The sequence below is a fragment of the Sycon ciliatum genome, chromosome 13, assembly GCF_964019385.1.
Source record: "Sycon ciliatum chromosome 13, ocSycCili1.1, whole genome shotgun sequence".
Taxonomy (NCBI): domain Eukaryota; kingdom Metazoa; phylum Porifera; class Calcarea; order Leucosolenida; family Sycettidae; genus Sycon; species Sycon ciliatum.
The window spans coordinates 778426-850514 of record NC_088655.1 but is presented as its reverse complement, the minus strand read 5'-3'; the positions used below and the strand labels follow the sequence as shown (position 1 = coordinate 850514).

At 48.2% G+C, this 72089-nt stretch overlaps 1 protein-coding gene and 2 long non-coding RNA genes across 4 annotated transcripts; 1 reads left to right on the top strand and 2 right to left on the bottom strand.

The window, feature by feature from the left end:
* Nucleotides 1-24807: 24807 nt before the first annotated feature.
* On the top strand, nt 24808-52927 carry LOC135830118 (mucin-6-like). The gene is made up of 5 exons (XM_065342509.1): nt 24808-25529; nt 25889-27448; nt 43574-43948; nt 48051-48838; nt 49235-52927. Exons 2-5 carry the CDS (start codon nt 26913-26915, stop codon nt 51883-51885), a joined length of 4350 nt encoding a protein of 1449 aa, XP_065198581.1. The 5' UTR covers nt 24808-25529; nt 25889-26912; the 3' UTR covers nt 51886-52927.
* A 1658-nt stretch (nt 52928-54585) lies between these two features.
* LOC135829443 (uncharacterized) lies at nt 54586-61610 on the bottom strand. 2 transcript variants are annotated; one of them, XR_010555822.1, is made up of 3 exons: nt 60997-61610; nt 57849-57928; nt 54586-55188 (listed from the first exon to the last, which is right to left on the bottom strand). It is a non-coding gene; the product is annotated as an uncharacterized LOC135829443 (long non-coding RNA). The 2 variants fall into 2 exon arrangements; XR_010555823.1 differs by having other exon boundaries at nt 57849-57908.
* A 2289-nt stretch (nt 61611-63899) lies between these two features.
* On the bottom strand, nt 63900-65123 carry LOC135829736 (uncharacterized). The gene is made up of 2 exons (XR_010555902.1): nt 64908-65123; nt 63900-64756 (listed from the first exon to the last, which is right to left on the bottom strand). It is a non-coding gene; the product is annotated as an uncharacterized LOC135829736 (long non-coding RNA).
* Nucleotides 65124-72089: the final 6966 nt, after the last annotated feature.

Sequence of the window (72089 nt, the reverse complement as noted above, 5' to 3'; positions counted from 1 at the left end):
CTCCGCCGATGTCGAGGCCATTCGTCAGCAGTGCACGGCAGAAGAACCAGCAAGGACGGAGACCAGTCCAGAGGCGTCTCGGGATGCGCTATGTGAGGAAGCCATGGCGACTGGAGCGCTAGGCGACCGTGGCCTGGCGGGGTGCTGCGGTGGTGCTGGTGCTTCTGCTACTGCTAGTGCTAGTAGTACTACTATTGCTACTGCAGCTAGTGCAGTTGCTGCTGCTGCTGGTGCGACTACTGCTGCTGACATGACACCTCGTGGCCAGGCTGTGTGCGCTTGTGCATGTGGAAGCAGTTCACCCCACGGTACGTGTGCATGTGAGTTACCTAGTACTAGTGATGACAGTGATGATGTGGCGTGTGGTGTTGAACCCAATCTACCGACTGTAGAAAACGCCACCAACACTGATGCTGAGCAGTACAACCTGGAAGATGAGCTGCTGCCTGAGGAGATTAGTGATATAACGGAGGAGCTGGAGAAGAGGTATCGTGCAGAGGTCGTGGCCGACATGGCACAGCGACAATGCCTCCCTAATCCAACAAAAAAGCATGTACAAAATAAATTATTATACAGTGTTACCGCCATGGTCAACTCTCAGCTCAAGCTTGTGTGTCGCCGGCTATTTCCTGATGGTGAGGCGTCGCTCCATGAGATCAATTGCCTCGTGTATGCTGGTGCTTGCGTTTGCATATCGACTATCCAAGGCAGTCAGAATCATCCGACTGGCAATACCAAGCAAAACGGAAGTGACAAGGACCATCCGCCGCAGTGGCAGATCCGATTGACAAAGGAAATCGATCAACTCCGCTCGGATGTCTCCCGACTCACAAGAATGCTACGATATCCATCGGAGAAACATCATGACTTCTGGAGGAGATATGAAGTTGAAGTCGGAAACACAGGCGAGTTGGAAATGAAGCTACAGGGAAAGAAAGATCGACTTCTTGCGCTAGCAGCCAGAATGCGTCGATACCGAGAAAATGAAAAGGCCAAAAAAGCCAACAAAATGTTCCAAATGAATGAGCGTGCTTTCTACCGGACGCTTCGGGAGCCTGCACACTCAGTTAGTGGTGCTTCAAATCGATTGGAGACGCCGCAATTTCCAGAGGCGGGTGAAGCCACCGAATTCTGGAGTGATCTTCTGTCTACACCTGCGCCGTTCACCGCTGGTGAGTGGTATGTAAGGCAAGCAGAATATTATGAAGAACACGTCCCTGTGCAGAGTAGCGCAGTTATCACCCAGGACATCCTGGCTGACTGCCTACGCAAACTAGCCCTGTGGAGGGCTCCGGGCCATGACAAGTTGCATGGGTACTGGTGAAAGAGGCTGACAAGCCTGCACTCTTACCTTCGGAGAGCCTTCCAGAGGGTGATAGATGGCCACAGTGACATTCCGGGATGGTTGACGTCTGGCGCTACCACTCTCCTTCCTAAGACTTCTCCACCTTCGGCAATGCCCAAAGATTATAGACCAATTACGTGTCTTCCGATACAGTACAAGCTCTTTACCGCCGCCATATCGAAGATTATGTGGCAGCACATCAATCAACATGAAATACTTGCAACGGAGCAGCGCGGTTGTACAGCAGCTGGTCTTGGTTGCAAGGAGCACCTGATGGTGGATAAGATGATTCTGGAGGATGCCCATACGAAAGGGCGAAATCTGGTCATGGCATACCTGGACTTCAAAAAGGCGTTTGATAGTGTGTCGCATGAATGGATTCTACATGCTTTGACGATGTATCGATTCCACCCGTCTTTGGTCACAACTATTGCCCGTAGCATGCAGAACTGGAGAACGACAATGCACATATGCGACCAGGGAAGATGCAGGGTCACTACCGGCAACATTTCTATCCGAAGAGGCATATTTCAAGGTGACACATTATCCCCGTTACTGTTTTGCCTGGCGCTAAACCCAATCAGTTTTGAGCTCAACCGATTGCCTTTGGGATACAGAGTCAGCTGCAGAGACGCCGAGTTGACTATCAATCACTCTTGGTACATGGACGACATTAAACTCTACGGGAAAACTACAAAGGATGTGACTACCCTCGTGTCTACCGTGTGTGGCGTTGGTGATGACATCGGCATGAATCTCAACCCGGCCAAGTGTGCCGTGCTGCACGTCAGGAGAGGAAAACCAGATGAAGGATGCTCTATCCAGGTGGGCGATGAGACCATTGCAGAGTCGCTACGACTCAATGAAACCTACAAGTACCTTGGAGTAGTGCAAGCAGCCATGATACCTCACCCGCAGCTCAAGACGCAACTCACTGCAGAATACAAAAAGAGATTGTATTTGCTTCTTAACAGTGGATTGAATGCGCGAAACATGATCAAGGCCATCAATACGTATGCTCTGCCGGTTATGACATATAGTTATGGAATCGTAAATTGGACCGAGGCTGAAATCAAGACCACAGATCGAGCGACAAGATCAGCCTTGACTGCGTCTGGATTTCACCACCCCAAAGCCTCAGTCAACAGGCTCTACATGAAGAGGGGAAATGGAGGCCGGGGCTTGGTCTCTTGTGAGGATATGCACGGCCGGAGCATGTGTGGCCTGGCCCGCTACATGAGTACCAGCCCAATAGACAGAATAAGCCTGCTTTATCAGTATCATCAACAAAAACCTACAACAAAAAGCCACTCAATAACTGCAAAGGCCGCTAAGTTCCTGTCGAGTTTGGATCTGCCAGCAGCTGGACCAGCTTTACCCAATAAGCATACCATTAAACAAGCGTGCGCTGAGCGAAAATCCAAAACACTTTCCACTATGCCGCTGCATGGGAGATATTGGAGCCGATTGGAGGAGAATCACCTAGATAAGGAGCTTACCTTCATGTGGTTGAAATCAAGGACACTGAAACCTTCAACTGAAGGCATGATTATGGCAGCACAAGACCAATCCCTCAAAACGAAAAATTACCAATACGCCATAATGAAGTCAATTGCTCGAACTGATGCCAATTGCAGGCTTTGCAAGGGCAGCTTAGAAACAATTGACCACATTGTCAGTGCCTGCCCAGTTCTTGCTCGGACCAGTTACATCGAACGTCATAACCGGATAGTAAAGTATGTGCACTTCGAAATGTGTAGAGCGCGAGATCTACCTACTGGTGCTTCACGATTCGACCACCAGCTCAAGGCATTGGTCAAAAGTGATCGGCATCGGCTCTATTGGGAGTATTCGGTCCCAACTGACCTGAAACTATCAGCAAACAGGCCCGATCTGCTCCTTGTTGATGACAAGGAGCGCATCGCCTACATTATAGACATCAGCGTTCCTGGTGAGAACAACATCAATAAGAAAATGGCTGAAAAGCGCTCGAAATATTATGATTTGAAGCGGGAGATTTCGAGGATTTGGTCCCTCACCCAGGTTGACGTGGTCCCTGTGGTTGTCGGTGCCCTGGGAGGCTTGGTGAGGGAGACTCCTCAATGCCTCCGGACTGTGGAGGGAGGAGACCTGGCTATTGTACAACAGGAGGCTATACAAGGTTCGATTAAAATACTAAGAACTATCCTTAACATGTAGATGCACCTCTGCTGCGTTTGCATGTTCAATAGCTAAGAGACTTGAATAACGACTGATAAAGACTGATATTTCCTTTGTTACTCCCTTCATTGGTTGATGTATTTTGCCTGTCGCTGCAAATTCTTTATTATTGTTTTGATGTTGGAGTTCGGATTGAGTTTCTTTCCTTTCTTCCTCTTCCTTCAACTATTTCTTGTCCCTTTGGTTTTTAGGTTTTATTTATTTATTTATTTTTGTTTGTTTTTTCACTTTCTTTTTGCTGTCCCACCCATGGAAATATTTCCCGGTGGGTCTGGCTTATCGCCTTCGAAAGAAGTGAATAAAGGAGAGATAATAATAATCTAAGAACTATCCTTACATGTAGATGCACCTCTGCTGCGTTTGTATGTTCAAATTATTGTTTTGATGTTGGAGTTCGGATTGAGTTTCTTTCCTTTCTTCCTCTTCCTTCCCCTATTTCTTGTCCCTTTGGTTTTAAGCTTTTTATTTTTCACTTTATTTTTGCTGTCCCACCTATGGAAATATTTCCCGGTGGGTCTGGCTTATCGCCTTCGAAAGAAGTGAATAAAGGAGACATAATAACACCACAGCACGCGTACAAAGAACAATGCATGAGAATACACTGAAATTCAGCCAAGTCCACTTCTGTCTCCAGTCAACAAAAAATCATCCATAAACAATGTCTGATCTCCATTTCGACTTGTCTGCAGCAAATGCTCGTGCTCCTTCTAGGTCGCTGGCATTCTTCAAAGGGATGTCGTGCCCTGCCAGGTCCTTCATGATGGTGGTAGGGAGAATAGCCGGGGGACGGCCCCTTCGTCCAAGTGACCCCGCTTGAAAATAGCAGGATATCGCAAGGCAAGGGGGTGACTGCCCACTCATCCTCAGCACATGGCCAGTGAGGCTACGGGATCGCTTGGCAACAAGCTCTGACAGTGGCAGCAAGCCACGTCTGGAATACAGATCATCATTCGTAATTCTGTCTGGATATCGCACTCCCACCAGGTTTCTGAGCTGTCGGCGGTGAAAACAGTCCAGTCGCTGAAAGACTGCCGGGGGTACTCCCCAAGTCTCACAGTTGTAAAGGAGGACAGGCAGCACAAGCGAGCGGTACAGCTTGAGATTGGATCTTTCTGACACATGCTTGCGCCGCAGCCAGAGGCTGCACATGCTACCGTATGCCTGGGATGCCAGCGAAATCCGCCTATCGATATCCTCAGCGCCCCCCATAAGAGAGCCAAGCTGCCTGATGCTCCGCCAGGATGAATCGCCTGACGTAAAGTGCACCCATTCCGTTTTTTGCTCATTTACCTTTAGGTTCCAAGGCTGCAGTGTCGAGGATATGACGGGTAGTGATTCCTCGAGCCAAGGTTTACTGGTAGAGTAGAACGTTATGTCATCGGCGTACACGGTTTCTGGAGGGATGCCTCCATCAGTTATAGGTCGCTGTGGGAGCCTTGGGCGACATTCTTGCAGGGCGGTTTCAAGGTAACAGACGAACAGCACGGGACTTAGACTGTCCCACTGGTGGTATGGAATGCCTTGGAAGTGGACCTGCACATACGAACAGATTTGGTGGTGCCATACAGAGATGCTGTATCATGTGGACTTCATCGCGGCCAAGGAACGAGCTCATAACATCCAGGAGCTTGGCTCTGTTGATGGTGTCAAATGCCTTTGACATGTCTAGCCCCAAGGCATGACACGCCCACACGTACCTCTGTGACTTGGCCGATAACCAACGTTGGGTCAACACGACATCGCTCGTTCCCCTTGCAGCTCGAAATCCCGACGAGGTGGGTCCCAGAAATTCTGACACTACTGTTGATATCCGTGCCAGTATCACGAGTGAGAATACTTTCCTTATTGTATTGAGTAGGACTATCGGTCTCAAACTCGTGAGTGGTCCTCGGGGTTTGTTTGGTTTGGCCAACGGGATTAGGACGCCTGGGCCGACGACGCTCGAGAAGTCTCGAGAAGACCTGCACCTAGACAATATAAAGTGAAATGATGTAAGGACGCAGTAGAGACTGACTTTGTGTCTGTTGGTGTACCTCTGTAACAGCTCAGTTCCAGTGTCCAGGATGGGCAGGTATGGCGAATCACCTGCCATGACGCTGTCAATACTATTCTGCATTTCTGTATGGAGACTGGAGCAAAGCCACTCACATGTGATATCTGTACGCGCAGTTTTCCACCGCCCACGACACTTTGCGAGGTATTAGTGTAACGCTGTTCCATTCTTCTGTCAGATATCTCGGTAGATGTTATGTTGCTCAAAGCGGTCCATGATGACAAGGGCTAATCTGCTGCTGAGTCGGCTACCCGTTACCAACACCCTTATCTGCTTGAATGTTCCAGGGATTGGGTGCTGGAACACGTTCTTGTGTAGAAGTAGTCTGAGTAGCTCTTTGAGGTCGACTGATGTTAGGCAGTAGGTGTTGAGTTTAAAGTGATTAGTTTACAGTATGTTGTTGAGTTTGAAGTGATTTGTTTACAGTATGTTGTTTGAGTCGACCAGGTGCTCCTTGCAGAGTGTTTGCATGTCTTCCGTCTTCATCATCACAGTCTCACCTCCTTCATCACTTCGGGTGACCACCACGATATCTTACCGCTCTCGTAATTACTTTATCACGTGACAGTTTGCTTGGGAAATGTTGCATTTAGGATTCTGCCATTTCCCTGTCGTTATCACCTGTGATAAATGGCTCGGCTGGGTCGATGTCACGTGATGGTGCTTTTCTCTTTATCTTTTAAAAACAATCTGAATTGACAGTATCGAAAGTTCCACCAATTTCCCGCCACCAAAGCAGTGTCCTGAGATCCAACGCGAAAACAGCAAAACAATTGTGTAGATTGTCAGGGAGGGAAATCATCGGGCTGTAGTGTGGTAGCTAAATTATATTGCTAAAGTGATACCAGTTATCTACACAGCAACCCTCTGCTACTATGGTGAGTGAAATGAGATGCAGGGATGGGACACAAAGAATGATGGATGCATGACAGAGCTCCATATGTTTGGAGTGAAGATTGGAATCTGTTTATGCTCGAAACAGATCAGCCTGAAAGTAACAAGTAATTCTTTTCATGTCATGATCTCATGGTCGCATCTCTTCCTCTCTCTCTTTCTGCATAAAATCGGAAAGCTATGGAACTGCCTTCCACCAAGGCTGACATCCCAAGATTCACTTTCTAAATTTCAGCAGCAATATCGCTTGCACGTGAAAAGTTTATAATTTTACTGAAGTGGTATATCCCTGGACATTTAAATTAATTGTTTTATTTTGAACAACCCAGCCCTGTGTTTATTGCTCATTATGTAGCATATACTGTAACACGTGTAGTTTTCCTCACTGTTTATTTCTATTGCATGATTTGCACCAGGAGATCCCCTCGACAGGCCATCGCCTCTGGGAGATCCTTTTCCTTTAATAAAGATTATTATGAAAGGATGGCATCTGTAGCTGGACTTGTGATTCCGCCAAAATGTCGCTGGAATACAATGTACATCTGAGTTTTTCCACCGCTCGCACCGCTGGACCAGGCTGAGCTGGACGGACCTTGCAATATCCTTTCGTGCTCCGGTAGAGTGGAGTGATCGAGCAGAGACTCCTTGCTGCTACCCGGAGTGTTTGAGCACCTGTGGCAACAACTGCGCGATTGAAGCCGACAACAATCCTCTATATGGCTCTCTGAGTGTGATGAACACGGGACCGCTGGCTTCTGTTTTTCCCATGCAGCCGCAGTTTTGTTCATGTACTGTCGCTATGTGGCAACGGGGCGTAGTCCTGCATTTGTGACATGCTCGACATACCCTTGTCCGCTTTGGAGCCGAAGAAGACTTTTTCCAAGCCAGCCTCGACACATGCGATGCCGCCTAACCTGAGTCTAGGCGAGTCCGATAGGTCACCTGTTTGGACACGGCGAACCCTCCTCAAGTGTGTTGCGACAGTGTTTGATCCGCTAGGTCTAGCAGCACCTGCATGTGTGCCGGGAAAGATACTGCCACAGCAGGCCAGGAAATTCGGTGGCGACTGGGATGATAAGTTGCCTGATGACATCGCAGCGGCATGTGCTCAATGGTGGGGAGAGTTGGCCGAAGTGGTGAGCATTGACATTCCACGTTGGATTTGTTGCAATCTTGACACGCCCATTGCGCTTCATGCCTTTGCGGATGCCTGTGAGAAAGCGTTTGGATATTTTTTGTATGCAGTCGTCAATGGATAGTCGTACTTGGTATTTGCCAAGGCCAAAGTGGCACCGGTGTCTCCCCCCCCCCCACGTTAGCCCGCCTTGAGTTACAAGCAGTATGTCTAGCGGCTCGCTACGCTGGGTTTGTGGTGAAGCAGCTGCGTGTGACCGTCACGCAAGTCTATGGCTCACTACCGTTCATTGGATCTGTAATCCATCGTACAAATGGAAAACATTTGTGGCTAACAGTGTCTGTCAAGTCCAAGAGATATCGAAAAAGGTCGGAATTGTGTGGAACCATTGCCCGGTGTTTCACAACCCAATAGATTTGCCGTCGCGTGGGCGTAGTGCACAGCAGATCCGTAGTCCGTTCTGAATGGGCGGACCAACCTGGATCACGGAGCCCAGTGACTGGCCCACCGCATCATCAACCGCCGCTACAGATGAGTCCAGTGTAGAAGTACGAGTGTCAGCCACTACCTATAGTCGAGAATCTGACAATGAATGGTGGCTCCAGTTCATTAAGTGGTCGAGGGCACTGGGCATGGTGACTCGGATGGTGCAGTGGATGCATACCGAGCCTCGTGCTGAACTCTACTTCGCAGTAGACAACGTATTGCACTGCATCGTTCAAGCCGAATTATTTCGCTGAGGAATTGGAGCTGATCAGGCAAGGTCAACCAGTGAAGCTTGGGTCGAAGGTGTATCAGCTTGCACCGTTTCTGGATGAGCATGGGGTGCTCAGAGCCGGAGGACGGCTCCATCACAGCGAGTTGGCGTATGGAGCCAAGCACCCAGTTCTATTTAGCAAACATCATCTGACCGAGTTGCTGTTGGAGAAAACGCACGTCGAAAGGATGCACCAAGGTGTAGAAGGGGTCTTGTCGTACATCTGTCAGAAATTCTGGATTATCGGTGGTCGACGAGGGCTACGCAACATTACTCAGCGATGTGTTATATGCCACCGCTACAAGGCTAAGGCTACCTCAGAAGTCTGCCCGCCCCTGCCAGATAGGCATTGGCGTATAATGCTCGAAAAGGTGGCAGATTTTGCACGAAAAGCAGTGAAATTGGCAGAACCATACAAACCTTACGGCGGGCAATTCCAAGAATGCTGCTCTATTTCTTTATCCACATACCAAACATGCAGGAAAAGTACCGAATTCTGCCAACTTTTCTACCGGCATTATCCGCATATGCCTACTGCCAGAAGACCAAGTTAATCACGAGTGGCCGTTCGCAACTACCGGCATCAGCTATCGAAGGAAGGCGCAAAGGAGAAGAGCACGAGCTACGCATCACGGCAACAAAGAATGCCGAAAGTTACTGGATGATGACGAAACTAGTAAGACTATCAGACATACCGGCCTTATTACAACTCGACAACGCAAAGCAACAGACCACCCAACTTGGGAGGCTCAAGTTAATGTAATAAACATAGAAAAGGGATGCTCAGCGAAGACGAATTGTGACAAATCGAAATGTCAACATCCTACTGAACTCCACTATCATGTATGATGGACTAGTTATGGACAATAACAAGTAGTTCCACACGACGTAGACGTCTACGTTTCGCCGTATAGGTCATGACAACATTTCGCTTTCCATCCCCTCTTGGACCTTTCCGAACCTGAGCCTTCCAAGTTGGAAGGTTGTTGGTTTGCGCCTTGGAGAAGTGTTGGAGGTAGGTGTCATGTCGCCGAATGTCTCAGTACTCATTGTCAGTTTTGTGCCATTTTGTCGCACGTGTTGACTGTATAAGATCTGGTTACGTTGGTGGACAGTTAGTCATAACTCGTAACATTTTGTCCTTCTTCTTTTCACCATAATTTAATCGGCTCACTATCCGAATTGAACTTATCAGAAATAATGAAAATATTATTTACCAGGCATGCCTGCAAAAGACACACAACACACTATTATGGATCTCCAGGACGATCTAACTGCCCTGGAGGTCCATTTAGATCTGAAGGGGCTCATCATAAACCCCGAAAAGACGCAATTTCTAATCCTGCAGCGGTCACGCCTGCCAGCAGCGCAGTTGCCACAGCCCTTGACCTGTAAAGGAAAGGCTCTTACCCCTACGAGCCCTGCCAAATACCTTGGTTTATTGATAGACGAGCATCTCACCTTCCAGCCACAGGTCCATAGATTGTGTAACTCGGTTTTTGCTAAAGTTGCTGCTTTCCGACATGGCCGTAGAAATTTAACAAATGATGCAAAGCGAACATTCTACTTGTCTATTATTCAGTCTACCCTAGACTATGCCAGTAATGCTTACCTACATTGTTTAAGCACAACTCTGTACAATAGGATTGTGACCGTTAGTTACATAGCAATGAAGAGAGTGTTTGGACTCGATCGTACCACGCCCACTGAACTAGTTCTTCGCTTATATCACCTCTATTCTTTGGAACAGCGTATTAGCCTCAAGCTCTATGTTTTTGTGTACCACTGCTTGGCCCAGCATCTTGCTAGTCCTCTTCTTCAGTCTTTGTACCAGCTTCGGGCAACTGCACCTGGTCACCAGGCATGCACCCGGGGCAAGGCACAAAGAGCCTTAGTTCTCCCACTCGTTTATACGCAGTATGGCATGCGCTCTATTTCTTTTCTGGCGGCAGGCAGGTGGAACTCTCTTCCAGCTGACTGTCGACAGGCACACTCTCTTGCTCTGTTCATTAATATGGTTAAACTTCAGCTAGGGTTCCCAGTAAAAAGGCAGTAGCCTGTTGGGACTCCCCTTGTAAAATAATAAAAACTACTACTACTACTACTACTACTACTACTACTACTACTACTACTACTACTACTACTACTACTACTACTACTACTACTACTACTACTACTACTACTACTACTACTACTACTACTACTACTACTACTACTACTACTACTACTACTACTACTACTACTACTACTACTACTACTACTACTACTCGAGTTTTCAACTTACACATTCCAAATTCATCACTCAATCGGCTTTTGGTTTGTTCACACATACGTACCATACGCGATCTATTGGACTTGAGTTTTACCTTGTGTCCTTTTTTGCAGTCTGCAGATTCTTTTGTTGGACATTGTTTATTGAGGTTCTTGTTGCTTTTGGTTTACGCATATGCGTCATTTGCCCGTAAAAGAGGCCTTGTTACTACTACTACTACCACTACTACTATGGCTAACGCCCCCTCCTTTGCATTGGCTTCTGCCATTGGACGGTGAAATAAAACAAAGTAAATAAATAAATGCAGCCCGCCTACAAATCATGCAAGCGGCATTGATCGAGAAATGATGAGCGTGCTCGGTGGCGCAAATAGGATGCCGTACATGCAGGAAAACCCGTTAGTAACCTTTTCAATAGGAAAAGAGAGAGAGAGGAGATGTATATGTAGATGTACTATAGTATATTTAGAAAAAAAACATGATATTCTAGCTTTTGGCCGTACGTACATGTAAATGGTCAAATTGTTAGTTTTTCACAATTTTGTTCTGTCATCTCCCATGGAGTGCTCTTCCATGAATATGTATGTTTCTCTAGTCCATTTCTCCGAAAAACAAGCCATAACGAGATTTTTGTCTTTTCCCGTTTTGTCTTGTAAGCACTGAATTGGGAAAGGCCATGAAAATCCAATCCGTTTCACTCCACTTGCATCACTGCATTGTCCGGTTCGAACCCCAGTTGCGGTACCTTTTCCGGACCCTTTTTCTAACCTCAAATTTCGCGGCACTGCATGGTGTGCGATAAAACCACAAAAACTCGGCAAATACCGGAGCTCGCCAGAGATCTGAAGTCCTGCACTACTATCGCAGATTCTCGCATCAATTGGCTAAAAGACAGCTTAACTCTTAATCATTGTTGTGATTTGCTTTCAAGCAATGTGCATACCGGCAATCAGTAAATTTATGTTGCTGTGTTTTGTTTTGTTTTTGGTTTCCCGTTCTCGGGGCCTTCTATTCGGTACTCTTTGTAGTTGTACTTCTGTACTGTGGAGCTATCCGAATTCAAATAAACACTAAAAAAAAGAAAGCCAGCGCTCATCGCTTTATGAATGGGCTGTAGCTAGGGTCCAGCAGATAATGCTGGCATTATATTCGGCATTATTAGGCTATCCGAGCATCAGAGCATTATGGAGCATTAGAAAGGAACAAGACGAGCATTATGACTGTGAGGTTTGACCAGCATAACGAGTTTCACAGTGGATGATGTCGGGAAATAACGTTATCAGGTTTTTGGCAACAATCGGCTAAAGCCATGAGGTGCAACGCCATGTATTGTACCGACACATGACTTTGTGATTTGTACACATGGAACGCCTTTAGCACTAATGCTACATTTACCTGACTACATTCATGTACATGTAATGCCATAGCTACATAAAGTCTTCATGTAGCAATGTAGTCACGTGAATGTACAGGTGATGTAGCATGCCCAACGTTGCAACTGAGGCTGTGACACAAAATCCGCAACGATGATTTACGAGGAGTTCTTTTTAGAAATCATGGAAAGCCATGGAGGAGACTAGACGTACCGTACGCGAAGTGAATATCAAAGAGACGAAGAGGAGTTTCCCTGTTATGCCATAGGCTCTGGCCATAGCATCTCCAACTATACTGAAGAAAACACTGATGTATTGATAGATTTAATTTGGACCTGCCGAATGAAGGAGCGGCTATAAACAGAAAGAGCGTTTTCGAAATAACTGCCTTTGCCGAGTCCAGGTCAGCAGGCTCGAAAAGAACTAGAATTTCTCATGGACGCAGTACCAAGTCGATTTGAGTGCTCAGGAGCGCGTGTCTAACTTACCTGGTGAAGCACGTACAGTTCGTCGTGGACGATTTGAATGCAAGGCCTACAGTCAGGTGCTATCAGAAAAGAGGAGTATTGTGACCAACCATTTGTCTCTACACAACCTCAGGAGAAGAAGACAGCGCAAACAGAGGATGTAGAGCGGCGAAATAACTTCTGACGACGTGTTTTCAGGATTTCCGCAAATGGGAGGGATCTCGATCTGAGATCGTCTCTCTACTGGCCTCACGTGAGCTGTTTCAGATGAAGACATTTTTCACAGAGTTGAAGCAGTGACAGCTTGTCTGCAGGCAGGAACACTACTTCCCATGATATGCTTCCAGCATCCAAATGATCAGCAGCATAAAATTAATGGTTTCACCTCTCACTACATGGATAAGCAGAGGAAAGGATTTTATACACCCACTACAGAGCCAAAGCCCTGCATCAAAGTTGCAATGGAGAGCAGCCAATGGAGACGCGATCATGTCTTATAGTGTTAAGAAGTGTAGCAGCGTCAGAGGCAGATAGACTAAATGCATCCTTTCCTGGAAGTTTGACAATGTGCAGCCTTTCTTCCATTTTTGTTCCGAACGAAGAGCATTATAGCCCGTGTTGAAGCATTATAATCAGCATTACAAAGCAGTTTTTTGAGCATGATGATTAGCATTATAGGAACATTTTCGGAGCATTATCCGCTGGACCCTAGCTGTAGCATAGCGAGGAGAGAGTGTGCTATTGCGGGCTCGCTGAACTTGGCAGCCTCCAATGGATGGCTATACATGTGCCCCCCTGGCTGTCGTGGAGGCTAGGGTGACCTGTTGAGCTTTCGCACGATGCTAGCATAAACAGCAGTTTTTACCGGCATCCGATACATTTTTGCCAATTTTGGCATTCTGGATGTGGAATTCGGTCTAGATTACACTATGAAACTAGTATTAGGATTACTGAGCCTTATGTAGTCTTTGGTTGGAAACGTCGCCAAAGCGACTCGCCATCAGCCTCGGACTCGTGTTCACTTTTGCCTGTGGTCTGCGATGGTGTAGGGATTGCAGTTTTGCCTTGAGTGGAGATAAAATAAATAAATAAATAGTACGGTTCGCGTACCGGGCAGGTCAAGAACTGTCTTTCCATTTCCGTGGAGATGCCGGTAGTTATTTTGAAGGCGAAATATGGAGAACAGGAATCAAGCGGAGTGTGGCGACTTGTCTGATTCTGCTCAGCACTCAAATGACTCCCCAGATTTTGTTCCCAGCAATTCCTCTGAGTCGGAAGACGAAGAGGTAAACAGCGAATTGAAACGTCTTCCCGTCGCTGAAGAAGCTGCTGTGGCTAGGAAACGGTCACTGACGAGAAGCAGTAAAAGTGGAGGTGATAACAAGCGTAAGAAAGTAAGCGGGGGGAAGTCTACTTCTGCACAACGAGTAAGTTGCCGCGAGCGGATCAACCAATTTCCTAAAGAGTATCTTGCAGTCAGCGCTGGAAAATTAGTTTGTGAAGTATGTCATATGGAAGTTTCCTTGAAACGTAGTATCGTCAAAAAGCATGTTGAGAACAACTTCCAACAAGCACCGTACTAACTATTACGGTACTACCACATTGATTATTGCATGCACTACATTCAATTTGTTTGCATTACCTACTTGTGACCAAGACCCACATTGCCATTGGTACTTCTTGGTATTTGCTCTTTTGTATTGCAAATATTTCCATAGCAACATGATGCCAACATCGCACCTTTAAAAACTCTTTTTACATGCCTGCTTTGTGAGAATTCATAAATAGCACGGAACACCGTTTTCAACCCAAATGTTTCACCATTACCATTAATACTTCAAAGTAGGTAGCATAATTCGTGTTGTCTAGCATCCAAACTAGCATGTTTCTGAGTTGTCAGCTAGCATCCCAAAAAGCATCTTGGCAACATTTGGCTAGCATCTGCCGCTGGGGCCTAGTGATGGTAATATGTCAAGTCGTGTAAAGAAATGTGGAACCGTTTTTCGAAATGAAGGAAGTCTTGTACAGTTGGAGAAAGTTTCGGTTCATCTTGTTGGAGCTTGCCTTCGTTTGGGACCAGCAAGAATGGAGCTGTTACGTTCATTTTTGACGGAGATACGTATACGGATGGAAGGGAAAGGTGAGAAACTATATGATCCGTCCGGGTCCCCTTCTTGAAAATGTGATATTCGTATTCTACGACCTCGAATTAGTCTAGATAGAAGGTACATCTTTCTTGTTTTCACCTTCCAGAAGACCTATTTCTTGCATTATTCCTCTTTGTACTTTGCCGTGCAGCGCCGCCATAGTCAGTATGGAAAGCGGCGAGAAGAATCCTGCGCTAAATGGCGCTGATGTACAAATTGAATTGCTCTTGGCTGTTTCGGTCCATGCCCCCATTCTTGTTTCCAATGCTGTTATGCTCGATCTGGTTGAGCTCGGCAAGAATAGCTGAAAGAGTGCCGAACTGGGAGATTTGCTGTATATTCTTGTTGCTATTTGCTGTATCTCTGCTGATGTGCGTGCTACGATTACGCCAGCCAATACAATGTCCTTTACATGTACATGTACATGTTGAGCTTAGTCAGTGCCTCTTCCGTGGTCATTCTTTTTCTTGACACCAACAGTCCGAAGCTATCTCAGGACTGTATTATCAATGTCTCCCGTTCCTAACCACTACATTGTAAACCATGCTATTCAGCTATTTCATGCGGAGAATCAAGATTGCTTTTGGATCTGGTGTGTGGTTGCTATGCGTTGCTAAGGAAAGTGGGTTCTCTCATTTTGACATTATCTCTCTGATCTCAAATGTGTGGGACGTTTGTCGGACAAATCCGGTGATAGGCGATGACTATTTTGCTTGTAACTTTAGTTTCCTTTGTCCGATTTAGAAACACTAAAGACCAAACTCCTCAGGAAGCTCTAACCTATCCAAAAAGCAAAACATAAGCCACAGAAAACCGATTTGAAAAAATGGTCTGAAGTCCCTACTAATGGCTAATAATCGAGCGTACGATTACTACGAGTGTTACGTACAGTAAGGATATTGGAATAGAGGAAGGTATTGTGACTATGAGAATTGAGATCGATTGTCACCTCAATAGTCTAGCACACGGCATGCACTAACGTTTTGGGTTTAGCTTGCGCTCCGTGAGTTTCTTGTTAGCGTACACGTGCAAGTGCACATCACGACGAACACTAGAACTAGAAACAGGTTTTGTGGTGAGCCAAGACTCCTCGCGACAAGGCCAATAGCTAGTTTTCACTGTTTAACGCCAATCCTAGCAACACACTGTACATGTCTTTTCAATTGAGTAGTACCTGTTCCTGCTCCGCGCATCCCCATGGTTTCTGAATCTGATGTCTCAAACGTGTACTACAGCTGTATCCCGATCACCCCTGCTAACGTTATTGCCCGCGCTTGTTTTTCACGATCCATTGCATCTTGCCTCCCCTGGTACTTTCCATCTAGCTGTTAGTGTTAGGCTAGTGCCACTTCTTTGATCTATCACACTTATCAATCGTCCTTATTGGCGTGACGTCATCGTGGAATAAAAGTAGAATAATACTAATAATAATGTACATGTACATGTACATTCAGTGAATGACAAGACAAACTTTCGCTTTAGAAGAACTAGCATTCATACCTTTATTGCATAAAATACTGTGTACTCACTGGGTATAAAATACGGATAAGAAGAACTCCCGTTTTTGCAAACAAATACCACCAGTCCCTTGGTGTTCGTACTAAAGAGCTTTGAGTGTGCAAGCATTATCAGCGCACTGCATCCGTGCAGTATAAATGTTACTGTAATGATGAACTTGTTCATGAGCGTTTTGGCATAATTCCGAGCATTCCCGAATCACACTTCACTGCATCGGAGAAGTACCATGCACGCGTTATGTGTGTGTGTTATTATGTGTGTGTATGTGCACGCGCACGCGTGCGTGTTTCTCTGGCGAATACAAACCGGTGTCACGTTTCACGTGGCTTATCGCCGCCGCTCCCCTCATGCAGATGGTCTGGCACGTTCCTCTGCCTGTTTTCCTCGCCCAGAACTGAGTTTTGTTGTTAGAGTAGGTAGATTGTACTGTAGTAAGCGGAGATCACACCATAGTCCTGAAATAGTGCATGTGTTCGTTGATTGACAAGACGGCATGTTTTCTACCAACCAACCATACATACTAGTATGTAATGATCCAGCCTGAGTGCATGTAGCACAGTGCAGTACAGTACAGTACAGTACAGTACACTGCAGTACAGTACAGTACAGTACAGCACAGTACAGTACAGTACAGCACAGTACAGTACAGTACAGTACACTGCAGTACAGTACAGTACAGTACAGTCAGTACAGTACAGTGCAGTGTCAGTAACACCATACCACCATTGATCATCATGCGAGTTACCTACTTCAAGGCGTGTGTGTTACGCTGGCACACGCATGAGAGGATCGTGTAAAGCGCCTGATCGCCTAGCGGTGGTAATACACAATGTACAAGGAGTGTGTACGGGTACGCGGTGGCATGGCAGTGATTCATTGCTGCCGCTAGTGCGACATGTACTGGCAGCTCGATCACTAGAGCTAAGGGGTCGTCCGTAATTATCGAACTTTTTTCACGAAACGAAATAATTTCGTTATGGGGTGGGAGGGGGTTGACCAATTTCGTTTCAGAAAACTTCGATACATGTACATGGCCATAGGAGCAGCGACACACTTGCGACTTTTGTTGTATATTATGCATGTCTATGTCAACAATTTTTACGTTCTGAGGGGGAGGGAGGGAGGGGTTGGGTCTAAACTAAAATAATTCGTTTGGTGAAAAAAGTTCGATATTTACGGACGGCCCCTAACCTACTGCTACTAATACTTGAGAACGGCTTTATTCACAACACCAGTTGGGCCAATCGTGTAAAACCATGGCATGAAGGAAGAGTCAAAGCTAAAAGAAAACCCAAATTCGGAAATAAATAGAACACTCAATTGAAATGTAAGATTGAACACCAAAGCTTCACAAGAAATCGTTACCTAATAAGATTGCCTACAGGCATGCAAAGTCGAAGACATGCCTCTGCCCGTGTCTGCTACTAATACTTGTACGTGTGCTTCTAGAACACGAGAGCTAACCCACTACAATTTACTACTAATACTAGAAGGTATGCTTCTAGAACACGACACACTGCTTACATACTCATACATACTCATACATACTCATACATACTCATACATACTCATACATACTCATACATACTCATACATACTCATACATTCATACATTCATACATTCGTACATTCGTACATACATACATTCATACATTCATACATTCATACATTCATACATTCATACATTCATACATTCATACATTCATACATTCATACATTCATACATGTACATTCATACATTCATATATTCATACATTCATACATTCATACATTCATACATTCATACATTCATACATTCATACATTGTACATTCATACATTCATACATTCATACATTCATACATTCATACATGTACATTCATACATACATGTACATTCATACATTCATACATTTTTTTACGGGGTAACGGCCTCTTTTACGGGCAAAATAAAGTCATGTAGACGTGAAAAATTTGAGATACCATGAAAGTTAAAATAGAATTTTATTCAAGTACAATACATTGGGAAACTCCAAGAAATTCCACGTAAAACAGACGGAATTCAGTTTTCAATGGCCGATGCCTACCCCAGCACCATCCTGCGTCGACAGGCCTGTCAGGCGCCTTCTAGACCCGCGTAGCCGGAGGTCGACTGCTATATTCATACATTCATACATCTACATGCACTTACAATGTAGGAGTATTTTCCTCTTAGGGGTCGTCCACAATTATCGAACTTTTTTCACGAAACGAAATAATTTCGTTATGGGGTGGGAGTAGGCCTTGACGGATTATGCTAGCATAATTTTTCGCATAATTCCTACCAAAATTAGGCCTTGACGGATTATGCTAATATTTTCGTGAAATTATGCTTTTCGCATTGCTGAAAAAATTGCAGAATTATGCTATTTTTATGCTAAAAGTTATCATATTATGCCGCATTATGCTCACATATGCTGCTAATGCATAATGGTTCTGTGCAAAATAACAGGGGAATTTTTTTGTAGAGGGCGTTGTACTGTAGTAGCAAAAGTTCAACGTGGTCAACGCACCGTCCGACCTAGCTACGACCATCACTGATTGTAGTGGACTGGACATGTTATCAAGGGAGTCGTAAACCTACAACTTCTTAGTGCATCTACTTGTACTTGTACTTGTATAACATGTACAACTGTATGGAATGTGATGCGAACAGGCGGATTATTACAATTTTATGCGATTTGTATGCAATTTGCCTCGAATTATGCGATTATTCGATTTTGGTAGGAATTATGCGAAAAATTATGCTAGCATAATCCGTCAAGGCCTAACCAAAATCGAATATTCGCATAATTCGAGGCAAATTGCATACGAGTCGCATAAAATTGTAATAATCCGCCTGTTCGCATCAAATTCCATACAGGTGTACATGTTCCACAAGTACAAATACAAGTGCATTGTAGTAGGCCTTGACGGATTATGCTAGCATAATTTTTCGCATAATTCCTACCAAAATCGAATAATCGCATAATTCGAGGCAAATTGCATACAAATCGCATAAAATTGTAATAATCCGCCTGTTCGCATCAAATTCCATACAGTTGTACATGTTCTACAAGTACAAGTACAAGTAGATGCACTAGGAAGTTGTAGGTTTACGACTCCCTTGATAACTTTTCCAGTCCACTACAATCAGTGATGGGCGTAGCTAGGTCGGACGGTGCGTTGACCCCGTTGAACTTTTGCTACTACAGTACAACGCCTTCTACAAAAAAATTCCCCTGTTATTTTGCACAGAACCATTATGCATTAGCAGCATATGTGAGCATAATGCGGCATAATATGATAACTTTTAGCATAAAAATAGCATAATTCTGCAATTTTTTCAGCAATGCGAAAAGCATAATTTCACGAAAATATTAGCATAATCCGTCAAGGCCTACATTGTAGATGCACCAGGAAGTTGTAGGTTTACGACTCCCTTGATAACATGTCCTGCCCACTACAATCAGTGATGGTCGTAGCTAGGTCGGACGGTGCGTTGACCCCGTTGAACTTTTGCTACTACAGTACAACGCCCTCTACAAAAGAAATCCCCCTGTTATTTTGCACAGAACCATTATGCATTAGCAGCATATGTGAGCATAATGCGGCATAATATGATAACGTTTAGCATAAAAAATAGCATAATTCTGCAATTTTTTCAGCAATGCGAAAAGCATAATTTCACGAAAATATTAGCATAATCCGTCAAGGCCTAGGTGGGAGGGGGTTGACCAATTTCGTTTCAGAAAACATTGATACATGTGCATGCCCATAGGAGCAGTTACATACTTGCAACTTTTGTTGTATTATGCATGCATATGTCAAACTTTTTTTACGTTCTGAGGGGGAGGGAGGGAGGGGTTGGGTCTAAACTAAAATAATTCGTTTGGTGAAAAACGTTCGATATTTGCGGACGGCCCCTTACTACTACTACTACTGACTACTGACTACTGAGTACTGTACTAGTGTCACGTGACCGGTAACAGTCACGTGACTGTGACAGCGCCAGTACTGATGCACGATCAGCTAGATCACGTGATCAATACTGAACGCTGTGTGTGCGTAAAGACGTTTTTACATTTTAGGGTTGGAGTAGGTACATACATGTACACTGTACATGTAGAGTAGTAGCATTGTGAACGGTAGCGGTGATTGTGTAGTAGCGGTTGTCAGTTTTAGAGTTACACGCTAGCCGGCAGCAGTTCCGGCTGCAATACCTTGTTGCTGCAAAACTGACTTTTAGCCGCGCTGATGTTATGTGTTCAGTCATTCTGACCTCTGTCCTACCTTGACCATCGTCCTTGCATACGCAGCATCAAGACCACACTAGCTCTCAAGTAATGACCACCCGTCCCTCAGTTCGTCTGGCGACTACGTAAGCCAACTGCCACCAGTCCTCCCATAAACTCAATGCAGAGACCAGACGGCAGTATTGCTCATGAGTCATGATGCAAGGGACTTTGCAAGCTTGCTCAACGGTTACCGTTACGTGCATTTTACAACTGTCGCACCTAGTGACGAGCCACTTTGGTGCGCACCAGCTCTTGCGGACGCTGCGTTTCCCTTCCAATTACATCATGCATGCTGGAAAAGGTGGCAGATTCTGCTCGAAGAGCAGTGAAACTGGCAGAACCATGCAAACCATTTCTTTATCCACATACCAAACATGCATGAAACTTCCCAGAAAAAGTACGGAATTCTACCAATTTTTCTGCCGGCATTATCCGCATGCATGTACCTGTATGCCTAGTCTGTGGTGCCTTCTTTGCACCATGGCTGGTAGCTAGGCTTGCTTAAAGCTCCTAGCTGTATTGATGAGGCCTTTATGGCCTAAACAGCTTGCTGTCTACAGCATTGGGTATTTTCATCATTATTATTTGTCCATATTTCTACAGGGCAGTGCCCACACACCTATGATCTCCTTACGGGGTACCCTAGCCAATCTAGGATTGCGATACAAAATTGTCTTGGTGACTGAAGCAGCAAGGTGGATCGATGCCGGAACTGAGTTCCAGCGGTCAGAGGCTAAAAACGAAAGAGAGGAATAACCAAATCGAGAGCATTCTCGTGGCAGTACAAGTCCAAGAGAGTCTTGAGACCTTGTGCAGGTGTGGCTACGTGACTCAGAATTGGAACGAAGGCGGAAGAGGCAGCACAAAGGTGCACTGGTCTCGATCTGCTCTCGGTTTTTGTATTCCTCGTTTTCGATTTTAGCCTCTGACCGCTGCTTGTTATGTTTGTCTTTTGTTCTCTTTCCTTTTTCTCTTGTACTTTTTTTCCTTTCTCTTTTCTTTTTGAGTATTTGAAGTCTGTTTTTCTCTCTTTCGTCGAGGCTTGCTTGTTGTATCCTTGGCTTTTGGCCGTTACTTTATCGCCATTATAATAGTATGTACCATTGCCCGTTTGGTCTGCGATACAAAATAAATTTTCAAGAACAACAGCTGGCTGAAGAATGAATGGCGAGAGATGCGGCTTGGACTGTGCGCATTTCCTCAATCTCGACATGTACATGTATGAGTGAAATATGAAACGATTGCAGTTGTTTTCGTTGTGTGCCTTGCGATCATCATTTCATATTCTACTCATACATGTCGACATAGGAAATACAGTGCAATTAGTGGCCCTTGTTGCTATAAAACTACACCAACAACTGCTTTTTGGACTATTATCCGCCACGGACTAGCGCCGCGCTCTGCAACAGCCAGTTGGAGGATCCGATCATAATGACTCCGCTATTACCATGTGAAGTTCATCCACCGTCCGTAGAAGGCTCAATTTCCCGAAGGCAATGAGTGGAATACACAGGCAAAAGAAGGAGCAGTTGTTGTCAATCTATGATAATGCTATCACAGTGTTCAGCTCTGTGTGTGTATGTGTACATGTATGTGTATGTGTGTGTACGTGTACATGTATGTGTGTGTGCGTGCACGTGTGTGTACATGTATAATATATTACACACACTTGAGAGGGACGAAAAGCATTATATTATGTGGGAGTGTGCGTGTGTGGGTGTTGGATGAGCTGTCGAGTCTGCGTACCTGCATTACCATGTCACTAAACTGCCAGTAAAGTAGACGACGTAAAGCTCGCACATCTGCCAGTTACAACCGACTATACGATTGCGTCGAGCTGCCAGTTCTCAAGTTCAACTGCCTTGCTAACCCGGCCACGCTCAGGTTTTATCGCTAGCACAACTGTAACGTCACGAGTAGACGCAAGACTAGACGTTACAGCCAATAGCTATCATGGAATATCGATTTGTTGTGGTCACGAAATCGGCATTGGTTGAGGAGCAACAGGAGATGTTCTTGTAGAAGACCCAAACGAAAATACCGACCGCAGGTATTATAAGGAGGCCCAGAGAAGCGCGAGTGGATTTCGCCTTTTCTGCATGCGATGTTTGTGATGCTATTCCTTGCTGGCCGTGCATCGCTACAAATCATTACTACGACTGCAGACAGGACATGGGTAGTGTTGGGCATCACATAAATGAGCGCTAATGACATCCGTGACATTAGATTAGCGGTTTTAGGCTAGCAGACACTAGCGTAGCAGTGCAGCGTGTCTACTGCCTACTGACCTCAGTAACGCTCATGATGATCTAGCGAGCAGGAATCTGCCTTCCTCACTCACCATCCCACTCATCTACTGTAACTGAGCAGGAGTTGTGTTGGAACGCACGGCCAGCTTCAGGGTTACGAAAACAGTTACTAACAATGACACCGCCATGTAAATGTGTCTACCTGTCACGATCTCTATGGCGGTAGACAGACCTGTTAGGTGGTCGCTCATCCACGGAAAGTGGCTCCAGAGTAAGAAAGTCACACTGATGTTCGTGTATTTGCTAAGTCGTTCCTGGAGGGGCGAGCCAAGCAGCTGCCCAGGATCTGCACTGAAACGTTGTGTGGTAACTCAAATCAATGGTGTACTGACACGGCCTATTAGATATTTCGTATGCACTGACTCAAAACTGACTCCAGTGTGTTCCACGGCTTACCGCATGATGGTACATGATGGTACATGGGTGGTTAAGTGTCATACAGCAGTAACACTGAGTGTCATACACCCATGCCCACTGACAGTACAGTGCAGTGTGTTACTGTTAGGTGTGCAAGACCAGCGTTCCGTCCACGTGTAGAAACGTTCCCCCTGTCTTCGGAGCGTGTCCTGGCGACACACACACCGCTAAGTTCCAGTCGCCAATGCACAGCCGTTCTAACTGCACAGGCAATGTGCCGATGAGGCTCCATCGTTCACGCCATACCGTGTAGACGTTGTGCTGTACTTGATCGGGCGGATAGGTACCGGCTATCCAACTAATCCACCTTGCGCTGGCGCACATCCGGGATTAGGCATAGCGCAAAGAGAAGATTTACTAACAACCCGATGGTGGTGGAGATGTAGAGATGATGGAATTCCGCTGCCAGCACGCTACACGGTCTTACAAACGAGCACGTAGGCATCCAGGTGACGACGACTGGCACCATACGTACTCCGTACACGGAACCATAGCCACTAGAGAAACTCACTATTTCTAGTGGCCACCCTCACCAGATCAACCCGTATGGTAGCGACCAGGGTTTAGTGGTACCGATTGCTCTTAGCGCTGCTAGTGCTACTACATGTACTTATGATTGATGGTTCTGCGGGCTTTAGCGTACTGTATGGGTCGTACTTGCTGGGCACTACTACTAGTACTAGTACTCCGTTCCTATGGTGGTGTCCAGGTGTCGGTACTGCAGAAACAGAACCTATGTCATGCCGTTCACTGACTCTCTGCATGTACATGATTGTACACCAATCTAAACCTAGTGCACTACTAGTGACTGTGTAGCAGTAGAACAGAGTTACATGTCGATCTCGAGTAGGACTCATACTATTCTTCCGGGGGACAAAATGACCCGGGCTAGTAGAGTACTATTATTGGGAAGCATAGCGCACACGTACCCGCACGCTACAACTAGCGCACGGTATGTGAGTTATTGGATGAGGTAATCGGAGAGCACATAGCATGGGAACAAAACTGTTTCTGTCGGCACGTATTTGGGGCACATACATGATTTTCTCCTCTTCCGACACGTGCCCTTGGCGAGTTTTCTCTGTATGTTTTGTGTGTACGCCAGTAACGCGAGTGCGTGTATGTTTGCGCGCGAGCAGGAGAGCATTCCACGCCTGTCGCGAACGCGTGCGACTGTCAGTTTTGAATACGATTTAGTGAGTTTCTTCAGGCTCGCTGCTGCCGCCCCGAGTCGCGCCACTTTGTGTGATCTTTCGAGGCAGCAAGTCTTTCAATGTGAATGCAAATTCCAACATCTACCGTCCATCGCACGTAACTTAACGGCCAGAAATCCCTACACTAAAACGCTCGCACGAAGTTTCGCCACCCCCATCATACTCGTACGTACACCGAGTGGGACTGACAGAGTGTGAATATCGGGCGAAGAGCTAGTCGCCGGAGTGCAGGGCACCATTCTAAGCTCTAACCGTCTCACAGTATTATAGTCGATACGCTGAGGCAGTCGTCACAGATCTTGCGCTGCAATTGACCTACTTGGCAGTAACGTCCGTGTATGGAGTGGTGAGAAATATTTGTTACCCTCTCCGAACCACGCACAGATGAATAGCGTCAAGCTGGGTTGATGTGGGGCTGATATCCTTTCAAGCCTGTCTTGCAGGTAGTAATACAGAATATCCGTAGTCCAACCAGTGGATTTAGTTTTAGTTGAGCTCCCTACCTTTATCCAGTGGAATACAATGGAATGCTGCTTTGCCCAGTGAGGACTGTACTGGATGCCGGGGAACTTTGGGTTTAGAAGAGTCACGGGATTGCCTCTAAGAACTGCTGTCATGTACGCTGCGTGTGCAGAATGTAGGTGTACGTCCTAGTGACAGCTAAGCTAGCACATACTACCCAGATCTCTAGTCTACTCTACTCTAGGCCAGAGAAGGTGGTCAAAATCTTCAAGTTCGACCTGTCCACACTGACAACAACCTGAAGAGGCCAGTACTTGCAGAGAAGGTTCCCAGTCAGCGCAGCGCTTGCAACGAGCCGGCTGCCAGCAACGTCGAACAACCTCCCGAGTCCTGCACTTTAGGCTAGCGAGCTGTAGCAGTAGTGCCCAACGTCTAGTGTACATCGTGTGCAGACTACCGCCGAATTCTGCACTCTGTACTCTACTGCAAGGCGTTATAACAGCACAGCCTGACAGGGCAAGATACAACAGCACACACAGGGCACACACACGCACTCGTACACTTCACGGCGAACACAGATTGCGCTTCAAGCTTGCATCACGCCCCGGGGCACAACCTTCTTGCTGGCAGATGGCGGCCGCGCGCCAGTAAACGGTGGGTAATGTGTGGTGCTTTCGCCTCTCTGTGTCTCTGAGTCTGATACCTCTGCGACTCCGTACATTGCGACAGTCTCTCCAGACCGTCTTGGTTCTCATGAAACTCTGAAAGCTTTGAAAGGCCCCGCCGTGACAAGATTGTACTATAAATATTATGTACGTGCACTCTTATGATGCTGTAATTCCGAAATCGATTCTCCATGTTTCTACTGTCCCTGGAGACTTAGACCTTTCTGCACGCTAGTATAATGCACGTGTAGATTTAATGAAGTCACAAGGAGGAGTGATCCATGTGCAGTTTCCACTCCAGATTCTCTGAGGCTACCGCCCATGTGTCTTTCTTCTTATTCTGCTCAGGGATCGACTGCAGGCGATCCCCATATGTACATAGCAGCTATCGCTCGCGTCCAATACGAGCTGGTTGACACCATCTTGGCAAACCACGGACTGAGTCGGCTGAGATACCAGGTAAATCTCCCAACTGCCCATCCACCGACACAGTTCTGAACAGCCGCTAAGCCTCACTGCTCCAATCCACACCCCCCACGATTACCAATCACCTCCAGCAGTCCTTGTGCGCAGCAAGATCAACATCGGCATGGTGCTCTACCCATGTCATTGAGCAACTGATCCCGAAAACTGATGCTCAATCTCTCAGCCGAGCACGCTTACCCTTGTACCCAGCTACAGGAGGAGCACTACTGCGTTTGGCTATCGGGCACACACAGGGGAATTACTTGGAGACTTAGTGTTGCTGCTCCAGTTAGCGAAACCATAACTAGTTTATCCTGCATAGATCTACTGCGGATGGCGTCAAAGATGATTGCCACCATCAGGGGTTGAGAGAAGCGGCGGCAGCAGTCGAAGACGCGGTCCGGGGCCAACCTAATTTTCCCAGCGCTGGCTATTGTGTGCGCAGTCGATCATCGGTGCTTGAGACCATCAATCAAGCTGAATTGCTTCATGTATTTGATCTGCTGGCTGCACAACCTTCCGATCAGCTAACCAGAGAGCTTATTAGCATCGCTATTCTCCTAATGGCCGTGAAGGTTTGACTCCGAACATATTAGCGGCGAGTATTGTTTCGTTCTGTGAGTTCTTGCCACTTGGTCTGTATCGGTATAACACAGCAGCTGCTTCTGCAACAACCCTTAGAAACTCACTGCCTTGTGTCAAAGTTCTAATTAGTCCGCGGGACGAAATGAAGAGTTGTTACACGCAAGTATAGACTGCGGCCTGGTCAGAGTTGATAGCGCGGCCTTCTGCTTTCCCCTCGGGCGAGATACCACGCATCGGAGTGTGTGCGCACAACTAGATGACTGTCGGACGGAGTGTCTGAGCCCTGGCAAGACGTGGTCACTGGCCTCCAGCTCCAGCAGCCATGGGCAAAACTCGCAGAGCGTTCTCCGTGTCCGAAAAGCTCAAGGTGGTCAACTGGCATTTGGCGAATGGAGAAGTTGTGAAGAAGACCGCCCGAGAGTTCGATTTGAATCCCAAACATGTTAGAGATTGGCTGCAAAGTCGACCGATCCTTATTCAGAATAATTTCGGCCCGACGCGAGGAAAGCTGCGTTTGTACAGCGGAAATCGCGCAGCCTGGCCCAAACTCGACCAAGAGGTTTACCAATATTTCACGGCGAGGCGCGCGGCCAGTCTCAAGATCTCCGACGATGACCTGAAAGAGTTCGCACTGCAGCGCGCCAGGGAGCAGTGTCTCAGCAAGTTCACGGCCAGTAACGGATGGCTACGACGCTGGAAGCTCCGCCACGGGGTGCGCGTTCGTCGCGGAGCAAAGCGCACGATACCAGTGGAGAAAGAAGAGCAGCTGACGGCCTTCTTCGACGCTGTGCAGTCGCTACGAGCGGAGCACAACTGCAGCGATGAAGCCATTCTTCTAATGCATCAGCTAACGGTCAGGTAAGAACTTTGTTGAGTTTTTAGATGTTTGTCTTTTAGCTGGGGGTTTTTAGGCAAGAATATTCCGAAGGTTTGCTCCAAGTTCTCCCGTTGCACTTGAAGCATTTCGCATGGTTACCTTGGCGTAACCGTCTCCAAAGGTCCGGCTGAATGCAGCATAAATCTTTGGATACGTAGTTTTCCATTTGCCGAGTGTAACGGGATAGACCTTGGCGTAGGGTCGTCGCTTCTGCAACTGAAATTATTAATTTTCTTTTCATCGAAGCAAGCAGAAGGCTGCGGACACTGCTACGGTCTCGAAAGTTAGGCCAAGGTCTTCTCTAATTTTATTATAATTCTTCTGGGATTCGAAGGTGAAAAAAGGTTCGTATGTGGTGCTGAAGAGTTCCCCCGGGTTGTCTTCTCATAGAAACGGTGTTTTTGGTCGAATATTTGTTCTAGTCCCTAGTCTTGTCCCGATCCATTCGAGACCTACTACTCTTCGTCATTGATAGTTGTTCGAAAGTGTAGTTATCGTCCGTGGATGGGATGTCCGGAAGACGTTCGGTCGTGGACGTAGCGTTGGAGTTGTTTCAGTCAGGTGTTTCGCTCGTCTTTGTTTCCCCACCGTGTGGTACTACGGTCTAGATCGCAGTCTCGCCTGTGTGGATTTGCCCGTGTCCGCGTGCCCTTGCTTGTTGGATAGCTTAGTGGCGAACGTGTGTATTGTGTACACGTGTATGTGTGTGTGTGTGTGTTGTTACAACACGGTCAGGCATGTCGAGTGTCATGGTTGACTCCGATCGTAGGGCCACCTGCCTGCTTTCCACTTTGTAACTAGATAAGAATTGGGCACACTGCTCCAGGCGATGTTAGCTTAGCAAGTATCCATGCGTAAAGGGGTGGTGTCTGAGGTGTTAGCAACCCAGCAAGCAGCAGCCATGCAGAATGAATTATTGCTTCTGGCCCTGCTCTCACCAAAAGAGGAGAAAACCCCTCTCTCTCTCACACACACACACTCTATCTCTCTCTCTCTCTTTCTCTCTCTCTCTCTCTCTCTCTCTCTCTCTCTCTCTCTCTCTCTCTCTCTCTCTCTCTCTCTCTCTCTCTCTCTCTCTCTCTCTCTCTCTCTCTCTCTCTCTCTCGAAAAAGGCCTAGAACGAAATCCTAAGAGATCAGATGGGAACAAAAATCTTTAGGTCAGAAACATATATGCTGTTTTTTTTAGACTGGTGTGGAAAATGTACATGCAGATGCATGAGTAGAGAATTGGACAAGCTTCCAGTTGGTTTGTATTTAATACATAGGCAGAGTTATTGTTTTAGCATAGCCTATACTCTAGCCAAACCTTGTAAGGATGTTTGGAGAGTTTACCCTCCATTGGGTGTTGGTTAGCACCCTGCAACACGTAGTAAAGTTGTTGATTGCTATGATAAAGTTAGTATAGATTGTAGAGTGGTCTTGGATGGATACTGCGGGTATTGTCAGCCATGCTGGGGTCGTGTCTGTGGGTGTGTTTGCCAGCTTGTACTGCTCTGAACTCGTGGCCAAAGCCCCAGTGAATGTGTATGGATGCGAGACTTCCGCGCACTGCTCAAGATTTGGCGATTACTGTGGTGCTTAGCTGTGATCGGAAACCGTGGCGTGTGCACAATGTTCAAATGGGCAAAGTTTGTTGGCGATACTCCCATTCAGCATCACCGCAAACTCCACTGAATAGCTCTGGGCGAGCTTTAGCCCTGATTCAAACGTAACCCGCTTAGCTGAAAGGATTGTTTTCACTAAAACGTCGGGTTTTTCAAATTAAATTATTGGATTGAGTTTAGCACACAGGTTAGTGTGTCCCAAGTCGGCTCTCTAGTCGGTGAACACCAAACGGGTCTCATGGGGGAATTGAGCTGAGTGGGAAATCACTACCCCCCCCCCCAATCAAATATCACCAGTGTTCCAGTAGTATGTTTGTCCCAATGTGTTGAACAGTCAACCGGTTTTGCATTGAGTTGGGCTGTACTCCAGAGCCCCTTTCAGGCCACCACACGGGCATGTACAGGGCAGAAACATACCAACTGCTCCGTGAAAGATGGGGGGGGGGGGGGGCGTTTCAACACGCGTTCGTATTTTGAACCTGCCCTGCTGTCTGTGCAGCGGGGCTCGCGGGCGTGACACTCGCGCGGTGCATTCGTGCATGTTCCAGTCGTCGTATGTGGTGGCACCCAAGTGCCTTTGTAAGATAGTTTGTTTAATGTTTGTGTAGCTGTGGTGCACATGCTACAAATGGCATTATATCCTGTATCGGGCACTGGTTTTAGGAAGAATAGGTACTATCTTTCTTCGGGTCAAAGTATCTACTCTGTACAATGTACGTAATGTATGTGTAGGCTTCATGTAGGTAGCATCTGGGGAAGTACTATTTTTCCATATGATATGTACTCTTGCATAATGCCGGGAGTAGTTCTGTGTCGTAGAATAAGCACTCAAGGGCAATGCATGAAAAGAGCATGCTGTGAGACCCTACTGACAAATACCACTTTGCAATGACACAAAAGACACTTTTCCTGGACGTGCAATAAGTACTCTTTGGTCGTGTGATAAGTACAGCCGGCCGTTGACATTCTGCTGAGAGTGGTTCTCTTATACGGTACAGTTGGCTGAAGCCCCAGGGAGCGCTGACACCCGCACTACACTGTGTATCAGTGTGTATGAATAGCTGACACCAGCACTGCAGTGCTAAGTGTGACAGACCTGATGCTGCTATCTGATAGAGGTACACGCACACCAGGGGGCCATAGTTCTCCCAGGAATTCCTGGACGGTTCTTGAAGGGCCACCCCACATTGGGCAGTACTACACATTACATCAAAGCCATGGCGCTGCCCATCATACCACCCTGCATGGGCAGGCACAATCCCTGACAGAGCAGCCACACTACGCAATGCACCAGTACTGTGCAGAGCACCATGTGTAGCAGCACTACGCCATGCACAGCCACCGTGAGTGAGCGGCATCTTAGATAATATTTTACACCTTTACACGGTACAGAATGTGTATGGTCGGTTGCTGGCTAGATTTCGCCCCGGAGACCAGTGCCAGCTATGATACATGTAGTATGCAGAGTATTTACCCAGTGCATGCTGGGTGCGCTGACAGGTTGGTGAACTGTGTGTAAGTGACATGTTGACAAGCTGTCATCCCCCAGCCACATGCCATTGTCCTACTTGCACACATGCAGATGTGCGCTAGTTGGTGAAGAAACACTGGGCATGCTGAACACAGCGCTCAACCAACTCTGTTTTCTCTCTACTGTTCACTCTCTGTCCACGTCACCGGATCTTCCCTTGAACTCTCTGTAGTTCTCTCTATATCTTTCTTTATTCTTTCTCTCTCTCTCTTCCTCACACGCATGGTGCCTCACTCTCCCCTCTCCCTGGCTGCACACTTTAACCACAGGTATCCCAATCACATCCTAATTTAGGGTGAGATTACTAACATGAGCATTTAGACACTACAGCTTGTTCAATGGAACCTGTCCATGGTCCATACCACGCCAGACAATACTGAACTGTGATACACAACACCACATTGCATCACGCAACACCACATTTCACCGCAATACACAACGCCACACTACATCACGCTACATCACACTGCCCTGCACTGCATCACACTACATCACACTGCCCTGCACTGCCCTGCACTGCATTGGCGTGTAGTCTACTTGTTCGCTCTGCACACTGCCTCAGTGTGTGTGACTGGTACATGGTACATGTGCTTGTGTGTGTGTGTGTGTGTGTGTGTGTGTGTGTGTGTGTGTGTGTGTGTGTGTGTGTGTGTGCATGTGCATGTGCGTGTGCGTGTGTGTGTGTCCCATACTGCATTTCACTAGACTAGTGCACATGCCGGTCACTGTACACTGGCCAACCGATGTTGCAATGCAGTCTATCACGTATTCTGCAGTGCGTGATCATGGAAGAATATGCTTCTATTGAGGACTAGATCTGTGTGTGTGTGGGTGTGGGTTTGGTGGGTTTGGTGGGTGTGGTGGTGGTGGGTGTGGTGGTGGAGGGTTTACTATGGAGAACGTGTAGCAAAATACTCATGTGTATGCGTGTGAGGAGAAGAAGACTGGTTGGGATGGTCGAGTCATTTCCCTAGAATGGATTTCAGTCTGTGCATGATTGGCCTTGAAAAACGGAGCATGTCGCAAGTGCTGCAAACGATTGCGTATTCTGGCGGGCAGACTGCATGATGTAAGCCGCATTGACAATGGCCTGAAGGCGTGCATTCGTAATATTACACGCTCTGGCTCTCTTTCTCCGGGTGTGTACATGCGTATGTTGTTGTTCGTGTAAGGGTAGCACTATGCATGTAGTTAATTATTGCCTACAGAGTCTGTGTGTAGACAAGACTATCTAGAGCAGTAATCAACTAGCAATTAGCAAATCTGTGCGCTCGACATACGGAGAAAAATGCTCGCAGTTGTTCATTGGCTCTGTGCCCAGTTCAAGAATCCAACAAGTTCAACCAGGCGAACACCAGCTCTGAAGTCCTGCGTACCGTGACAGGCAAATACTGCATTGTAGCACCAGTGGACTATGGCGTACATAGGGATAGTGGAGCACGGAACTGATCTGGATTGGTATCAGCTGTACGTAGACTGATGCTCGGAACCTATGATCGGGATTTACCAGAGGACACAGGACATGATAATCAGACAAACGTCATTAGCAGAATTAGTGTGATGTCACCATTATGACTACAAGTAGCCTATGCATGGGGCACACATAAAATTAATAGGATTTGATTGAAGCATTTCCCACACACACATACACACACACACACATACATACACACGCACACACACATACACACACACACACGGAGGCGTGCAGCTACACACACGCAGCAGCTAGTTGAGGAGGAGGGTGTTATGCTCGCTCTGAACAGCAGGCCTGCAGGCATTGTCGCTAATGACATTGTAGCTCACCTTACACTCTGAGCTTGGCCATTGTCCAGTGTGTTGTGGTATGCAGCCATGCAGTATGCATAATGTCAGAGGTTGACATGACGTGCAACGATACCAAGCGTTTGTCTTTGGTAAAGTAGCATTCCTTCCTTTTGCAGTTTGGTCGGTTTCACGTCTAAACAGTCTCTCTCTCTCTGTCCCCTTCTCCTCCGTGGACTACTGCTGTGAATTTTCCAAATGTAGCAGGGTCCCCTAATACATGCAGATATCTGTGGATGTCTCTGCTGTTCAATGTATGGGATTTCTAGATGGCTGCCAAGATGACAGGTAGTAGAGATCCTGCCAAAATCTTACTTGGAGAGAGTGTGTGTGAGCGTGTGTGTGTGTGAGCAAGGTGAGCAACACCTGTCAACTCGGGTTCATGCCGTGTGTGAGATGGGAATGTTCAGAATGCTGACAGGCTGATGGCGAACATCTTGTGTATACCCGGACAAAGATGCGCGTTGTCTGTTTTGCGACCGCAGTTTGAAACGGGACACCCAGTTACGAGGTCCGTGTATTCAGCCTGATTGCAATTGAACCGTGCACGATTCCATAATGTCACCTTATCAGCTCTGTTAGCATGTGATTTGTGTGTGCGTGTGTGTGTTTGTCAACTAATGGGGTCTCCATAATGTCTCACCATCAGTGTTTGATCCCAGTGCTACTGGTGCAACCACTGGTGCAGCTCATGGTGCAGCCACTGGTGAGAGTTTACTTGATCTCAGCGATGGAACTGTCCTGCTACGGGTGCAGGCAAGGATTTCGATTGCGCCCCGCTGAGACATGTTGACACCTGCCAGCCAAACACAACACGGCACACACACACACACACGTATTCTCACTCTGATAACGGCCTGTCTAAAAAGAACTGAATGCAGCGTGTATCAATCTGTACATATGTGTATATGTGAGTCTAGAAAACGTGCCACACGTCCACCGAGAGCTGCACACTAAGACACTCGTGTGATCATTCCGCTAGCATTCTGTACTAGTCCACAGCTTACTAGTCCACAGCTTACTAGTCCGAGGCCCGAGGTCTGGGGTTGGATATCTACCATGTGCTTCTGCACATCTGATGTACGGGTGAACAGTCTGGGGTTGTATCGATTTGTGTACCGCTGCACAGCTCACTGGCCAGAGATTTGGGGTTGTATCGATTTTTGTACCGCTGCACAGCTCACTGGCCAGAGATTTGGGGTTGTATCGATTTGTGTACCGCTGCACAGCTCACTGGCCGGAGATTTGGGGTTGTATCGATTTTTGTACCGCTGCACAGCTCACTGGCCAGAGATTTGGGGTTGTATCGATTTGTGTACCGCTGCACAGCTCACTGGCCGGAGATTTGGGGTTGTATCGATTTTTGTACCGCTGCACAGCTCACTGGCCGGAGATTTGGGGTTGTACAGTTGAACATCGATTATCCGCACATCGACTATCCGACCATTCGATTATCTGTAACAGTTTTTTTGGGCGCACGTGCCGTAGAGTACGCACTGTGCATGTAGTGAGCCATTCAAAAAATACGAAAATTTTGAAAAGTAGCACTCTATTCTATTTACAATGTACATGTACATGTATTTACAGTGTGTTTTCTTATGCGGAACATTTGCCTTATCTGAACACCGCCTGACAGTTGTCTGCCCAGAGGTGGTCGGATAATCGATGTTCAACTGTATCTATTTTTGTACCGCTGCACAGCTCACTGGCCAGAGATTTGGGGTTGGATATCATTTTAGCAAGTGCTGCCGCTGTATATCTAGCTGACAGGTTACGTCTGGTGTTGGTTAGCTCGGTGTACTGCTGCAAGGCTCACTGGTCAGAGAGAGAGAGGGATTGTATAGCAGTGCAAACCACTGCAAAGCTCACTGGTCAGAGAGAGGGGTTGTATAGCAGTGCAAACCACTGCAAAGCTAATGGGCCCAAGGTCTGTGGTTGTACAGTGTTGTGTACTGCTGCAGAGCTCCTGGGTCAGGTGCTGCTCAGCACAATGGGTATAGGTCGTGCGTTGTCAGACTCGAACGCTCGACTTGCCGTATTCCACACTGTGTGTGTGTGTGTGTGTGTGTGTGTGTGTGTGTGCATGCATGTGTGTGTGTGTGTGTGTGTGTGTGTGTGTGTGTGTGTGTGTGTGTGTGTGTGTACGTGCATGTGTGTGTGTGGGCCAGTGAAAAGTAGGGATTCACTGGCCAGAAAAAAGCCACTTCAAAGCTGTGTGGTGTAGACCAGGCTGAATAGTGGTGGTCAATTCTTCAGCCTTGCAAGCTGTTGAATGGTGCAATCCCAGCACAAGTTGCTATGGCTTCTGCTGTAGCATCGCTATCATCGCCTCTGGCGATGGGCGTCCAATGGTCAATGGTCAATGGTGTGTGTGGGGGGGGGGGGGGGGGGGGGAGGGGTATGCATGCTGTAATGACAATCTAATGTCATGTGCACAGCAAGATGTGTGGGGGTCGTGCACATCCAGGGCCGTGAAAAGGGGGCATCATTGCCAAGAGTCCGCCGCACTGGCAGAACTCATTTGCTTGACTGCTACCGTTCCCCCTTGGATGCGTGAGCACACGAACCATCGACAGTTAAATTGCTCACGGACATACGTTTGTATGCATGCAGCTTATACGTCATATCTACAGCCTTGTAGACGGGCTAGAGAGCAGTCAGTCTTAGTGATGTGCACGTGTATGCATGACTGTGTGCTGCACAAAGAAACTACAAACTGACGTTAGCAAAGTACCCGTTGTCCTGCTAAGGTACTAGGTATAGGATAACATGGATGTGTTCCACACAGAGCCGGAGAAAGCAGTGGGGAGTCCTTGTACTGCACTTGTATGTTTAGTTAGTGTTATCTTTCATGTTGTTGTCATGTGCAAAGTGTTACCAGTCACAACTACTCCCTACAAGTGTGTGTACGGTGTGTTACTAGCTAGTGATCAGAGTCTGTGTGTGTTGTGTATACACTAGCAGATACTGCGCACCAGTCGGCATCCCGTCTCTGTGCATAGGCAGACCTCCAGTCACTGTTATATTCAATACGCTAGTGATTATTGAGCTGTCCACGCACTAGTAGCTACAGTATCACTTGTACACGAGTGACTAGTGTTCTGCCAGTACGCTAGTAGCTATCCTATCTCCCTGTACACGAGTGACTAGTGTTCTGCCAGTACGCTAGTAGCTATCCTAATCCCTGTACACGAGTGACTAGTGTTCTGCCAGTACGCTAGTAGCTATCCTGATCCCTGTACACGAGTGACTAGTGAACTATCTATAGACATGTTACTAGTGTAGTTCCTGCACCAAGGTAACTACTGAACTAACTGCCTAAGCATTAGTCACTAGTGCTTATAGGACTAGTCACTAGTGCTTATAGGCGGAACGTGCACTGTTCATACCCTATTTGTACTTGTATAGGAAATAGGTGATGTGTGGCTGTGGCATACAATAGCGACTACTGCAGACTAGCATGATTGCATTGTCAACACCGTCACACCTATGTGCAATGTACATAGCCCATTACAAGGACGAGTTCTTGACGCTAACACGAGACCCAAGAGTGAGCACGCGTGATTGCGGGAGCGATTGCGGGAGCGAGAGTGCATGGCGGAAATACCAGTGGACGTCCCGGTGAGAAAATCAGGCTCTTCTGCTCTCCTGGTGTTGTCATGAACTGACAGGACAATGTCCGGACAAAGTGCAACATGCCTGGATCACTTTCACCTGGCTCCACCATTGTCCAAGTTTCCAAACTGACAAGTCGCGAACAGGACTCCCCGTGGATTATGTTACATCACTGCAGTATTGGTCTGCACGATTCTGTCACGGATATCCTTTCAGTTTTGTGTTAGATTACCAATGTACAACCAATGAACACTGTTACTAGGTGGTTTGATGAGTGGTGATGGGAGAGATGGAGGGCTTAAGTGAGTGTGATGTCAAGCATCTCCTATAATGGCAACTGAAATCCGACCTCTGGTGTCCGTGCTCAAGTGCAGGCAGCACCGATTCTAGCGGACTCTAATTCTAGCGGTCTCTAATTCACAGTGTTGCAAGCGTGTGCTGGGTTGTTGCAATGCGAGCGCCTCGATCTGGGCTCGGATCTCAGTGTCTACCACTATAGGTCGACAGTGGGGGATAAGACCAAAGTTGGAAAATACTTCCAGTCAAGGTTGAGAAGGAGAGAGAATCGCTACCTTTGGCACATGTAAACTAGTCAATTTTAGGAAATCATTATAGTTGCAACTCGTTGGAATACTGCTTTTACAGTACACAATTACCCTGGCCTTCAGGCACGGGTGCATAGTGAGAACACCATCAACGGTACTTGCAGAGCAAGAACCAATAACTTGTGTCCTGAACATGTTTTGTGCACGAGGACTAAATCTCAAATGATACAAGGTCACCCATGGGTTCCCGTGCGTACCCCGTGCTCTGTGAAGGTTTTGGGTGGAACCGGCCAAATTGGCCTCTTGTTATTCCACTGTGAGGTGTGAATTGTGACTGTGTGACTGTGTGACTGTGTACAATCTTGCTGTATACTAGTTTGCTGGTGATCACATGTTTTAACACAAAGACCGGATGGCTGGTAGTTTTGTCAGGATGCCCTCCTGTTACACAGCACAGATGTACATGCACCACGCGTGCCTGAGAACTTCTACTCGTGTCTAGCAAAGTGTTTAGTGTAAGAGCGAACTCCAACAGCGCTATGCTTTGTGCTAGCGATCAAGAAAAGAACAAACTTCACGCTGTTCATTTTTTCCCACTAGTATTACATTTTGGTCTCCCAGTAAACAACTCCAGCTAGTGTTTGTTTGGTAATGATGACTCAATATCATAGGTTAGCCATTCGCCCCAATCCACATGTACCTTTTGCCTTTTCCATGATTTAAAAAAAAATGCTCTGCCGGCAACTTTGTATTTCCATGGCTTCTTGGACTTCGGGATCATCACCCCCCCCCCCCCTCCTTCCACCGCAGTTACCCCTCGCCCTCCCCCCTCTAAACGGGCAGTTACCCCTCGCCCTCCCCCCTCTAAACGGGCAGTTACCCCTCCCCCTCCACCCCTCCCCCCCTCCCCCTCCACCCCTCCCCCCCTCCCCCTCCACCCCTCCCCCCCCTCCCCCTCCACCCCTCCCCCCCTCCCCCTCCACCCCTCCCCCCCTCCCCCTCCACCCCTCCCCCCCCCTTACACGGGCAGCTACTGTAAACCCGGAAACCTTTGCGATCATGAAACGTTCGCGGGTTTCGCGATGGGCGTGAAATCGCGAAAGTAAGTGGGCGCGAAACACGAAACTGTAGAGTCGAGTCAATCATCAAATTGACTCCAATCGCAAACGTCTGCAGGTGCAGAATTGGCTGTCATTGCAATTCGCGAACTGAAACGGGCACAAACGATTCCGAGTTGACAGTGTACTGGGGTATCTGGGTACAAGGTCAGCTGGCTGATCAACACAACCCCGACTTGTATCCACGGTGTTTGTATGGGTGTGTGTGTGTGAGAGAGAGAGAGAGAGTGTGTGTGTGTGTGTGTGTGTGTGTGTGTGTGTGTGTGTGTGTGTGTGTGTGTGTGTGTGTGTGTGTGTGTGTGAGAGAGAGAGAGAGAGAGAGAGAGTGTGTGTGTGTGTGTGTGTGTGTGTGTGTGTGTGTGTGTGTGTGTGTGTGTGAGAGAGAGAGAGAGAGAGTGTGTGTGTGTGTGTGTGTGTGTCAACTGCTTGTGACACAATATCTGAAGCGCAGCGCTTAGAGGTTGACTATCCCTGGAGCCAAGCATACAACAATACTGATGGTATGCACTTGTGGACTTCGGTTGACACGATGTTCTTTGCCAAAGTGAATGCCCACGACATGTCCTGATCCAGTGGTCTGTGCTTAAGTTCGAAGACAGTGCACTATGCTCTGGCTGCACATGATTGTGTGTGTGGATATATAGTGACCTGGAATGCCAGACTCCTGGCATCACTCACGTCAACTTCTCCCTTTCTAGCTAGCTTAGCATCCTGTGGTGTGAACGTGTACAGCTATGTGGCTATGTGTTTGAGTGCAGTTCAGAGCTGCGCTAATGACGTTAACATAATGAGCAGCCCGCAATGCCATGTTTCCGCTACAAGTGCCTGTCCTATATTCCCTGAGTGATGATTGGTCATCGCCGCTGGGTACCGGGCCTGATTAGCTGCGGTGACAGCCTCGTGCTTGAGAACTCACTTTCCCCAATCATCATGGAGGAGTAAAGTTTGGATGGGAGAACATCCCAACATCCGTCATTCTTGTAACGATGGTCAGTCACTAAGTGTGAGGAAGAGGTTGGCCGAGTGTGAGGCAGGGGTTTCATCTGAGTGTGAGGCAGGGGTTGACAGAGTGTGAGGCAGGGGTTGACCGAGTGTGAGACAGGGGTTGCCAGAGTGTGAGGCAGGGGTTGACCGAGTGTGAGACAGGGGTTGACAGAGTGTGAGCCAGGGGTTGACAGAGTGTGAGGCAGGGGTTGACCGAGTGTGAGACAGGGGTTGCCAGAGTGTGAGGCAGGGGTTGACCGAGTGTGAGACAGGGGTTGACAGAGTGTGAGCCAGGGGTTGACAGAGTGTGAGGCAGGGGTTGACCGAGTGTGAGGCAGGGGTTGACAGAGTGTGAGGCAGGGGTTGACAGAGTGTGAGGCAGGGGTTGACGGAGTGTGAGGCAGAGGTTGCATCTGAGCAGAGCAGCTACGAGGGAGGTGGAATGTGTGAGGTTAGAGTGTTGTTTAGCATGTTGAATGTACATGTAGGTCATACGTATCTCCACGGGAGAGACAGAGCACACGAATAGAGGGACAAGTGTGTGTGTGGGGGGGGGGGGTGAGCGTGAAGCCGCTTACCTCCAGGGTCACCTGTTCCTGCCGTGTCTTGTCCAAACCAGAGCAGGCATAGATCTCCAAACTCCAGACGGACCATAAACGAATTACTTGTAGGAAAATTAATGCTTTGAGTACACTGCAAAACCGCAGATGTGTGTGCCTGTTATGGGGTGGGGGGGGGGGATAGACGTGCTAGTTTTGTTATGTTCTCTACCCGCTGTGCATGTAAATGAAGTGGTAGATTTCTCACAGTAGAAAAGTATGCCATGGTGCAATCATGCTATGGTGCAATGGTGGTTTTAGAATTGTGTGATGCTGAACACTTTGTAGGGAATCCGAGAGAGCGGATATGCAAAACAAGCTAGAGTGGTGGAAAGAAATATGTCCTTGTTCATCCGTGCCGCAAAGAGTGCAACGTGATGAGTTGATATTGACTCAAACAGTAGCCACTGCCACTCTCAAGCTCTTGTTCAATTTTGTAACGACAACTTGGGGCCTAACATGGTTCTATAATGTTAATCTCATACCCCCCCTCTCTCTCCATTCTTTCTTCCTTTCTCACTTTCAGAGTGGTACTTTGGTCAAGTGTACTTGTTCATTTTTGAATTGTTGAATTCTTCAAGTAACTGAATTAGCATGTCAAGTGCTCAAGCACTAGATGAACAATCAGAGACAAACACGATATCAGGGGACACATATAACTCATGTGCATCCTTGGGAGAATGCTCCTCTCAAGGAGCCGGGCCTGATTTGGTGTTCACGGTTAGGCAGTGCACAGCACCAGCAACATAGCCACCCCTATCGAGCCGCGGTACGTGTACGCGTATGTGTATGTGTATTGTACCGAGCTAATGAAGATGAGTGCAAGCGCGTGTGTTTTGCATGTGCCGCTAGTCATACTGAAAACGCTGAAAGCACTTCATAAGCCGGCAGGTAACAGCAGCGCGTTTGATGTGGTGTGAGAATCTGATTGTGCCTGGCGTCGTCTTGTGATGGGTATTTTAGCTATAATGGCGCGTCTGATTAGGCTGATGGCGATGACATGGAGAATCATGATCTGAAGATAATTTTTTGAAAATTCCCCAGCTTGGGATTCTCCTGTATGAACAGATACAGTTTAGCTTGGGTTTCTCCTGTATGAACAGATACAGTTTAGCTTGGGTTTCTCCTGTATGAACAGATACAATTTGAGTTGAAGTGATTGTACTTTTGATTGATACTGCTATCTAGCCTGAGGTGGAATTCCTCCCCCCCCCCCTCCTCCGAACACACACACACATTTCTCACTCACCTTTTTCTGGATGCTGTTAAGATGTGTATGCTCACAAATAATACTTGTGTTAGTGTGGTCTGCCTCCTCTCTCTGTCTCTGTCTCTGTCTCTCTCTCTCTCTCTCTCTCTCTCTCTCTCTCTCTCTCTCTCTCTCTCTCTCTCTCTCTCTCTCTCTATCTCTCTCTCTCTCTCTCTCTCTCTCTCTCTCTCTCTCTCTCTCTCTCTCTCTCTCTCTCTCTCTCTCTCTCTCTCTCTCTCTCTCTCTCTCTCTCTCTGTCTCTCTGTCTCTCTCTCTGTCTCTCTTTCTCTGTCTCTCTCCCTCTCTCTCTCTCTCTTTTCTCTCTCTCTCTCTCTCTCTCTCTCTCTCTCTCTCTCTCTCTCTCTCTCTCTCTCTCTCTCTCTCTCTCTCTCTCTCCACTCTCTCTCTCTCTCCACTTTTCTGAGGTACTGTATGTGGGGCTCCGTTTATTGAGGTGCGTTGAAATTTATTCTCTTTATCTTATTATTTCTTTTCTATAATTTCCCCATATGAGTTCCTATCAGTTGCTGTGAACACCTTGAGTGGAGAGCGCTTGCTCGAGCGTTGAACCGGGTTCTTAATCCACCATACCCAGTTCGCAAGGCTGGGCGGGGTTGTGAGCAGGCTTTCATTTCATCTTTTCTTATCATTTCTTATTATTTCTGCTTTTCATCTCATTACAAAAATTCTGCGCTTTTTCTCCATCTGCGCATAAAATCTAGACTGACAACCTGCTTGTTAAATCATGCACCTGCTTTCAGGCGTAAAAACCCTGTTGTAGAGGTCTCAGTCCTCATTTGCTAGACTTACCTGTCTTTATAAATGTAACTTACTCTCTCCCCCCCCCCCACACACACACCCCTCTCCTCCATCACCACCAACAGCACTGACCAGGGTTGTAGATGGGTGTCCATCATTTCAATAATGCAGAACTGAAGATGGTCAACGCAGAGTCCACCCTGCTCTCCTCCTGTCCCGAACGCTCATGTTCATGCATTTGCTATACATGTATATGGCTGGCAGTAAAAAAATGCAATTGTCTCCCTCGCCCCCCCCCCCCCCCCCCCCAGTAGCTTTGGCCACTGCATCCCATGTTCGTGTTTGGACTAAATTTGAATACTGTGTATGTAAAGTATGGGTATCAGTCTGCCATCGTTGCATGCAGTCCTATCATTCTTGCTACTGTGTGTACTGTTGTATGGGACTATCATGTGTCCCCCCAACCCCCGTGAATGTGACATAGTTGTGGTTTACCCAACATTGGGTGCTGGCTCCATAGCTAAGTGATGGTAATCCAATGTCTTGTGCATGCATCACTTCTTAGTGTAGCTACATGTAGGTGAATGCTACTGTGTGTGTGTGTGTGTATGTGTGTGTGTGTGTGTGTGTGTGTGTGTGTGTGTGTGTGTGTATGCATGCGTGTGTGTAAGGTGCATGTGTGTGTGTAAGGTGTGTGTGTATGCGTGTAACTTGTAGTTCCGGAATTCCTTGGTCCTTTTTTCTTTTCTATAAATGTATCCTCCGCTGTCCATTGGAGTCCAGTACAGTTATAAGAATGAGTTTGTGGTACTAGTACTAGTACTTGCCATACGCATGCAGTACACGTAAGAGCTGTCACTGACTGTATGATGTATCACCAGAGTACACCTATCAATGTGTTCATGCTGGGGCAAAGTGGCTGGTGTCACATGACACAGTACAATGTGAAGTGGGCTGTGTCAGTATCCTCATCATCCTCATGATCATCATGATCATCACCCTTATGCCTCAGCTATGCCTTATGCTGTTATGGGCTAGTTTTCAGGCCATGAAAGTGCATGACCCAAATGTACGTGTCTCAATGTGCCTATTTAAAGGCTGAAACCACACAATGTAGAAAATTTGAGTTTGCCTTTGCGTACTGCGTTTGTAACTGCATGCATGTACCTGCGCTGCCCTTGCTTGAGGCCGTGGTGTACATGTACTTGAGCTACTCAAAGTACAATCAGTCATGTACATGTACGCAGCGCAGTCCGCCGTCCGCAGTCCCCAGTCCGCAGAAAGTTTCATAAATAAAAAGATTTCCGACGATCGTAAGATGTACATTGTACTAGTAGCTGGAAAGCAGCATGTGCGTTTGTGTGTAACCATGGAAACGATGGTGATCATGTGCGGTTCTGTGTAACCATGGAAACGATGGTGATCATGTGCGTTTCTGCGCAAGACTCTGCCCCAACGTGGTTGCTTCACTTTACAATTTACATCTTTGCCAGCCATCATCCGGACTAATCTGTGCTCGCTGAGTTGCTCTGCTGTGGCGTGTGAAATGGAGGGAGCACAAACCGACTCGACATGGCCACCACCATCTCCATGGTGGCCAGGGGGGGGGGGAGAGTAGCTGGTCCTCCCTGTTAGGGGGGTGGGTAGCTGGTCCCCCTGTTAGGGGGGTAGCTGGTCCCCCTGTTAGGGGGGTAGCTGCCCCCCCCCCCCTGTTAGGGGGTACACGGCTGCATACGTGTACTATGGCTGGTGCATGTCATTCATGTAGCACTATGTGCTTGCTGAGTCTAGGTTGAAATGTTTAGTGTGGTGCTCTCACTCCCTTGGCCAGCACTCCGCCGTACGGCAAGTTGCTGTGTGGTGTTTAGTTAATAGTCATTATGTGCATGCTGAACCTACATGTAGGTAAAAATGTTTAGGGTGGTGTCGTGCCCCATGCGGGTTATGCACCCAGTCGTTGATGAGTGTAACTGGAGGATAAAACTCAGGTGTGTAGCAACATGATCACCGTGATTCAGTGTCGTGCCCCATGTTGGCTATGCACCCAGTGGTTGATGAGTGTGTCTGGAGGATAAAACTCAGGTGTGTAGCAACATTATCACCATGATTCACTGTCGTGCTGTGTAATTGTGAGCGAATTTATACTTGTGATGTGCAGTGCAAGCCCTGACTGTTGTGTGCTCTTTCGTGTGTGTGTGTGTGTGTGTGCATGTGTCTCTGTGTCTCTGTGTGCCCGTGTCTGTGCATGTGTGTGTGTGCACGCTAAACTCACACAGTTTCACAAGCTCCCAGCCTCTCCTCTCTGAAGCGGACGGCGACGATGAGGTCAACGAGAATGATGAATATGACGCCGATGATGATGCTCCGGATGCCGTCCAGCGCTCATACACCTACGCATTCACCGTATCACTTGTTGCTAGTGGCAACGGATTCAAGCACCCGGCCATCGTTGTGTTCAAGACCAGGCGTCAGTCCACTGCTTCAGGCGCTGTTAGCCACAGTGGCAGTGGTGACGGCTGTGGTGGTTGCTGTGGTGATGGGGATGCTACCGGGGTAGCCACGGCGACGACGGCTGCCATGACAACGGAACAGACGCACAGCGAGGAGCACGGCGAAGATCAGGAATGCTTGCAGGGTGTCGAGCACTTGAGGTGAGATCTTGTTTGAATCATAATAATAATTATTATTATTATTCTGTCCCGTGCACAGTAGAATCCTATCTGGGTACGTTGGTACCGAAGAGTACCTGACGTGCATCTCAGAATTGTCTGCAACTCGGAACTACACTGCAAGAACAGTGGACATAGCACATCATTATTTTCTTCTGTTTAGCTAACTGGCACTGGTCCCAGACTGATACCGACAACATGCCAGCCATACAACACTGTCGGTTGCTGAAGAACTGTGGGGGGGGGGGGGGGGGGAGGGGGAGGGGGTCAGCTTCCTAGCCTAGACTGTTCTTTCATGTACTACACAGACATGTAGCACCGCTGTTGGAGGTGGTCCGGCTGGAAGGGGGTCGGGGCGTTGTCCCTCGGAAAATTTGAAATTCTGGGGCAAAATGCTGCATTCTGGGCACTTCTGGGCGAAAAAGTAGTCCTGCCAAAGCGGTACCGGCCGGACCGGCTGATACGCCCCTGCTACAGTTTATGTATGTGTGCAAGAGTATGTACTTTAAAACCTGTAACTAAAGACCACCGTGACTAGCGACCAGCCTGCTACTACAGTAAAACCTGTAACTAAAGACCACCGTGACTAGCGACCAGCCTGCTACTACAGTAAAACCTGTAACTAAAGACCACCGTGACTAGCGACCAGCCTGCTACTACAGTAAAACCTGTAACTAAAGACCACCGTGACTAGCGACCAGCCTGGTACTACAGTAAAACCTGTAACTAAAGACCACCGTGACTAACAACCAGCCTGCTACTACAGTAAAACCTGTAACTAAAGACCACCGTGACTAGCGACCAGCCTGGTACTACAGTAAAACCTGTAACTAAAGACCACCGTGACTAGCGACCAGCCTGCTACTACAGTAAAACCTGTAACTAAAGACCACCGTGACTAGCGACCAGCCTGGTACTACAGTAAAACCTGTAACTAAAGACCACCGTGACTAGCGACCAGCCTGGTACTACAGTAAAACCTGTAACTAAAGACCACCGTGACTAGCGACCAGCCTGCTACTACAGTAAAACCTGTAACTAAAGACCACCGTGACTAGCGACCAGCCTGGTACTACAGTAAAACCTGTAACTAAAGACCACCGTGACTAGCGACCAGCCTGGTACTACAGTAAAACCTGTAACTAAAGACCACCGTGACTAGCGACCAGCCTGCTACTACAGTAAAACCTGTAACTAAAGACCACCGTGACTAGCGACCAGCCTGCTACTACAGTAAAACCTGTAACTAAAGACCACCGTGACTAGCGACCAGCCTGCTACTACAGTAAAACCTGTAACTAAAGACCACCGTGACTAGCGACCAGCCTGGTACTACAGTAAAACCTGTAACTAAAGACCACCGTGACTAACAACCAGCCTGCTACTACAGTAAAACCTGTAACTAAAGACCACCGTGACTAGCGACCAGCCTGGTACTACAGTAAAACCTGTAACTAAAGACCACCGTGACTAGCGACCAGCCTGCTACTACAGTAAAACCTGTAACTAAAGACCACCGTGACTAGCGACCAGCCTGGTACTACAGTAAAACCTGTAACTAAAGACCACCGTGACTAGCGACCAGCCTGGTACTACAGTAAAACCTGTAACTAAAGACCACCGTGACTAGCGACCAGCCTGCTACTACAGTAAAACCTGTAACTAAAGACCACCGTGACTAGCGACCAGCCTGGTACTACAGTAAAACCTGTAACTAAAGACCACCGTGACTAGCGACCAGCCTGGTACTACAGTAAAACCTGTAACTAAAGACCACCGTGACTAGCGACCAGCCTGCTACTACAGTAAAACCTGTAACTAAAGACCACCGTGACTAGCGACCAGCCTGCTACTACAGTAAAACCTGTAACTAAAGACCACCGTGACTAGCGACCAGCCTGCTACTACAGTAAAACCTGTAACTAAAGACCACCGTGACTAGCGACCAGCCTGCTACTACAGTAAAACCTGTAACTAAAGACCACCGTGACTAGCGACCAGCCTGGTACTACAGTAAAACCTGTAACTAAAGACCACCGTGACTAGCGACCAGCCTGGTACTACAGTAAAACCTGTAACTAAAGACCACCGTGACTAGCGACCAGCCTGCTACTACAGTAAAACCTGTAACTAAAGACCACCGTGACTAGCGACCAGCCTGCTACTACAGTAAAACCTGTAACTAAAGACCACCGTGACTAGCGACCAGCCTGCTACTACAGTAAAACCTGTAACTAAAGACCACCGTGACTAGCGACCAGCCTGCTACTACAGTAAAACCTGTAACTAAAGACCACCGTGACTAGCGACCAGCCTGGTACTACAGTAAAACCTGTAACTAAAGACCACCGTGACTAGCGACCAGCCTGCTACTACAGTAAAACCTGTAACTAAAGACCACCGTGACTAGCGACCAGCCTGGTACTACAGTAAAACCTGTAACTAAAGACCACCGTGACTAGCGACCAGCCTGGTACTACAGTAAAACCTGTAACTAAAGACCACCGTGACTAGCGACCAGCCTGGTACTACAGTACAACCTGTAACTAAAGACCACCGTGACTAGCGACCAGCCTGCTACTACAGTAAAACCTGTAACTAAAGACCACCGTGACTAGCGACCAGCCTGGTACTACAGTAAAACCTGTAACTAAAGACCACCGTGACTAGCGACCAGCCTGGTACTACAGTAAAACCTGTAACTAAAGACCACCGTGACTAGCGACCAGCCTGCTACTACAGTAAAACCTGTAACTAAAGACCACCGTGACTAGCGACCAGCCTGCTACTACAGTAAAACCTGTAACTAAAGACCACCGTGACTAGCGACCAGCCTGGTACTACAGTAAAACCTGTAACTAAAGACCACCGTGACTAGCGACCAGCCTGCTACTACAGTAAAACCTGTAACTAAAGACCACCGTGACTAGCGACCAGCCTGCTACTACAGTAAAACCTGTAACTAAAGACCACCGTGACTAGCGACCAGCCTGGTACTACAGTAAAACCTGTAACTAAAGACCACCGTGACTAGCGACCAGCCTGCTACTACAGTAAAACCTGTAACTAAAGACCACCGTGACTAGCGACCAGCCTGCTACTACAGTAAAACCTGTAACTAAAGACCACCGTGACTAGCGACCAGCCTGGTACTACAGTAAAACCTGTAACTAAAGACCACCGTGACTAGCGACCAGCCTGGTACTACAGTAAAACCTGTAACTAAAGACCACCGTGACTAGCGACCAGCCTGGTACTACAGTAAAACCTGTAACTAAAGACCACCGAGACTAGCGACCAGACTGGTTCTACATACCACTTTGCCAGGCACGGACGGCCCCACATTCATAATAACTATGGTTACGCGGTGCAACCTTTAACTAAGAACCACCTGCCACTACTACCGCTTTCTGTGGCCCCAAGGGGTGGTCGTTAGTCACAGGTTTTAGTGTATATAGTAATCCCCAGAATGTGCAACTCTGATCTCCAAGCTATGCATGCCCTGAGTAGTGCACTGCCTTCATTGTGTATGGAAATGGCCATCAAGCCGCCCGGATTTGAGTTTTCCTGCGGTTTAGCCTAACGATTTCACTTGCAAAACGGTAAATTTTTAGGCAATGCCTGTGCGTGATACATCACGTACAAAACCATCCGAAGTCTCCGAGGAAAGCGGTTTTGGAATCAGGAAACTGTAGCAGAACAATAATGGTGCAATGGCTCAAAGCTTGTGGCTACGTAATATGGGAAAGGCGCTGTGTCACACCCCATATGCAGAGGCCAAATTCTTTGGGTTATGTACTCTTGGCGTGGGCTTGCATGGAGACACTGCCACTGATACTCAATTCTGTGGGCTTGCATGGAGATATTGCCAATGATACTGAATTCTATGGGCTTGCATGGAGATATTGCCATTGATACTCAATTCTGTGGGCTTGCATGGAGATATTGCCATTGATACTCAATTCGGTCATATAAATACCTGCTAATTGAATTTTGGATGGGCGTGCATGCATGGGTGCTTGCGAGCATGTGTGTCTGTATCTGTTTGCTCGTGTGCATGCCTTTGTCTGTATTTCTGCTGTAGGCCTGCAGGTAATGTCCGCGTATTCAGTTCCGAGAGTGGAGGGCTGACACCCACCATTCTAGATCTGATCATCAACTCTCTGGCGCAGCCACAGCAGCAAACCGTCTCCATGCCGGATACAGGTCGTCATGGCAACAAAATGGCCACCGCCGCAGGTATAGCCCCCGTAACTGCAGCCGCTGCCAGCTCCAGCGCCACGCCTGTAGTGACACTGCCTTCAGCATTGCTGAAGAAACACGCCGCACCGCCATCATCACCAGCAGCACCAGCACAGCCAATGCAGCATATAGTCTACACCACTTCACCGTCACCCGCAGCAACAGCACAACCTGTACAGCGTATGGTGTTTGCCGCGACACCCTCGCCAGGCAGGCGCACATCATCCGAGCGCCATTCCAGTTTCTCGTCCTCCACACCGTCACCACCTCTCAGCAACATCAGCGCCAGTACTCCCACAGCAGGCTATCCCAATACTTACCCACACGCACCAGCAATGGGAGCACCAACGGTACCACAAGCAGCAGGAGCCTTGCCTAGCATGTCAACCCTGGACTTCTGTTACTCGCCACGTTTGCTGATTGTGGACAGCAGTCGTGACCATACGACCGTGTCCTGTCGGCGCGCCGCCAGTAGGGGACATTTCGACATGTGTGTTATACCGGACGGGTGTGTGTCTGTATTGGATACAACCATACACGCCATCATACTCAAGCCGTTCAAGGAGGCTCTGCTACGTCACTGGGCGGCCATGACTCGTGGTTGTCGTGTGGGATTTGCCCGACAGCATGGTGAGTTTATCGACTGGTCAGTGTGCTGTGCAAGGAAAAGGAAACGTGTGAGCGCGGGCTAACAGAATCTGTTAGCGCGCACTCGCACATTAGAGGAAAGGTTCTAATGTGAGCAGTATTGGTCAAATCCATTCTTCATTCGCCTCATACCAATAGGTGGAGATATTTTGAGGTAGTCGTGACAGGTTTCCTGACCCTTGTGACTTCTCCCTATTTCCCCGTCTTTCTCTGCCTCCTTTGTTTATCTCTGTAACTGTCTTTTCTAAATCTTTCTATTCTGCTCTCGCCTGTGGTTTGTACATGTGTTGTGCATGCGTGCGTGTGTGCGTGCGTGTGTGTTTGTGTGTATGTGTATGTGTGTGTGTGTATGTGTGTCTTATGAACACTTCCCTCCAGAATCGGCCATGGTATCTCCCACAAGATTACACGCATCTGCAAGACCACCACCACATCCAGCAGCAGTAGCAGTAACAGCATTGCCAGACACCATCAGCCACCACCACAGCACTGACCGAAGCAGTATGGCATACAGCTGTGCTGCTCTAAGAGTACGGACACCTCACCAGCACCACCAAGATCATTCGCTAGCACCGTCCACTCGCAACCAGCCGGCCGTTCTGTCATCCGTACACCACACACCGGCATCTTCCATCAACAGCATCTATGCCTCAGTGAGCCACACTGCTGCTGCTGCTGCTGCTGCTTCTGCCGATGACGATGTTGATGTTGATGATGGCGATGATGGAACTGTGGAAACCGGTTATCATCATAGCTCATCAGCTAGCGAGTCTTCACCCGCCAGTATGGCAAACATGCTGGATCAGCATAGTGATCAGCACCGAGATGACCAACTCAGCGATGACATCAGCTGTAGGAAGAGTCGCAGCAATGGCAGCAGCAGCAGCTATGGTGGTGCAAGAAATAATCAACATGATGCAATGGACTCGTACGACGACGACGATGATAACGATGACGTAAGCGACAGTGACACATCCGTAATGAGCACAGCGGCACAAGTGGACGCCGAGGATTTAGCCGACGATGATGACGACATACGATCGAGTCGTCATGTACATGTGACAACCTCCATTTCCACCACTGTTGGTACTTCCAGCCGTGCCGCAACACCCGGTGGTCAACCACGCCATCGAGAGATGTACTTGCGTGCAGGGAAGCATGCAGACTCTCCTATGGAGAACACAGCCACGTCCAGGACAAACCGACGACGAGCAAATCATCCATCCCGCATCGAGTTGCGACCACCCCCACACTATCCTCAACAGCATCACCAGCAGCACCAACATCAGCATCAGCCGCGCCCGCAGCACTCGCCACACCCGCAGCACTCGCCGCACCCGCACCCCCATCAACAACAGGATCCACACCAGTACCCACCCCATCAACAACAACATCATCATCATCATCATCGTCATCATCATTATCCGCAAGGACACCGAGGACTATCAAGAGAGGGTCAATGGGAGAATGTAACCGTGTCTAGTGGTGTTTGTCCTGTGAGTGGAGTTTACAACACTACATGTGTCCCTGTCTCACCAGTGCTCAGTCCGGCGGCTAGCTCACACACCCTAGCCAGCGGCAGCACCCACATACTGGAGAGCTCACCGCACACACTAGCCAGCGCCGGTAGCGTAGCCGCTACGCCGTCAAGTCCATACAGAAGCACCAGTGGCATGCTGTCACCTGGTTACAGCCTAGTTACCATGACAACTCTACCCGGCAACGCGCCTAGCAACGCAAGCGGTGGTGATGTGCGTGGCTCTACACTCACCACTGTACACAACACAACGATGGACAATGTTAGTGGTGGGGACGGAGATAGAGCAGGCATGATGACAATGACCTCGCCATCTTCACACACTAGAAGACGGAGGGAGAGTGCAGATCACTATGCACCGGTCACCTCACCAAGGTACCTGCCTCACTCCGTAGATGCTATTCTGCACAGTGAACGGCAAGCAACAGCAGCCACCGCAGCAGCAGCAGCAGCAGGAGCAAGTAATGCTGCTATGCACACATGCATGCCCCCACAGCAGCATCGACAGCAACAACCACAACCGCAGCAGCAGCAGCATATGCATCAGGCCAGACATTTAAGCGGCCCTGTCCCGGTCGCGGGCCGTGGCAATATGGTTGTAATATTACAACCGGCCCCAGCGCAGCAGCCCTTGCAGCCCTTGCAGCAGCAGCGAGTACCCACAGTACTCATGTCACCCACCTCAGCTCCACCGCGTGCAGTACACCCGGAGTTTGTTATGACAACATCATCGGCACCAAGAGAGGTCGTCACTGCACCCGACTCACACATGGTGTCTCCAACACCGCCGAGTATGCAAGCTATCTGCGACATGGTGTCGCGTGCGTGGAGCGACGTCAGCAGTGAGCATATAAGGTCCGCGTTCACTTCGTGTGGCATCACAAGTGCATGCTCGATGCCTACCCCCAACACGCGGGGAACAGCCGGGTCGATGGGTCTCGCCGCAGCTCCCTATGGTTTCCATGGCAGCGGGGATGCTGCTCGCGGACTGAAGATGGATCAGCGACAGCAGCGTCATGTGACACAGCCACAGCTGTTGCTGCCGGCAACCAATGCCCATGCCGCTGCTGCTGCCACCTCTTGTCACCAGCACTACGGGTTTTCGGCGGCGGCACACGACGGTATGCCCCGGCTTGTCACCACAAGCATGCTACGCCCTGATCACCCGTATGCACCGCTGCCACCGTCAGGGATCAACTCCACATACCGTGCGGTGGCCGTGGGTGGAAGTCGTATGGCCGGCCCGCCAGCAATCGCAGGCCACCGCAGTGCAGCTGGTATGACCAGTGGTGGCAGTGGCAGTAGCAGCAACGCTCTTTCACAGCATACCTGTGCTGTTGGCAATGCAGCGGTGGCGGCGGTGGCGGCCGAGGCTGCAATGGCGGCCGAGGCTGCAATGGCGGCCGAGGCTGCAATGGCTGGTGGCAAGCACCTCAACTTGTCCTTCTCTAGTGACATGCTGGATGAGTTGCTGTTGTCACCATGGGCATGAAAAGAGATTGAGTGTCTGCCTGACCGTACGCAGTCTGTACAGAAGCCGTCTTCAAACAACAAGACAGGTGTGTGTACAATGAGAACACTTGACTGAATCCACCCCCCCCCCTCCCCTCCCTCCCCTTGAACTTGATAATATTCTAGTCTTCCCTCACTCCCTCGCTTCCCTACCCTGGACTTGATAAAACCTACGCCCATGCTTCCTGCCATAGACTCAATCAGGTCTGCCCCTGCCTGAATGTCTTCATCTGTAGATTTCTGCCCGCGTCCTTAGGGCAGTTCAGGCAGATATTGGCCACATCCAGTATTGAACTATTTCACCAGGGCCAGCGAAAATGTTTCCTCTCCTTTCCACATGTGTGCGTGTGTGCTAGTCAGTTTCTTCGTGTGTGTGCTTATCCATGTGTGTGTGGGCGTGTATATGATCTCGGCCTGGATAGGTGTGACAAATACACCAGCGCTGAGTAACGTGAGCGCCCCCAGTACATTCATGTAATATTTTTCATGACTTGACCTGGTGACTGTGTGTTAGGTGAGCTGTTTCAAATGTTCCTTTCTCTATCTATCCTAGTCTACTATCCTATTACAACTAATTTATGACCTGACTATGCTAACACATTGTGATTGAACTCAGCTAGTGTGACCTGAGGGGTGGTGGCGTTCGTACGGGTGCGCAAAACTCGGCCTCTCGCCGAGTCTGGCGCGAACCGTGAATTTTTTTTTTATTCTTTAGTGTGACTTGAAAGTTTGAATTCTGGCCACCCTTGGCAGCATGTCCAAGCCTGGTTCCGTTTCCGTCATTCCTTCTTTGCGAGTTGTAGAATAGTTTCTTCACCACCATTGTTCTTTTTTTACGTTGCACTCTTTGCCTCTTTCACGCTTCTCTATTTGATCTCACCCTGAGTATGGAACACATATTCAATTGTGCAGTACACTGTATTGCAACCCAACAGTTGTGTTTTTAGAGTACGAACCAGAGCAGAGATTGATATAATTATTGGTGAAACTTCTTTCGTTTGTAGAAATGCTGCCTGACTTGTGATGGTGTGTGTTTGGCTTGCGTTGTGTGCACAGTTCGTTTGTGTGTCTGTGTGTGGGGGGGGGGGTGTTTGCTGGAGGGAGATGGAGTGAGTGTGTGTGTGAGTGTGTGAGTGTGTGTGTGTGTGTGTGTGTGTGTGTGTGTGTGTGTGTGTGTGTGTGTGTGTGGCTATCATCGCCTTCGGCGATGGGCTTTCCAAAGGTCCAAAGGTGTGTGTGTGTGTGTGTGTGTGTGTGTGTGTGTAAGGGGGAGGGGGGGGGGGGGCACACATGAACGATCAGAAGAACAGAACAGCATACCTGTTCCGTGCGTGTGGCTTTGTCTCCTCTCCGTTCTAACTTCTAATAATTCAAGTAGTTCTATGGTGTGGGATTCTACATTGAAGAGTTGCCTCTCCACTTCAGATCATGCCAGATGATTACAGAATGTAATCACTCATCACCCTCGTTGAACATATGTATAAGTGCATGCTATGCTTGATCACTTCCAACAAATAGTCAGTTGGCAGAGTGGTAAGTATGAGTAACTTGCAAACAGGAAACTTGAGTTCAAATCCAGGCAATGATGATGGACATGAGCATAAGAAAACAACGGCCTGTGGCCCGTGTGGGGTTAGTTTCTGCATAGCCGGGTGGGACCCGGTGCTGGGTGTTTGTGATAATGATGATGTTGAATTTTATGTTTTCATCAAGGTTAGAATGTGTTTGTGAGTGTTTGTCTCTTTCCATGCATGCAATGTGCTGTTGTTGTTGCTGGTGTGTCCGCTGTCTCTGTCTGGACTGCTGGTCGGATTACTCTTTTTTCCCATGATTTTCAGAGTTTGAACGAACAGAGCTTGTTTCTAGACCTAGAAGTCCTGCTCCCGCCTGGACAGTTATGCTTTCCCGATACCCCACCATCCACCCTTTTCAGACCTCTCAATATGTTGACATTCTCACTACAGTGTCCCTCATCACCAAACACACCAGCCGGCAAGGGAGCACCGCCAAGCACCGTAATTGACGGCAAACTTGCACACTCAGACGAACAAACGAGTTCCGTTCCACGTGACATGAACAACTCAGAATTCAATGCTGTTCATTGTTGGCATGAGCAACCACAGTAGCTTCATTAATCACCATGGCGGCACAAAGAGAGTTCAGGAATCAAACGGGAAAATCAGATCAAGGCGATTCAACTGCAGCGATGAGAACAAAATAGAGTTGGCGCAATCCAATGTAACTCGTCAACTCTCTCTCTCTCTCTCTCTCTCTCTCTCTCTCTCTCTCTCTCTCTCTCTCAAGAAACTCGGAATGCTATAATAACAAACGTATCTACTGTCGTGGACATTGAAGTCCAATGGGATGACCGGGGTCGGCGTACCGATCACTGCTTTTAGCGCGTACATGCACTGTAGCTCACAAACACTCTGTCAAGATGAACCAGCAGTGCTCACGGCTGCATGGCTAGCACCCCATGGCTAGCACCCCATGGCTAGCACCCCATGGCTAGCACCCCATGGCTAGCACCCCATGGCTAGCACCCCATGGCTAGCACCACATGGCTAGCACCCCATGGCTAGCACCCCATGGCTAGCACCCCATGGCTAGCACCCCATGGCTAGCACCCCATGGCTAGCACCCCATGGCTAGCACCCCATGGCTAGCACCCCATGGCTGCTTTTGAATTCTTTTAAAATGGATGTCAATGTCCACACTAGACTATCTGCTCCTAGGACATCTGTGATCAGCAGAGAGTATATCAGATGCATGCCAGCCTCAAAAAATTGTGATAAGCATCAATGATGGTATATGGCAGGGCAGAGATTTCAGCTTAGCAATCCAATCTATTGTACTGCATATTGATCCACTAAGGAGGGCGTACAAGCAAGATCTATGAAAACTCTAAAACTGAACAAGAGGAACACACTAGAGCACCAGTTATGCATTAGAGAGCCCACTGACTATTCCTGATCTGAAACAGTTAGATCAGTGTTTTTGAACATCTCAGTGACTGAGATTCCATGAAGTGTAGTCACAGTGCATAGCTCACAAGAATACACCACCTTCAGTGTATCAGTATATTATACAGCAACAGAGTGCAACCACTCACATTGTACTATGCTGGCAGGAGAGTAGAAAGAAGACTGGCTGGTGTGCCGGCTGATAGAGGTGTCGCAGGTGCTGCTGTGCACACCGTTTGAAGTCAGAGGCTCTAGTAGAATACACTGTGCCTGATGGTAGGACCTATAACAGCGGATGTCCCTTGCACACCACGCATCTCCTTTAGTCAACACATGCACGCGTGTATGCATGCAAACACCGACACAGAAACACAAACCAAGCACAACACAAACACACACACACACACACACACACGCACACACACACACATAAACACACACACACACGCACACAAATACAAACACAAACAAACACACACGCAGGTATTCGCATAGGAGCCTTGGTGCAAGATTGGTGAAATTGCAGTAATGCACAAAACCTGTCAACAATCCTTGCCTATATGTTTAATATCTCGAACACTGTCACCAAGTAAAGTCCTAACACATACCAATCGACACTACAGCAGCAGCAATGACATCATTAGCTACAACACCATTCACTGCCAGCAGCAGCAATGACATCATTAGCTACAACACCATTCACTGCCAGCAGCAGCAATGACATAAATTAGCTACAACACCATTCACTGCCAGCAGCAGCAATGACAGCATTGGCAACCCATTCACTGCCAGGAGCAGCAATGACAGCATTGGCTACAGCACCATTCACTGCCAGCAGCAGCAATGCCAGCATTGGCAACAACACCATTCACTGCCAGCAGCAGCAATGCCAGCATTGGCAACAACACCATTCACTGCCAGCAGCAGCAATGAAAGCATTGGCAACCCATTCACTGCCAGCAACAGCAATGACAGCATTGGCTACAGCACCATTCACTGCCCACAGCAGCAATGCCAGCATTGGCAACAACACCATTCACTGCCAGCAACAGCAATGCCAGCATTGGCAACAACACCATTCACTGCCAGCAGCAGCAATGATAGCATTGGCAGCAACACCATTCACTGCCAGCAACAGCAATGCCAGCATTGGCAACAACACCATTCACTGCCAGCAGCAGCAATGATAGCATTGGCAGCAACACCATTCGCTGCCAGCAGCAGCAATGCCAGCATTGGCAACAACACCATTCACTGCCAGCAGCAGCAATGACAGCATTGGCAACCCATTCACTGCCAGCAGCAGCAATGATAGCATTGGCAACAACACCATTCGCTGCCAGCAGCAGCAATGCCAGCATTGGCAACAACACCATTCACTGCCAGCAAAAGCAATGCCAGCATTGGCAACAACACCATTCACTGCCAGCAGCAGCAATGACAGCATTGGCAACAACACCATTCACTGCCAGCAACAGCAATGCCAGCATTGGCAACAACACCATTCACTGCCAGCAGCAGCAATGATAGCATTGGCAGCAACACCATTCGCTGCCAGCAGCAGCAATGCCAGCATTGGCAACAACACCATTCACTGCCAGCAGCAGCAATGACAGCATTGGCAACCCATTCACTGCCAGCAGCAGCAATGATAGCATTGGCAACAACACCATTCGCTGCCAGCAGCAGCAATGCCAGCATTGGCAACAACACCATTCACTGCCAGCAAAAGCAATGCCAGCATTGGCAACAACACCATTCACTGCCAGCAGCAGCAATGACAGCATTGGCAACAACACCATTCACTGCCAGCAGCAGCAATGACAGCATTGGCCACAACACCATTCACTGCCAGCAGCAGCAATGACAGCATTGGCTACAGCACCATTCACTGCCAGCAGCAGCAATGACAGCATTGGCTACAGCACCATTCACTGCCAGCAGCAGCAATGACAGCATTGGCTGCAGCACCATTCACTGCCAGCAGCAGCAATGACAGCATTGGCAACAACACCATTCACTGCCAGCAACAGCCATCACAGCATTGGCTACAAAAACATCCATCACAGCCTTGCCTATACTACAACGTCTTCAGCAGTGCCACGCCCTCCACCACCATGGAGGTCACTGCCAACAGCAGCAGCGGCAGCAGCAGCGGTAGCGATAGCAACATGTGAGAAAAGCAACATCCACACTAACAATCACAAGTATAGTTTTTGATTTTGAAATCAGATGGCATGACGGGGGGGGGATCACCGGGGATGACGGGGGGATGACTGAGGGGGGGGGGGGGGGTGATGACCGGGGGATGACTGAGGGGGGATGACCGTGGGATGACTGTGGGGGGGGGGGGGAGGGGTGACTGTGGGATGACTGAGGGGGGGGGGGATGACCGTGGGATGACTGTGGGGGGGGGGGGGGTGACTGTGGGATGACTGAGGGGGGGGGGGGATGACCGTGGGATGACTTAGGGGGGGGGGGGGGAGGTGATGACCGGGGATGACTGAGGGGGGGGGGGTGACCGTGGGATGACTGAGGGGGATGACCGTGGTATGACTGAGGGGGGGGGGGGATGATCGTGGGATGACTTAGGGGGGGGGGGGGGGGGAGATGGTGACCGGGGATGACCGTGGGATGACTGAGGAGGGGGGGGATGACTGGGGGGGGGGGTGACCGTGGGATGACTGAGGGGTGGGGGAGGGTGACCGTGGGATGACTGGGGGGGGGGGATGACCGTGGGATGATTGAGGGGGGGGGGGAGGATGACCGTGGTATGACCGGGGCAGGCGCCCTTACTGCTTTTAGCGCGTACAGTACACGCACTGTACTTCACTGTACTTCACTGTAGTTCACGAACAAGCTTTACAATTGGACCAGCAATGCTCATGGCTGCAAGGCCAGCGCACCGTGGCCACTTCATTTCTCATCGGATTTCAATGTTCGCAACAGTACAACATGTGGAATATTACGTTTAGCTCACCTAGGTGTCTGGATGCCACCCATAGCACACTGACATCCTCCTGGTAATATCGGTCTAGTTCTGAGGTACAGCAAAAACAACTGGAAGGAGAAAAAGAACACAAAACTGCATAGGGTAAGCAAGCATAATGTAAGGGTTTACGGCGCCAACCGCTCCCAATTACAAGTGTCACCGCTCCCAATTACAAGTGTCACCGCTCCCAATTACAAGTGTCACCGCTCCCAATTACAAGTGTCACCGCTCTCGGTACAGCAGCGGCAGCAGTACTGTACTGTATTTCCCCGATTAAAAGTCAAACTTTATTGTACGTCGCACCCCCATTATCACATTTGAGCCATATTGGACTAGGCACCAGGCTAATGGTGGTGAGAAGAAGAGCTCTGTGTCAGAATAACTATGCAGCCTAGAGAGCTCGTATGGGCGGGCGTATTTTTACCGCCATAGTGCCGGGGGTGTCTTTACCACCATATTAATCAACGATTGAGCAATATTGTTTTGATAAACTTGACTTCAGTAGTAAGTCATGCTCGATTGTAAGTCACACGCCTTTTTTACCCTTGCATTTTAGTGTGAAAAGTGTACGACTCATATTCGGGGGAAGCACGGTAGTTACAACTTGGGTGACAGCAGCACCCATAGCAATCCTGGGTTCCCACAGCAACACCCATAGCAACCCAGGATTCCTACAGCAACACCCATAGCAATCCTGGGTTCCCACAGCAACATCCATAGCAATCCTGGGTTCCCACAGCAACATCCATAGCAATCCTGGGTTCCCACAGCAACATCCATAGCAATCCTGGGTTCCCACAGCAACATCCATAGCAATCCTTGGTTCCTACCAGTGGCGGGTTAAGGGGGGGGGGGGGGGGGCGCGCCCCCCCCCCTCAAAAATTTCGACCTAGGTTTCGAAAAATAATAGGCAAGGCGCCGGGTCGAGCTAGACTAGGCTCGGGGCGCGCGCGGCCTGAAACGATTGTCCAAAAGCGGTTGCACGGTACGGTGCTCGAGCTGGTGTTGATTGTACACACTACAGACTACAGTACAGTGTACAGTCTACAGAGCTAGAGTAGAGTCTACGTACAGTGAGCATGCACGGCTACAGAAACACGGTGACCTGACTGTGTACTGACTACTGTTGTACAGTGTGATCCCTGCTGGGACGCGCTCGACGCGTCTTCAACGGTACAAACATCGAAGAAAAGTCTTCGATCGAGTCAACCAAAACACGATTCGAATGCCGAGGGCTCAGGCGATCATCCTCGTTCGAATCGTGTTTTGGTTGACTCGAAGGCTTTCTTCGATGTCTCAGGGACATCCCAAAAGGCCAAGCTCTAGCCAGCAGAGCCTGGAATTTTTGTAAAGCGTTCCTGTGGCGGCGCAACTCCTGCTGCCGCTCCAACAGGAAACAGTGGGAATGATGAAGTCGCTGTTATTCCAGTTGAACTTTCGGAGGGGACTGACAGTCACACTCCGCCAGACGTGGAAGAACCTGTTGTCAGCGAGCAGCCAGAACATGAAGAACAGCGCACAGTGACAAGTACCGCTGCCTATGTAAAGGATGCTTTGAGGGCGGTGAGAAATTGTTGGACTCACATAAATAATTGCAGTTTTGCGACCATTTGCATCCCGGTCTTGCGACCATTTGAACCACATGGAGGCCAGCCCCTGGCAACCAATGATGGTTGTAGTTAGGAGCTGCATTGCTTTCAACACAGTGCGTCCTCCGGCTTGGTAACATGCTGTCCGACCAATCAACATGTTATGCAACCTACAGTGGTGTGTCCAGGATTTGCCTGAGGGGGGGGGGGGGGGGTTGCGGCCGGGATTGGGTGGGGGTAGATGACATCGTGCTACTGTCCCAGGTAAGCCATTTTGAAAACCGATGTCAAGGAGCCGTAAATCTAACACACTACGAGCAGTATTTCTGTACACGCAGCAACATTGTACATTGTAAACTTCAAATTTGCCATTATGTGAGCCAATCAACTGCATGCAATGCGAGTCCAACAATTTCTCACCGCTCAAAGCATCCTTTACATAGGCAGCGGTACTATGTTCACTTGTCACTGTGCGCTGTTCTTCATGTTCTGGCTGCTCGCTGACAACAGGTGCTTCCACGTCTGGCGGAGTGTGACTGTCAGTCCGGTCCGAAAGTTCAACTGGAATAACAGCGACTTCATCACTCCCACTGTTTCCTGTTGGAGCGGCAGCAGGAGTTGCGCCACCACAGGAACGCTTTGCAAAAAATCCATCCAGGCTCTGCTGGCTAGAGCTTGGCCTTTTGGGATGTCGCTGAGACATCGAAGAAAAGTCTTCGAGTCAACCAAAACACGATTCGAACGAGGATGATCGCCTGAGCCCTTGGCATTCGAATCGTGTTTTGGTTGACTCGAAGACTTTTCTTCGATGTTTGTACGTTGAAGACGCGTCGAGCGCGTCTCAGCACTGGGATCACACTGTACAACAGTACAGTGTACACAGTCAGGTCACCGTGTTTCTATAGCCGTGCAACTGCATGCTCACTCTACTCTGTAGATTGTAGACTGTAGACTGTAGTGTGTACAATCAACACCATTATAATATATGTACCAGTGCCACCAGCTCGAGCACCGTACCGTGCAACCGCTTTTGGACGATCGTTTCAGGCCGCGCACGCGCCCCGATCCGAGCCTAGCTAGCCCTGTGCCCTGCCTTTTATTTTTCGAAACCTAGATCGAAACTTTTGAGGGGGGGGGGGGCGCCCCCTGCCCCCCCCCCCCCCCCCCCCCTAAACCTGCCACTGACCTAACAAGGCATACATAATAATCCTGATATCTACATGTATCTCCATACTCTACTAATATCTCCTCCCACATCTCTCTACCTCTCGTACATGTAAGTTACCTGGGCGGGGACAGTTTGACCCATGTGACAACCACTCGACAAGGTACATTGAAGTGCTTTTTTCGTTGTGTGTGTACATGTATGTATGTGCGTGTGTGTGTGTGTGTCTCGAATTTCGGAGAGACCCACGCGACCAGCTTGGGCAGTGAGCAAGTACATGTGTGTGCGTGCGTGTATGTGCATGTGCGCGTGCATGTGTGTGCATTGTGATTGCGTGCATGCTTGTGTGTCTGTGCGCATGTGTATATGCGTGTATTCTTACCTTGCGTCGCCGCTGTGTCATGGTCACTTGGTTTTTTGTTCGTCCGTAACACCATCACTGCATCACTCGCGACTCTCTTGTCAGCGTGGCGGCCATCACAACCCTCCCCGTATTCGCTTCATTCTCTCACAGCCACAATACAGGTCACTGATTATTACTCAGCGTTGTCTTAGTTACTTGAACTGCTCGCTACTAGCGTTCGCACCTGATACATGGCGTCCATCAGTGCACAGGTCGTCACTGTCAGACGGACAGCGAGAGAATACAGCGAGCCCATCAGTCTTCATTGCCATCGCTAGGGATATCCGTCGTCGTCAGAACACTGGATATTACTATCCTCACAAATGAATGAAAAAATAAATTTAATTTTCAGCCTGCGGCTGCCAAGCATGCTAGCATTGCTAAGCAGTACCGTATCGACTTGTTCTCCGAAATAAACCACGAAACTCCTGGGATAAGAGATTTCCAATCACGTCGTGACCATCGAGGAGCAGCATGTTTGCGAGCAACACTGCACACAGACAACGCATCAGAGCTCACAAGTCACATCAGATCAGGTGTGAGTGTCACCATTGCCACGAAGGATCGAGGATGGAAAACGGTGTGGATGGGAAAAAACAACCTGATGTCTCAGTGATGTCTGATGAACTACCATGAACTACAGACGGTAGTACAGAGCATGCATGAGCACTGACTCGACCAAACCTCAGAGTCAGAGTCAGAGTGAGTCTGTGTCCATGGCATGGCATGGCCGGCATGGTGTCACCATGATCGTCATTACTGTGTGCTCTCTACCAGGGAGTGGTAGAATACCGGTATTTTACCACTCCCTGCTTTCTAGTTTAGCACCATGACCATGCATGACGTTCAACTGCAGAGTAGAGCGTAGTCATGGTAGTCACTACGCAGTGCAGTGGTACTGTGATAGATCTACACAGTTCTGTTCAATGAAATCCGATCGCACGGCATGCATCAAGCCAAAGGTTGTGCCCTGCATGCAGCATCTCTACACATCCCAGTGTTCTCAGGTTTAGCCGGCTGCGTGCGTGCATGCACAGCATCCGGCGTGCATGGCATAAAAATTAACAATAACGTGCTGGATCGAATAGACCGATCCCCTTATTATTGTCTGGGTTCGAGCAAGGGGGCAACTCCGCAGTCGCGTGGGATCCTGCTGCACACACGCGACCAACCTCACCGCGGCTGTGCGTGACTTCTGGCATGCGAAGTGCAGAGCACACGAGATCTACATGCAGTGCAAGCCTGTCTACAAAAAAATGCCACAAGCTGCAAGGACTTTTGATTTGAGCTGTTTTGTTTTTGTTTAGACGTCTTCCTTTTTACGACTTCAGGATGCCTTCTCAGAACATTGCTGCGTTCCTCACTGTCAGAACAGGAGGACGAAGCAAACAAGTCATTTCACTCCTTTCCTCGTGTGGAGCCACAGCGGCCTGGAGCAAGGGGATCCAGGCTATTCCCCGTGAGGAAGGACGTAGTTTTAGGGTCACTCTGAATATTTGAGTTGCAGCGATCATTTCGATCCCGAAATCGAAATCGTTTTGCCCAGCTCTACAAGGACAGGATGAGTCCAGGAAACCAAACAGCTGTCCTACGGTACCAGGTTTGCTTTTCGCAAGAGAGTGGAGTCTGGACGCCCTGTTCCCCATGATCGCAAAACAGTATTTGCTGAGCCTAGTGCAGCTCGGTCATGGAAGTGCAGCGTCTGCATCACGAGCTCCCCATGCTCGCAAACCAGTATTTTGCTGAGAGGCAACGGCACTTTGAGTTGGAAAGGAACCTGGCTTAGTGCAGTTTGGTCCTGTAATGGAAGTGCAGCATCTGCATCAGGATTTGGCAGCAAGTAGAGCTCGTGTACAGAGTCTCGTGGAGCAGTTGGACGATGTGAGGACTGGGGTGAAGAAAGCCGAAAAACAGCTTACGTACAATAACATAAAGAAAGACTCTGAGCCGCTCCAGTTTCTGACTGGTTTGCCTTCAGGTGTTTGGACCGCTCTGTGGGACTTCTTTGAGCCTAGCCGAGAAAATGTACTGCGCCGCGCCAGATCTGCGAAGACGGAAGCTGAGGGACGGCGGATACAGTTGGAGGTGGCCGTAAATCGCCAATGAGCATGTAATGGAGGATCAGCTGCTACTGGCATTGATGTGTCTAAGCCTGGGCCGAATGGAACAGAAGCTGGCATGCGTGGCACAAGTTAACCAGCCGTTTCACGGTATATAGCTAGCTGAGCTGGAAAGATGTCTTGTTCCTCCGTTTGGGCATGATCCCCATCTGGGTGAGCTGGCGAGATGTTCAGTCATCAATGCCATGTACCGCAAGACATTCTGCAATGGGGATGAAACAGTTCTATTTTGCCATGCACTTAGGGTTCTCGCACCGGCACGGCACAACAAGACCTAACAGATCCTTGCGCTCTTATTTTCTCCCATGGTAACATTGCCGGTCACAACACCCGGTAGCCAGTCGCAGATGCAACCAAATCAACCAGGTTCTTTTTTTCCAATACTGAAACCAAAGGTATACCAATATTTGCATCGAATGCAGTGATGATTTCAATACTGTTCACTAGTACTATGCATTACCAGACTGGCATATAATCATGATAATATTATCCATTTCGCAATCACTGTCATTGCTTTCTTAGATCTCCAATCATCAATATCGGACCATAAACCGTCTACTAGTATCATCTTATATTCCTGCTACTATCCTCCTCTAACGATGAGCTTGAAGAAACGAAACAGCTGTCTAGAGGCGTAAATAATATCTGTCAACGGAAGTGTCCTTGCTGTGCTGGTGTGTTTATGCTTCGTGCATTAGTTCGGCCAAGAGCGCATGGTGGTGGCGGGTTGAGGATGTAGTACAGCGGAGTATGACCGAAAGCTCTGTCACGATGTATTTTATTAGGAAGGTATAGAAATGGAAAACAAAACCTGTATCTTCATCTTGGGCGTAAACAGCCCGTCTCACATTAAATATACTAGAAAATAGTTCACTCTGAACATGCAGTCTTCCTAAGAGAGAGGGGGGGGGGTATATTCATAGGTTCGAAAGAACCGCACACACACTTTGCTGCAGACAGCGGCAAGCTTTCGCCCTCGTGCTTCGATGAGGGAGCAATCCACTGCGCTACGCTTGCGATTAACAGCAAGCTTCAACTTTTCAAAGGTACGACTCATCACTGGCTCTGGGGTAATGTTCCTGGAACAAATACCCCATTGCCGACTGAGGGCCAGGAGCACGCAATCTGCCTTCCTGGGCGAGAAGTGTTCCAGCACAAGAAGCAGCACGAATACATGCTGACAAAGACCACCATCACCACCAGCCGGCACACAGCACACTGTTCTTCAAAAACCATCCACTCCATCCCCACCATCCACTCCATCCATGTGTTTGCACTGTCCTCCTCTAGCTCTTCACGCTCAACAAATACCACGCACTGCTCATGGTTTTTTTTTGCTTCCTCTGGGTTGGCTAGCCCTTCGACTTGACAAAACAGCGATCACCGCTGCACTGCTATCGTCACCTCATAGCAGTCGCTTCCACCAGTGGCTTTTCCTGTCTTTGCAAGGTGTCCAAGGATGGCTGCTGTTGTCACTACAGGCAAATCAGAAGTACTTTAGTGGCTGATGTCCAACCAGATCGTTCAGTGGAAAATCGATTTTTCCACTTCAGGGCTGCTGATCGCGATCGCGACTTGGTGACTTGGCAGCACCACAGTTACCTTCATAGAAGATGGCTCTGGAGAGGAAAAGGCAGACCAGAAAAAGGTTACTATTGTCTTCAGCACCGATCTCAAGGAGAAAGAAATACGGTCTGCTAAAGCCTAGGCACAAAATAAATCTCAAAACACGATTCACGATTCGAATATTTCAACAACAAAAAAACTCACCTCTGGAGTAACTCCTGTTCGTGGCCCGAGATCGTTCCCTCCCGCGCCTTGAAAAAATCCTACAGCTGCATCACAGTCCATGTCTTTCTCAGAGACTCTGCTCCTACCAGCAGGAGGTTCAGCACCGCTCGAAGCCATCGCAAACTACTTGAACTAAGCAGAAGACATTCCAAAACAAACCTGAAACACACTGTCAAAGATGCTGTCACGTTCAAAAATTAGCTCAATCGCGGGTGAGGTTGCCCCCGTGCTCGAACCCAGTATAATAAGGGGATCGGTCTATTATTATTTAGCACAGTACGTAACTTTATTCCACAATACATGTGTACACTGTTGGTCCAGTGCGAAGAGAACGTGCGAAGAGAACGTGCGAAGAGAACGTGCGAAGAGAACGTGCGAAGAGAACGTGCGAAGAGAACGTGCGAAGAGAACGTGCGAAGAAGACGTGCGAAGAGAACGTGCGAAGAGAACGTGCGAAGAGATACATGTACTTGTTCAAAGTATTAGTTGTTGCAGATGCAAGTAACAATAGATGTTTTCATATCAATAAAAAGAACAAATTCCTCCGTCATCACCGTACAACAAAGAAGTCATGTCACTGACGGAGGAATTTGCTATTTTTATTGCTAGTTGCTGGTTCCAACGAGGAACACACGCTTCTTGCCGAACTTGACACTTTTAACTGACTCACGACTGCCATCCAGAGCACACGAAGAGTACGTCGCACCTTCAAAAAAAACCTTCCACTCGGCAAACCTGCAAGAAAGCACCACTCCTTGCTCTATACACAATTTTCCCGGAATTCACTCCTCACCAGTTGAGTATACTATTATAAGACAGTGTTAGAGGTACTTTTCAGGCACAATGGGAGTGGTGATTTCTTGCAGGCTTGCCGAGTGGAAGGTGCGACGTGCTCCTGCCTCGTGTGCTCCAGATGGCAGTCGTGAGTCAGTCAAGTGTCAAGTCCGGCAAGAAGTGTGTGTTCTTCGTTGGAACAACCAGCGCCATGACTAATACCGCTGAAGTCGCAATTTCTAGGTTCGTATTGTTGTCCCTCACCCGGACGTGCGACTAGCTGTTGGAGGTGACAGCGTTGTGAATAGCTGCTAGCTCTCAACGTCTGTTTAGCACAACTCCATGAGCGACTCTGACTCACGCTGCTACCTGGGGCCTCACGAGGTGTTTGTCGCGCTGGAAACAAAGCGTCTCTGAAAGTTTGTATCCCTGGTGATGGTTTGGCCTGGAGAGCACTATATAAGTGGTGCTCTTCAGGCACAATCTTCCTCACCCTACTCAAGCTCAACTGATGAGGAAATTCACCGAAACACTGTGTATTGAGCAGGGAGTGGTGCTTTCTTGCAGACTTGCGGAGTGGAAGTGGCGACGTGCTCCGGCCTCGTGTGCTCCGGATGGCAGTCGTGAGTCAGTCAAGCGTCAAGTTCGGCAAGAAGCGTGTGTTTCTCGTTGGAACAACCAACTACTTCATGACTAATACCGCCGAAGTCGCAACTTCTAAGTTATTAGAAATTTAAAGATGTGATTATTGATTTATTAGTTTCACGGCAGGACGATCAATCACACACTGTTACGTTCTGCCGCCTGACGTCCGATAATACCTTGACGTGAAACTCAGATTTGCCATACATAATATACATGTAAGCTAGGATTTACCGGGTGTTAGCGGCCGTCGTGAGTTCCCTTCGGGAACGGACACGATAATTTACTTTTTATTTTTATTTTTTTAATATACATGTAAAATAATAACTTCACTGTGTTTGGTGAACAACACGATGATGAACACTTCTCAGCTGTGAGTACTGTATGACAACCTGGGGAAATCAGTCTGTTGTCGTTTGGCGAACAAACAGAATCTCCCTTATAATACAGTACATGCAGACGACGGGGATAGGGGAGGGGGGGGGGGTAGATGAGAGGAATGGTAGGAGTGGTGAGGGACTTGGAGGAGGGGGGGGGGGGGAGGGAGAGAAGAAGAAAACTATACCGGACGGAATGGTCAGCGCATGCACTGCCCAGACATACTCAAAAAACTTTATTGAAAGTCCAAGATGATCCGGAGAAGACTAAGAGCACTACCCATGCAGATAGGAGCACATTGTGCTTTCGGATAATCCTTCACATGTAAGAGCCACAGCAATGCCAAATCCAGCAAATGCAGTCAGGGTCAGCAATGTCGTGTCAGACATCACTGTCTCTGACTGAGACTCATCTATAAACCATATTTATAATCCAGCCAATGATACAACTGTCAGAAGAAAAAGGCAAAATGTTGTAGTTTTTCTGGTGTGTTTCCGGCATGCTTGGTACAATACGTAGATAAAGAAATGGAGCCGGAGGAAGCGTCTGCCTTTAGGGGCCGTCCGGGGTTACCAATTGTTTTTACAAAACGAAACGTTTTAGTAGTTTTCAGCCCCCATCCACCCACCTTTTCTGCAGGTAAAACGAATTCCAGTAAAATATTGATGTCAATTTTCGACACCCAGAAGTAAATGGGCATTCTCCATCTGCATTCAATAATTATTTTCAAAACGAAACTCCATTAATTAAACCCATCCAACCCCAAACGAAAACTTTTCGTTTTGAAAATATTATTGGTAACCTTGGACGGCCCCTTCGAAGGTTTGTATAGTTCTAGCAATTGCACTGCTTTTCGAGGAGAATTTGCCAATTTTACGAGCATCGTCCGCCAAGGTCTATCTTATCCTCGCCCGGCGCTAGGCGCTGCATCAGCCACGACAGTACAGTCATAATGGCATGGCAAGTAGAGTGGTGACCTGGCTCAACTAAAACTTCCTATTGTATGCAATCATGTCATATATCTGTAGAGGTGAAGTGCAAAGTTCGCACATCCGTGTCGCCACCGGATACACAATTGTGTTTAGAGTCAGAACCAGTTAAGAGACGTTCTGCATCTTGTGCGAGGCCACCAGCACAGAGGGCAAAATTCTCAGATGACTGGCTAGTGGGCAAACTTGACAGGACCCTGGGCTGAAACCTGTTATCCTGGAAAGTGGAGATCCTTCAACGCGGCGTGCCAGAGGATGATTTGAATAATTTCGTGCCGGGTAGCAATCAACTCAGAAAAGAGGAATGAAACTTTCTGCCCACCCCACATCGTTGCAGTGTGACGTCATTTGAGCGGAGGTCTGTCAGTTAGCTATGCGCGTAGTATGGCAGTTTGAACATGACCTGAGTACCGTAGCATTGTGTAAACCTCCGTAAGACAGAAGGGTGGGATGAGCTGTAAAACCTGGCACAATACGTCCATCAAGCACTGATTTCACCGTCTGCTGTTTGTCGTCACTTTCGATGGCCAACCTTTCCGTCCCACCCAAAGGCATTCAGCTGTGCTTGAAAGCTTTTTTCGCTCAATCAAAATTCACTCACTCTTGCCCCAGAGTGATATGCATTCACATGTACATATCATTGGCCTTCAGTGTCAACCGGCAATGTACCTGTTTGGGACTTGATGTGTGTTCGTATGTGGAGGAGGGATGCATGTGTGCTTGTATGCATGTGTGTGGCCCCTGACGGAGCCAAGTGGGTCTCAGGTCCACATGAGATCATCCGCACTACCTAATATAATAATCCATCTGCCCTGGGTGAAAGGCAATAGGCCCGGAGAAAATGTCCTTCATGCGACCTTTGTGTCTGTGTACTGCACGCTCTGAGAGTCTAACCACCGACCCTGCCCCGTATTCCCAATGCACGCATGGCGCGTGTCATGCGAAACAGGGATACACTAGGGTAGAGGGCGGAGAATAGTCCTGAAGCAATACCGTCGGTCAAGATGATGCGCACAGTTGCTAACTCACTATGAAGATTGGCGACAAGCTGATGTCAACACAAGAACAATGTTTGGAAAGGAGCACACAACTGGTCTTTGCTCACAATTTCAAAATGCACGCACATGCAAATACTAGTACACCGCAAAATGATATCTTGTTGTCTGGAACTTACCTGTACATGTAACAGTGGTGTGAAAGGTATCCTTCCTGAATGCCACACACATGCACCGTTGGCACGCACGCACGCAAACACACAATCACGGGCATACACTCATACATAATTATACTACACACACAAACAAAGCACACACACACACACACACACACACACACACACACACACACACACACAAACAAAGCACACACACACATGGCACTCGCACGCACAAGCACACGTTCACTCTTTCAAGAATGGGAGAGTAGTACTACCCCTGTTCAAGACTTACATTGTACATGACATTGTGTTCTTCCTGACAATTCCCGTAACAATGTGAGCCGAGCTTTTCCCCACTCCGTCATCACAATTTGGAACCAGCTGCCTTCCTCTATCATTCCCGACCCATTTCACCCAAAGAACATCCAAAAGTTCAAGACAGCAGCTTATCACCATCTCCTCAGAACGAACTGGCACTGGGCGACTCATAGCATACGCGAGTAAGAGGGTACAGTGTCCTACCCTGCTTGGACATAATCTCTCCTCACAGATAGTCTCCTCTTAAATTTAAAAGTCTAACAGCGTTCACATCAATACTCAACTTATTCTTTTGCTCACTGAGCAATACAATCTTTCCATTTTCTTTCTTCTGTTTTCTTTTTCAACTTAATCTTCCCTACCCAATCTCCCTTTGGTGCGTCCATGGAGCTATGAAGCCGAGATCTCTGGTCGGCGGAGCTTAATGGGCCCTACCACCACACTCCATTATTCACCCCAGTGTCTGGAGATACATGTATGTGGATTTTGAGAAAAAAAAAGAAAAAAAAACATGGACATGTAGTCATGTACATGTACATGACTGTCGACTACATGACTGTCTTCCGCTGAGTCTGCTATGTACAATCATGTACATGTCTTTTTACAACGTGTACATGTACTCGGTGACAGCCGCTCCCTCATGCCCCTGCCCTGCCCTGCCCTACCCTGGCCTGCCCTGCCCTGCCCTGGCCTGCCCTGCCCTGCCCTGGCCTGGTTTACTCACACGCTTACAATCAGGTTTGCATCAACTGTCTGACCATAACGGTATATACCAGCATGTTTCATTCTCAGATCATTGCTGCTAACTAGTGCTCAACAAGGGCAGAGTGTGCTGCACAAGGCATAACCGTTAGAGACCAATATTTTCGTTATCGTACATGTCTATTTATAGGAAAGAAAAAAGGACCAAGAAACTACAAGTTACGCTATAATGTCCACTAACACCACCAGTTACTAAGTAATCAGCTCATGCGATAACATTGCACGACACTGACTTTACTATATCCTTGGCTCTCCATCCGAGTCCATGTCTTGTAACGCTTATGTACAGTGTTTTACTCCCACCACCCATGTCACGTACATGTATGTCCTCCCTCGTACATGAAGTACAATCATGTAGATTAGCATGCTAACAGTAATGCGTAGGACACTCGCCACTCACGCACATAGGATGAGTGTCAGTGTGCTCGACCATGAAGTCCAAACTGAAGCACACTGTCACTGGATCATCTTGGTTACCTAGTCGTCCACCTAAACCCTAGCCTACCCTAGCCTAGCCTACCCTAGCCTAGCCTAGCCTAGCCTAGCCTAAACCCTAGCCTAGTCTACCCTAGCCTAAACCCTAGCCTAGCCTAGCCTACCCTAGCCTAGCCTACCCTAGCCTAGCCTACCCTAGCCTAAACCCTAGCCTAGCCTAGCCTAGCCTAAACCCTAGTGTGATAAGAGCTGAAGAGTGTTTCTAGAAACCCATCACGTATGCAAATTGTCGATGACTTCACCCATACTGCCACCGACACCAATATGCAAATATTCTAATTCAGCGAACCCGGGTAGTAGATCTACTCAAGCAGCCAGGACTGGTGCGGCTGTGGCACTGAGGCTCCGACAAATACAATCACTAGCACAGTGCTTTGAGTTTGAGAGTAGCTGTAGTGTTCGACGAGACGACTATGCACCTCTCTCTCTCTCTCTGCTCTCTCAACCACTGGCACTGTCTACTACTTGTGTGAGAGTCTTGCAAACGAAACAACACCGGGACGCTGCACGCACACGCACACTCACACGCACACTCACACTCACACTCACACTCACACTCACACTCACACTCACAGACTGTACAGCTATGTTGCATTGTACAATGTAAGTATTGTACATGTACGCTCAGTCAAGATGATGTAATCAATGATGTCACCAGGACAAGCTGGTTGCTTGGCAGGCAATGCTTGATGCACTGCGCCGGCAATGTCTACCAGATAGAGTCTAGCGCTGATGGTCGTAACCAGCAGTAGTGCAATGATACTGGCAACAGAAAGTTTGTTCTCACGTCTAGACTTTCGATAGCATACATTGTAGCACGACTGTTGCAACGTTCTGTCCATCTTTATCCATATTTTCTACATGTAAGCAGTGGTGAGCCGAGTCGTGATCTTATCCATCTATCAAATCTGATTATTGTTGCACTTTAAAACATTTAATACACACTTGATCTTGGCGTGATAAATCTCGTCCAGCCTTTGTTCTCACGAAATCCTCAAGTGTATAATTATCATAGACAATAATACTGACCTCGCGTTGTGGTTAAATACCGATGTGGTGCAATACTCACTGCAGCTGTTTGTGATTGAACACAGAGTTCACGTACCTCAGTCGATATCTGCCACGCCAAACGTCAACTCTAAGTGTCTCACTTGCCGTATTTAGCGGGGGTTAGACGTGTGAAGTGCGCTGGGGTATTTTCAGCAGGAGTGTTGATAGTCCAGTTTGGTAAGGCACTTCAAAAGTCATCAACGCAGGGGTGTCTAACGAGACTTCCCAAAGTGCTATCACCCTACGGGGGGCTAGCGATGGCATCAGCAGGTTCATATCGATCAGTAACAGCAACAAACCCGACAAGAGCTGCATGAGTAAATTGAGGCGGCTTGTGGAACGAAAGCAGAATTTTCCCACTCTCTCCATTTTTCTCCTTCTCCCTGTCTCTCTCTCTGTCTCTCTCTCTCTCTCTCACTATCTATCTATATCTATTTCTCTCTGTCTCTCTCTGTCTCTCTCTCTCTGTCTCTCTCTGTCTCTCTCTGTCTCTCTGTCTCTGTCTCTCTCTCTCTGTCTCTCTCTCTTTCTCTCCAACGCCACAGGCGCTGTACAGCCATAGACCTGCGAACACTGGCATGTACACATGTACATTGG

Bases quoted from the DNA above. Each gene is read 5' to 3' on its own strand.
- LOC135830118 (XM_065342509.1), top strand. From the start codon at position 26,913: ATGGGCAAAACTCGCAGAGCGTTCTCCGTGTCCGAAAAGCTCAAGGTG. The intron at 27,449-43,573 runs GTAAGAACTTTG...AAACTCACACAG, and splicing joins ATGCATCAGCTAACGGTCAG to TTTCACAAGCTCCCAGCCTC. The intron at 48,839-49,234 runs GTGAGTTTATCG...ACTTCCCTCCAG, and splicing joins GGGATTTGCCCGACAGCATG to AATCGGCCATGGTATCTCCC.